The 72,089-nt window shown below is 42.9% G+C and overlaps 1 protein-coding gene across 1 annotated transcript; it reads right to left on the reverse strand.

Moving 5' to 3' along the window:
- Positions 1 to 16,945: 16,945 nt before the first annotated feature.
- LOC130276848 (fatty acid desaturase 2-like) lies at positions 16,946 to 52,447 on the reverse strand. Its single transcript, XM_056526781.1, has 13 exons — positions 52,315 to 52,447; positions 49,868 to 50,143; positions 39,180 to 39,290; positions 35,249 to 35,446; positions 35,036 to 35,137; positions 34,093 to 34,218; positions 33,917 to 33,977; positions 25,345 to 25,421; positions 23,627 to 23,724; positions 20,760 to 20,856; positions 20,573 to 20,652; positions 19,224 to 19,349; positions 16,946 to 17,369 (listed from the first exon to the last, which is right to left on the reverse strand). The coding sequence occupies exons 2-13, from the start codon at positions 50,075 to 50,077 to the stop codon at positions 17,318 to 17,320; spliced, it is 1,338 nt and encodes a 445-aa protein (XP_056382756.1). The 5' UTR covers positions 50,078 to 50,143; positions 52,315 to 52,447; the 3' UTR covers positions 16,946 to 17,317.
- Between the last annotated feature and the right edge of the window lie 19,642 nt (positions 52,448 to 72,089).

The raw sequence follows: 72,089 nt of genomic DNA on the forward strand, positions 1-72,089 counted from the left end.
CCAGAGCAAAATTTTCTTCCAAAAAGCCAAATGTGACTACTCCCCTTCTGAGACCTGTAGTGCGCCAGCAGAGCATTTTTAACCCCCCTATGGGGTGTTTTCTGAATCGGGAGAAATTGGGCTTCAAATTTTGGGGGGTATTTTCTGCTTTAACCCTTTGCAAAAATGAAAACTTTTTGGGAAACCAAGCATCTTCGGTAATTTTTTTTAATTTTTTTTACATATGCAAAAGTCGTGAAACCCCTGTGGGGTATTAAGGTTCTCTTTACCCCTTGTTACATTCCCCAAGGGGTCTAGTTTCCAAAATATAATGCCATGTGTTTCTTTTTTGCTGTCCTGGCACCATAGGGGCTTCCTAAATGCGCATGCCCCCAGAGCAAAATTTTCTTCCAAAAAGCCAAATGTGACTACTCCTCTTCTGAGACCTGTAGTGCGCCAGCAGAGCACTTTTCACCCCCCCCCCTATGGGCTGTTTTCTGAATCGGGAGAAATTGGGCTTCAAATTTTGGGGGGTATTTTCTGCTTTAACCCTTTGTAAAAATGAAATTTTTTTGGGAAACCAAGCATTTTCGGTAACATTTTTTTTTTACATATGCAAAAGTCGTGAAACCCCTGTGGGGTATTAAGGTTCACTTTACCCCTTGTTACGTTCCCCAAGGGGTCTAGTTTCCAAAATATAATGCCATGTGGGTTTTTTTTTTGCTGTCCTTGCACTATAGGGGCTTCTTAAATGCAGCATGCCCCCAGAGCAAAATTTGCTTCCAAAAAGCCAAATGTGACTCTTTCTATTCTGAGACCTGTAGTGCGCCAGCAGAGCACTTTTCACCCCCATATGGGGGATTCAAATTTTGGGGGGTATTTTCTGCTATTACCCTTTTTAAAAATGTAATGTAATGTAATGTAAAAATTTAAATTTGTTGGGGAAACAAGCATTTTATGTAAAAAAAAAATTTTTTTTTACATTTGCAAAAGTCATGAAACACCTGTGGGGTATTAAGGCTCACTTAATTCCTTGTTACGTTCCCCGAGGGGTCTAGTTTCCAATATGGTATGCCATGTGTTTTTTCTTTGCTGTTTTGGCACCCTAGGGGCTTCCTAAAGGTGACATGCCCCCCAAAAACCATTTCAGAAAAATGTTCTCTCCAAAATCCCCTTGTCGCTCCTTTACTTCTGAGCCCTCTACTGCGCCCACCGAACAATTTACATAGACATATGAGGTATGTGCTTACTCGAGAGAAAATGGGCTACAAATACAAGTAAAAAATTTCTCCTTTTACCTCTTGCAAAAATTCATAAATTGGGTCTACAAGAACATGCGAGTGTAAAAAAATGAAGATTTTGATTTTGCGGCTATTCCTGTGAAACACTTAAAGGGTTAAAACACTTACTGAATGTCATTTTGAATACTTTGGGGGGTGCAGTTTTTATAATGGGGTCATTTATGGGGTATTTCTAATATGAAGACCCTTCAAATCCACTTCAAAACTGAACTGGTCACTGAAAAATAGTGAGTTTGAAAATTTTGTGAAAAATTTGAAAATTGCTGCTGAACTTTGAAGCCCTCTGGTGTCTTCCAAAAGTAAAAACTCATCAATTTTATGATGCAAACATAAAGTAGACATATTGTTTATGTGATCCAAAAAAAAATTATTTTGAATATCCATTTTCCTTACAAGCAGAGAGCTTCAAAGTTAGAAATTTCATCAAATTTGGGGATTTTTCAAGAAAGGATACAAGTTGCCACAAAATTTTACCACTATGTTAAAGTAGAATATGTCACGAAAAAACAATCTCGGAATCAGAATGATAACTAAAAGCATTCCAGAGTAATTAATGTTTAAAGTGACAGTGGTCAGATGTTCAAAAAACGTTCTGGTCCTAAGGTGTAAAATGGCCTGGTCCTGAAGGGGTTAATGGAAGCAAGTTGTACACAGACAACCTGAGACCAGGTGTGGTGCTGTTTTTGGAAGAAATTACCTGTTTTTCTATTCCTGCATAACCACTTTTAAATATGTAAACAGTGTTTTGTCTATTTGATAGCTGACAATATTCTGGCACGTATAAACACTGTTAGGGTACGTTCACACGAGCAGATTTACAGTGTATTTTATGCTGTGGATCCGCTGGTGAAGGCCCGCTCTAAGCTGTCTTTACATGTGCCTGCTCTTAGCGGCAATACGCCACGACGAGCAGATACACTGCAGCGATGTGTGCGGCGTACTCGCACATCGCAGCCGCTCTCCCTGCTCTGAGCTAGGTAGAGAGCTCCCGCGATGTGTGAGTATGCTGCGACTTGCACATCGCAGTTTGTCTGCTCGTAGTGGCGTATTGCCGCCACGAGCAGGCACATGTAAAGACAGCATAGAGCGGGCCTTCACCAGCGGAACCGCAGCGAAATCCGCTGTGAAAATCCGCTCGTGTGAACGTACCCTGAGGGTGAAAACAAATGATCAGGTTGCATTGCGCTTTGTAACATCGCGTCAGTTCTAATAGTAAGTAATGGAGAAATAGTAAGTAGTGGAAGAATTTCAGTGCAGTTTTTGAAACTGCTCTGCAACCTGATGATCGGGTGTCTTTCCTCTGAAAATACAATCAATAATGTCCCAAACCTGCAGAGTATTGCTTAGCTGTACAATGCCACAAACAGATATAAAGTACAGTGTATACAAAGAGTAGGGGGCTGGCATTTTGACTTATCTATGTGTGTCTATTGTATGTTTGTCGATGTGCGACATGATCATTCAGAACATATACATAGCATGCAAACACAGTTCCCCTTGACACAGTGATGGAGAGGAAAAGATCCTCCTGATAACCGTGACTCTACCCTAATTTATTAGCTGGATGTTGGACTTTAATACACATCACACCACAGCTCGGCCAATGGCCACGAGTCTGTCCTCATCTCACTGCTGCCTGACAACTAGGATCAAAGTCTCATGGTTACATTGACTGCCATGTGTACCGCAATATAAAGGGCAGACCGTCCCTGGGAAACAAGACCTTAATCTGATACATAAAATTGCACATAGACTCCTGAGGTCAAGATAGATTTTGTATTATTTAGGCAGTGTTTTAGTCTCAGCATTTCATTTTATTTAAATTCTACAGGCTCATATGAGTGCTTGTCTTATGTACTTTGTTACTACAAGACTCACTTTACTACAAAATGTATACCAAAATTAAAGGGGTATTCTAGGCAAAAAACATCTTATCTCCTATCCAAAGGATAGGGGAAAAGATGTCTGATCACGGGAAGGGGGCCCACTGCTGGGACCCCCCGCGATCTCCCTGCAGCACCCACATTTTATGCAGAGCTGAGTCTCTAGTTTCCGATCCAGGGTTTCCGGGACTGAGGATGTGACGTCACCCCACGCCCCCTCCATTCATGTCTATGGGAGGGGGCGTGACGGCTGTCACGCCCCCTCCCATAGACATGAATGGAGGGTGCGTGGCATTACGTCACGTCTCCAGTCCCGGAAGCCCGGAGGTTTCCGAAACTAGAGACACAGCTCCGCGGGTGCTGCAGGGAGATCGCGGGGGTCCCATCTGCGGGCCCCCTTCCCGTGATCAGACATCTTTTCCCCTATCCTTTGGATAGGAGATAAGATTTTTTTGCCCGGAATACCACTTTAAAAATAATATATATTTTTGTGGGTTATATTGAACCGTCCTTCAATTTAGCAAAGTTTGGGTTTTTGTTTTGATGCAGTGGACTTTACGGTAAAATTGACATGTTATCTTTATTATGTAGGCCAAAAGAATTGCAATACACAAATTCTTATTGGTTTTTAATTATTGTACTATTTCTGAAAAAATTTTTAAATTTAAAATAAAAAATAAAAATGCGCACAAAATCACCCTGTTCTGACCCCTATAAAATTTTTACCTTTCCGTCTACAAAACAGTGTAGGTGCTAATTTTTTTACACCATGATCTTAATGTTTTTTTTTTCTTTGCTAGTTTTGTACAGATGAGACTTTTATTGATCACTTTTTAATCAGCAATTCTGGCGTTTGGTATTTTTTTTCTGTCTAGGCTGTTGACCATGTGGGATCTCGAATGTGATAATTTAATAGTTCAGGCAATTCTACACCCGTTGATAACAAATCAGTTTATTTATCTTTTTGCTTACATTTTTATATGCAGAATGGGAAAAGGGGAGGGGCTTTTTATATTGTTAAAAACATTTGTGGTGAGCTGGGTGAGAGAATGATGTAGCAGGGTCTGGTGGTATTAACCCTTGGTTTGTCGTGACGCCAGGGTGTGGTTTCTTTGTATAGAAGGCCCTGCCGACAACCGGTCCACAAACGGCAGGATAATAAACGGAATGTCCACAGCATATTTTATGAGATAGCTGGAACTTTTACTGAACTTCTTATGCAAACAGTCTTTATAAACATACAGTTTCTCTTGAGGTAACCAGGATGCAGGTTCCTCGCAGGCTTTACCGGGACTAATAGTCTTTAGCTTTAAGCAGGCCACTGTGCTACTAATAGTATGAGTTGAGTTGAATAGTAGTCACAAGGATTAAGTAAACAGCTTTATAACTCACGGCTTTATAACTCACACTGCTGGTTCTTTAGGCTTTGGCCTAGTTGAGATGAATTGAGATATGCTGATTGTGCTTGCTTTGGTGTCCAGCAGGAAGAGAGCGAATTTACAGACTACAGCCCCTTATATACTAGAGGGAGCTGGACTAATCCCATTGGTTGCAAAGCCTGTAAGTCCTGAACCCAGAGAACTCTGGGTACATCACATGACCCAGGAAGGTCCTAAATATCTGTACAACCATTATAATATATCACGTGACTTAGGTAGGTCCTATACATTTGTACACTGTACAGAAATAGATTTATATGAGGCGACCAAGGGGCAAGCTCTGCAGGAGAGCCCTGTGGAATGGAGGGACTCTAACTGAGGGGACTTTAGACAGGGACAGGACAATGTCCTGTACCGGGACACCACACATTTTTGTTATTTTTACAGTTTTTAAGCCCCTATAGGAGACTATAATAAGAAATTATTGGGTGGTTTATACTAATCAATGATGTGCTATTGCATAGCATTGATCAGTTAGATCGGCACTCTATTGCCACAGCCTGGCATAGGCAGGTTGAATCAATGGTAGAGTCCTGGCTGCCATTGAGGCATAATTAAGGCCACAGGTTGCTGTGACAGCAGATTCGGACCACTGCTCCATCTATTAGCTACTGCCCTCCTTAAAAAAAACAAGTTATTATATGGTGATATAGATGGAAATATAAAAGGATAATGGCTCTTAGAAGGCAAGGCAAAAAAAAAAACAACTAAAATGTAACAATTATCTGTGTCCGTAAGGCTAAAACAGGTTTAAAGAGGCACTGTCATTGTTAAAAACTTTTCATATATTGCAGGACTCATTATAATATTACATTTCACAATATACACCTGTTAACCAAAATTTTAATTTTCACCTGAAATTCAAGCTCAAAATAGCCACCACTAGGGGGTCGCCTGTCTTTCAGCCAGACAGACTAGTCTAGATTTTACAGCATACTGGATACCGGCCGTAAAGCATACCGGTATCCAGTATAGGAGATTTCTATTGTGTATGCAAAACTACAGATAAAGGATGTGTGGACATGCTGGGAGCTGTAGTTTTAAAACAGGTGGAGGCAACACTGCTCTAACACAGTTATTTACAAACATTGCAGCTTCAGTTGTTACTAAACTACAACTCCCAGCATGCTGAAATAGTCAAAGATGTATTCATAAAAATGCTGTACTTTTATCTAAAAAATCCTTGCACTAATTTTATAAAGATCTATTCTTATATTTATACATTTTATCCTGTTATGAATTCACCATAATGTCTTCTGATTACTGCAGGCAAGCTCCAAGTATCTTCCTATGACACAGCATAAAACCAGAGAGGAAAGGGTTACAGAGTAGAGAGTACTGATTGGCTGACTGCACAGGCTTGCTCCTGTGAGGGAGACAGACTGACACGCCCCCTCCAGCCTGCACAATGAAAAAGTAACTCACCAGCAGATAAATGTTTATATCTCTGGATATATAGGTCCAAGATACATAAAAATTATATGCACATGATCAGGATTGGGTCCTGAGTAACATATCACTTTTTTTCTGCACTATGACCGGTACGCTTTAAGGAGTTAGGGTATGTTCACACTGAGTAATGTGAACGAAACCTCTGCTCGCAGAATTCCATAAGCAGAGATTCCATCTGGCGGCCGCCTCTGCAATACTTCGGCAGTAGGACCGTGTGGCTCTCTGTCGTCACCGTTGACGGCTATGCAGTGCTTGCGGACTTCCGCGCAAACAATTAACAGGTTTTTTCTTTGCACAGATCAATTTTGTACAATCTTTGTATAAGAATTTACTGCAGACGTAAAATAACCTGTGTGGAGTCGGTATTAGATCTGTATTCAGTGAGTTGGGACAATAAAGATTAAAAAAACAGATGCAGTATGGAGGTTTTTCTGCTCTAATGCTGCAAATATATCACATGGGTTTGTAAAATATGTCTGTTTTAGGCGTCTTTCACACTGCCATTGTGACACGGCAGTCTGAAGTCTGTCAGGAAACCCGGGGAGAATAGCGGGAGAAAAAATACATCATGCAATGTCTTTTTCTCCCGCTACTCCCATAAAAAAAACAACGGCGCCCAACGGACCCCATAATAGTAAATGGGAGCTGTTGGGAGTCGTCGTTGCCCGTAGTGCCCCATTCGGATTAACGGCCATTAAAAAGGGCCTGATGGACGATCTCCAACAGGGCACAACCGCAGTGTGAAAGGGGCCTTACAAGGACATTTTCTGGACACAATGGACATTTCTTTATATTCTTAGGTGAATAAACCATTAGCTCAATGGACTTTCGCAGAGTAATAGGAGACTTAGGAGTTAACATCTACTGTTGTACTTGGCCTTTGTCTTTATTGTACCTCTTCTTCTCCTGACCTAATCTGGATCTCTGCCTTCTTTTACAGGTGGTGACCTCATGTTGTGGTTGAATTTTAGCAAAGGTCAGTTTTGTTCTAGGCACGAATATGACATGGAGCGTTTGGAAAGACTAGGAACAGGGACATGTTGTAGCAATCTGTTTTATTAAGCCTAAGATTTGATATCATTATTTGCCTAAAAAAACACTTTTTGGGGGCTGTATTTGCTCTTGGAAGAGAAACTCCACTTAAATTAATTTTTTTGACATATGGCATCAATTGTCCCCTTACATTGTATTGTATTGAACTCTTGTCATTTTACTGAGTTATGTGAATGGAAATGTTCTTTATTTCTTTATAGTCATCTTCTCCTCACGACTGTGGGAGCTATAAATATAGTGAGGCGTCTGTCCCAAATGCTAATGTAGTGATCACGTAGAGTGCCGGCTCCTGATTTAGCTTCCTCATCACTCCTGGGTTTTGCGCTGCATCCTGTTTCCATGACAACAGTTGGTGACGAGAGCGAGCGCTCCATGTGCTCCCACAGACATATCTGACAGGAGTGTGGGCTGCTGAGGCTGGCTGTAGTCCTTGGAGATTTCCTCACAGAGAATGGCTTGCTGGGACTGTGGGGGTGGGAGCGCTGGCAAACGTAACGGATTAGGTTACATGATATTGATTTTATGTAGCGGTGGAAATGATCGCCTTTGTTTTGTACTCAGCTCAGTTAATTCTTTTACTAATGTATATAACACCGCCGTCACGGCTGTTCTCCAATCTGAATGTGTTATTGTTCAAACGTAACCTATTTCTGTTAGTCAGTCTTTGCTGCCTTACCGGGAGTCATTTTGCTCCAAATTTGATAGAATTTTTTCCACCAATAAAAAGGTGCCCATGTATGTACCAATAACTTATTAAAGACCACCATAGACTGATCAGAATGCTCAATGGATCAGAGTAAACTTCTTCTGTTCGGTCATTATTTACATAAGTTCACACAATACAATATTTATTCAGATGCCTGTGACAATTATTTTTGGAGTTAAAAAAGAACAAAATGTCTGACTTCCCATGCTTGCATGGAAATGTACAGTTTTCCCCATTTGGCATAAACAGAAGTCTTAAAGCCGTTGTCTAGTTCAGAGCAGATAGAGGATAGGGAGGACACCAGTTTGGGAAGTAAATTATCCAGAGCAGACAGCAGCTCAGTGGCAGCAGCAGGGTCCTACCTTAACCAATGATTGGCTGATCGGGACAGTTCCTGCATGGTCGCAACAACACAGAAACCGGGAAGAAGCTGAGATTACTGGGGACCGGGAGCATCAGCACAGCAGCAGTGAGGGAGCGGGACCAGTGAGTATAGCGTATTTTTTTTTACAACAACCCCAGCCATGGAATTTTTTTGGGGCTTTTTTTTTTCTCCAGAAAACCCCATTAAGGGTATGTTCACATGTGCGTATTTTCTGCTGCAGATTTACTTCAGCAGATTTTGCTGCCTATTGACTTTAATAGGTAGCAAAATCTGCAGCAGATCTGCAGCATAAATCCACAAGTGTTAATGTACAGAAAATGTAATTCCTGATTTTATTTCTGGTGAACTCTTGCAGCTAATCTTTGGTAGTCAGTGAAGTGGAACACCTTGTTATCAGTGTATACCATCTTTGTTATCAGTGTATACCATATTTGCCAAAATGGGACATTTAAGCACAGCCCAAGGAATGCTCAGACAACCCCCTGCCACTGAAATTTTTTTTTCTTTTTCCCCAGACAACCCGTTTGATAGGGAAAATATAATTCCTTTAAAGGGGTACTCCGGTGGAAAACTTTTTTTTTTTTAAATCAACTGGTGCCAGAATATTAAACAGATTTGTAAATAACTTCTATAAAAAAATCTTAATCCTTCCATTACTTATTAACTGCTGAATACTACAGAGGAAATTCTATTCTTTTTGGAACACAGTGCTCTCTGCTGACATCACAAGCACAGTGTTCTCTGCTGACACCTCTGTCCATTTTAGGAACTGTCCAGAGCAGCATATGTTTGCTATGGGGATTTTCTCCTACTCTGGACAGTTCTTAAAATGGACAGATATGTCAGCAGAGAGCACTGTGCTCGTGATTCAACAGAGAGCTCTGTGTTCCAAAAAGAAAAGAATTTCCTCTGTATTATTCAGCAGCTAATAAGTACTGGAAGGATTAAGATTTTTTTAATAGAAGTCATTTACAAATCTGTTTAACTTTCCGGCACCAGTTGATTTAAAAAAAAAAAAGTTTTCCACCAGAATACCCCTTTAAGAGTCCCCCAGAATAACCAGAAATGCCCTTAAAGGGGTCGCCATGCCCCCTCGTGATGTCACACTCCGATCCCTCGTGACGTCATGACCACGCCCCCTCAATGCAAGTCTGACCCATTGACTTACATTGAGGGTGTGTGGCCATGACATTACGAGGGGTGTGGCCGACCCTTGCAGCGCAAAAACAGCGGAACATTTAGTTCTGAATGCTGGCAAGTGGTAAACCCCCTTTAAAATTGGACCTTTTGGATGGGGTTTGCATAGACCTACCCCTTTCTTACAAAAAAGGGACTGTTGGCCTTCAAAATCATCTGCACATATCCCTGTAATCCATCTGTATATCCACCTCCCCTTGTTTATGCCATATGGGACAATTATGTACAGATATTGACATGAATGGACATCAGAAGGGCTGTGCTTTTGAAATTTGGGGTGCAACATGAATAGGATACCTTCAAGTGTTCCATTTTTTTCAGTTTAAAAATAAACCCTGAATTTCGTGGCTAAGACTACAAAAAATCATTATTTATAAAAAATAAAATAAAAATTTGAATATATATTTTTTCAAAAGCTAATATAGATTCCTAAGACGTAAAACAGAATGGGCCAAATTTAATATTTTCTATGGATCCCCACAATTGTTTGCTATTTTTTTATATTAGTTTTCTTCCTTTTACTTTGTACTGATGTCACTGTGTGCGTTACACTTAAAGGGGTACTCCGCTGCAACGGCTGTCACGCCCACTCCCATAGACTTGCATTGAGCGGGTGGGGCGTGATGTCATGAGGGGGCGGGGCTATGAAGTCTCAAGCTCCCGACTCCAGCGTTCAGAACAGTTTGTTCCAAACACTGAGCAGCGGAGTACCCCTATAAACTCTAAAATATGCCTATGCTGTGACATCACAGTGTTTAATATTTCTATGCAGGGACATCATTTCTTCCCACTATTCTCTGGATCAGCATTGCAGGACAATAAGCTGGATGAATATGCTTTTTTCTATCAGACATACGATGTCACTGTGTATGTAATAGGGCCTCCATGCTTTTATTACTCCAGAGCTAAAAGTATAGCTGTAGCTAAATTATAGACTGACTTCAGCATTTATATACAGAAAGTAGACAATGGGGGTTAATAAAAGATTCATAAGATTTGATTAACTTGAAGTAGATATGAGGCATTATGAGTCATGCATTTTATTAGGCATTCACCCAGGAAATTCTATGATTACTTTCTATGAGCATTTATTATAGCCAGACACTATGGAGGAGTCATGAGTGTTTGGATGATCCTTAGGAAAGCTAAGGGAAAAATGCATTTTAATAGGGCTGCAAAATCTTCAATGGTACTCCCTGTGCTGGATTAGGGTTGGGTTAGACACTGTTTTTGGAAGTTCATTGGGGGAGATTTATCAAAACCTGTGTAAAGCAAGAGTTGTGCAGTTGCCCACAGCAACCAATCAGATCGCTTATTTTATTTTTCAATAAATTCACTGTGTAGCATTGGCTTAGGCTATATTTACATCTTGTCTTCTCCTCCACGCCAGGCTATATGCTGGCATAATCCAATGTGTTGCCGATGAACCGTTGACTTGACTTTGCAGAATGTCTATGTGCAAATTCTAATACTGGTGTATTTTTAAGTGGCATTAGGGCCTTTGGGTTGACTCCGTTTCCTCTATGAGAAGTGAAAGGGCAAGAAGCAGCACTTGCGCTGGCTTATCCTCCCAGAACAATGGGTTCAGTGGAAAAAAATCCAATACACCCAACCCTTCATCTGTTGGTAGAGAGTCGGGAGGCCACCATACACCTTAGGCATAGGCAACCTTTGGCACTGTAAATGTTTTGGACTACCATCTCCTATGATGCCAAAGCACCATAGGAGATGTAGTTTCTAAGGTTGCCTATGCCTGTCTTAAACAGTTGACCAAACCTACGTGTGGTTCTGGGTTTGGCTGACTTTAATCCATAGTATATGTAGTGTTTAGTCAGTGCATACTATAAAATAGTCATCCGTTTTGAGATGTAGATATTAGACAATGACCTTTTTGCCCATAGCAAACCCCATCTGTCAAATATAATGGATTCCACCACTGGGTTATCTGGGTAACATAGGACTGGAGCTGTGGGTAAATGCAGTTGGCAGGTCCCCATGCCATGTCAGATTACCCAACTGCACAGTCCAATAGGTTTCTTCTCACACTTTACAACTATAACTATAAGCTATACAAAAAAATGACACCAAGATAATTTTGTCTGAAAATTTATTTTTTTTACCAACTCCTAAACACAGCCTCTACGCCTTACACTCATAAATCAGCAAATATATTATTTCACTATAGAATAGCTATACATAGAACTACTGTACAACCTTATCTTCAGCACACTAAAGAATGTATTGAAATTTCCTGAAGAAACAGAAACATTTACATTCAAATTGTTACGAGATTTTCGAAAAGAAAAGAGAGAGAAAAAAGTAAAGAGAACAGCAAATATTTTGGACTAAATGAAACATTAAAAAATCAGAATAATAACACAAAATCAAACCAAATTGTATTATTAGACATTCATTTACCAGGTTAATATATTGCTGTACATAGTCTTCCTATAAGACTTTCATACAAAAATGTGTTCAGTTTGATTTAATTTCCTGGGGTTTATTATATCAATCATTGAAATAATTGCATTTGATCTGAGCATGTCTATGCATAAAGGTCAGTGCCACTGCTGCTCTATGCAATGGGTTACAATTCTCTGTGCCTCCCACCAAAGTACAAACATAAAATAACCCTCACATTCTTTGTTTTTGTTGTTTTAATGCATCACAGAGGCCCAGCTAGGGAGGAGGTTGACAGGGAGTGTTCCTCGGGGGCAGCGACAACAAGCATTTCTGCCTTGACCACGGTATTTAGATACAGGGTTAATGCAGTAAGCTGAATCTTTGCCCAGGTGAAGGAAAACTAAGCTACCACTCCGATGTAACATAAACAAAAAATAGTTGGGTATTCAATATACATAGTGTACATCCAGATTTTTAAGAACCATCTAAGAGCACCATATGAAAAAAGGCAAATACCTCCATGAAGGAGGTGTCAATCAAGTGCAAGTTACTGGTCATTTCGCCCATATATAAATAACAAACAAATATATGAGCTGACGCTATACCTCTGTGATGATAACAGGTACTTGACAAGTACTTGAAGTCAGCCTTATGGCATTTTTTTACATTAAAATAATATATCACAGGGTCAGACCAGAAAACCCTAGAGTAAAAAGTCTTGCAGCTCATATTAATATGCTTTACAGTAGTCAAGAACATTTTACCTAATAATAACCTAATAATGACGGAATGGTCCCACCATGTACCTAATTGTGTTGATTTTCTACCCCTAGGTTCCACAGAAAGGAAATTAGGCAGTGGCCATTTTGAAAAAAGTTTATATGTAGATGAGTCACAACTTATTTTAAAGGGGTACTCCGCTGCTCAGCGTTTGAAACAAACTCTTCGGAACGCTGGAGCAAGTGAAGTCATAGCCCAGCCCCCTAATGATGTCACGTCCCGCCCCCTCAATGCAAGTCTATGGGAGGGGGCGTGACGCCCCCTCCCAAAGACTTGCATTGAGGGGGTGGGACATGACATCATGAGAGGGCAGGGCTATGGCATCCTGGCTCCAGCGTCCGGAACAGTTTGTTCCAAACACTGAGCAGGAGAGTACCCCTTTAACAAGCCTAATATTACATAGCAGACCATGGAACTATGTTATAATGTATTAGGTCATTAGAGTACTGCCTAACATGTTCCTTGGAACTAGAAAGAAGACCATTAAAGGGGGTTCAGGGAAAAACATTTTTTTTACACTTATAACTATTCAGGGTGTCAGGCAAAAAGTTAAAAAAAAATGTACTACACAGGTTTTCTTTTGGTGATGTTCCGAAATGCCTTAGCCGATTATTATCCAAAAATATATTTTCTATGTGTCAGGATGGGGAACAAGAAGCTCTAAAACCAGGGTACGACACCATGAGAACAACACTAGCGTGGGACCGGCTGCAGGTAAGTACGGTACAAGTTTTTGGGTTTACGGTATTTACTAAAACCCAGAGCAGCTTTAAATTTAAAAATATTTCCAAAAATGTCCCTTCAAGGTTCTAGCTTTGAGGATAACTTTATTGGTAATATTAGGGAGTTACATGACTAGCAAGGATGAAGGACAAGCAATCTCTGCAGTGTAGGAAAGATAGTGGCCTACTTCTGGAAACGTACTGCCTTCACTTATGTTATTTTCATCTAAATAGTTTCAGCCTCCATTGCTTATAGTCAGCAAGCTAGTAGTTTTAAAAGAAGTCTGTCAGGTTTATCATGCAGTTTAATCTGCAGGCGGTGTGGATTAGAGCAGGAGGAGCAAAACAAATAATGATATAGTTTTGTGCAAAAAGATTCAGGTTGATTGTAAATGATTTATATAGATGCCTGTGACCTTTAGACTTAGGAGTGCAGTAGGCCATCCTGCTCAGTGATTCAAAGTTAAATCTGCATGTATACTCTTTCAGGGATGACACCATAGGACCGCCCACTGGACTCTTTGGCTCGTAGTTAGTCTGTTCTGCACCTCAGCCACTCTTTTTCTATAACATGATACTTGCAGATTAAACAATATGTTTATTGTGTCAGGTTTCCGTTAATAAAGGCAATAGACCACTACAACTACTTCTGGTAGTAGAACTAATACATAGGGGGCTACATTATAGCCTAAGAGTTAAAAGGGTTATCCAGGAAGCAGAAAAGTATTACCTTTTCTATCTCCGAGGGGCTTACTTCTGGCTTTGTTCTATTTCAGCATGCAAACATAATAGAGCAGGTACTACAGTATGTCGTTATTACCGCATTCAGGCAAAACCACACTCACCAGCCAACGACTGCAGAATGTTGCTGATATTGGACAGGGCAAAGCCAGAAGTATGACAACAGGGATGAGGAATGATAATACATGTTATGTTCCCTTGGTAGCCCATTTTATTATAAGAAAATCAGGTAGTAGCTACTTGTAATTTTAGTTAGGCCTAAGGGCATGAGAAACTAACCTCAAAAATTTATTAAAATTAAGAAAGTGAAGAAATAAATTGGTAAATTGTAACTTTGGTATCAAAGCTGGTCTGGAGATTTTAGAACATTTTCCCCTAATAATACAATCATGTCCGTAAATGTTGGCACCCCTGAAATTTTTCTAGAAAATGAAGTATTTCTCACAGAAAAAGATTGCAGTAACACATGTTTTGCTATACAAACGTTTATTCCCTTTGTGTGTATTGGAAATAAACCAAAAAAGGGAGTAAAAAATAGCAAATTGGACATAATGTCACCAAACTCCAAAAATGGTCTGGACAAAATTATTGGCACCCTTAACTTGGTTGCACACCATTTGGAAAAAATAACTGAAATCAGTTGCTTCCTATAACCATCAATAAGCTTCTTACATCTCTCAGATGAAATGTTGGACCTCTCTTTTGCATACTGCTCCAGGTCTCTCTTATTGGAAGGGCGCCTTTTCCCAACAGCAATTTCAAGATCTCTCCACAGGTGTTCAATGGGATTTAGATCTGGACTCATTGCTGGAAACTTCAGAACTCTCCGGCGCTTTGTTGCCATCCATTTCTGGGTGCTTTTTGACGTATGTTTGGGATCATTGTCCTGCTGGAAGACCCAAGATCTCAGATGCAAACCCAGCTTTCTGACACTGGGCTGTACAGTGCAACCCCAAATCCGTTGGTAATCCTCAGATTTCATGATGCCTGAGGCAGCAAAACAACCCCAAAAGATCATTGAACCTACACCATATTTCACTGCAGGTACTGTGTACATTTCTTTGTAGGCCTCATTCCGTTTTCGGTAAACAGTAGTATGATGTGCTTTACCAAAAAGCTCTATCTTGGTCTCATCTGTCCACGAGACGTTTTCCCAGTTTTCCCATTTTTGGCAAAATGGAGTCTTGCTTTTTTATGTCTCTGTGTCCACAGTGGGGTCCTCCTGGGTCTCCTGCTATAGCGTTTCATTTCATTTAAATGTCAACAAATAGTTCACGCTGACACTAATGCTCCCTGAGCCTGCAGGACAGCTTGAATACCTTTGGAACTTGTTTGGGGCTGCTTATCCCCCATCCGGACTATCCAGCATTGACACCTTTCATCAATTTTTCTCTTCCGTCAGCACCCAGGGAGATTAGCTACAGTGCCATGGGTTGCAAACTTCTTCATAATGATGGGCACTGTGGACAAAGGCAAATCTAGATCTTTGGAGATGGACTTGTAACCTTGAGATTGTTGACATTTTTGGTTCTCAAGTCCTAGGACAGTTTTCTTCTCCTCTTTCTGTTGTCCATGCTTAGTGTGGCACACACAGACACACAGTGCAAAGACTAATAGAACTTCTGTCCTTTTTATCAGCTTTTAGGTGGGATTTTTATATTGCCCACACCTGTTACTTGCCCCAGGTGAGTTTAAAGGAGCATCACATACTTGAAAAAATCTTATTTGTCCACAATTTTGTCCAGACCATTTTTGGAGTTTGGTGTGACATTATGTCCAATTTGCTTTTTTTCCTCCCTTTTTTGGTTTAGTTCCAATACACACAACAGGAATAAACATGTGTATAGCAAAACATGTGTTACTGCAATCTTTTTCTGTGAGAAATACTTCATTTTCTAGAAAAATTTCAGGGGTGCCAACATTTACTACCATGACTGTAAATATGTGCTGGTCTCCTTTTAAAGGGGTATTCCGCTGCTCAGCGTTTGGAACAAGCTGTTCCGAACGCTGGAGCCGGGAGCTTGTGACTTCATAGCCCCACCCCCTAATGATGTCACACCCCGGCCCTCAATGCAAGTCTATGAGAGGGGGCGGGACGACAGTTTGTTCCAAATGCTGAGCAGCCGAGTACCCCTTTAATAATTCAAACCATTCCTGAGCATAATCCCAACTACAGATGCTACATAGAGATGTGTTATTTCTCAATGTATGGGAGGGGAAGCCTAGGTGGGCCACCTATACTTCTCTAATATTTTAGAACTTAACCTAGTTTCTCGGTCAAGAGGAACAGAAGATTAGACAAGGGGGAACGATTTTTCCGTCTACCTTTGTTTCCATGTAATAGACACTACCTACATAGCAGGGTTAAAATAGTAAAAAGAAACCAGTCCTTCCTATGATACTATTGTCAAGGACACAACAGTCCTTTGTGGCTACAGGTAATATGAGATGTAAAAGTAAGACTAAACAAGTAAATATAGAACGAAGTGATACAATATATTTCTTTTAAACGATTCCTCAAATTGAACCTGTAAATTATGGACATCTCTATGGGTTGACTCTTGATTTACCCCCAAAGCCACCTCTCCATTTTCCAGCTTCTAGCTTTTACTCAACTTACTTGGCATCCGTCCATTATCTTTCATTTTACCAGACATCCACCTGCTTTCCCCACATGCTACGTCTCATTATTTATTGCTGTCACTCTTTTTCATTGGTGTTCACAAGGTAACCAATCTGTAGACTACTTTTGTTCCCGCATTACACATCCTTAAAGCCCTACATTTTTCAAGAGCGTCTCCTCAACCTTTTTTCTTAGATTCTTTAAGGAGATTTGTTTAATAAAAAAAATAACAACAAGCCCCTTTTTGTGCTACATGGTGGGACTGAAGAATCTTGACAGGGTTCAACAATAGGCATTTATTTACAAATCAACGTATTGAGCATCGCGGGGGAGAAAAGGAATGGTGCCATAATACCCTTGGGAGTTTTTTTTTGTATATTGTTTTTTAGTGTATCAAGAAAGAGTCCTTTAAAGTTAAGGCTGAAATGTAGGCAAAGTCAACCATAACCTCATCAGTGCCAGGGAGATCTGCAAGGCATCACACTGCAATGGATTATGTCATCCTGGCAGTGAAGACGGTAAAAACACACAGAAAGCTCCCTTACCTTAAATTTGAGGCAGTTTATTACAAACCTAAATATAACAAATATAGGTATGAATTGTGTTATTGTAAGTTCAAAGATCCTCCTGGACAGAGAGAATTCAGGACTAAGTCACTTGTGGAGGTAGGCATCTAACCATAGCTCGCCTGACTTTTTCAGAGATCTAGAGGAAGAGAAAAATGAGGTGTTATATGGAAACAGGCTAAAATAAATGAAACCTATTCCTTTGTACACTGGATAATGTTGTCATATTCTTAACACTGGCAATCTTCTTGGCAATGTGATGGGCAGGATGCAATGATGTTCTAGGGACTTGATGGGATCGGAGCACACAAACCTTCAATGATGTTACTTGTCAGATACATTGGAGGTGGATTTCTCTTTTAAAATGTGGTTAATATGTACTGCCCTGAATAGCCATGGCTTAAATGAACCAAATAGGACTCAAACTTTACCAGAAGATACATTAAAGGGGTACTCCGCCCCTAGACATCTTATCCCCTATCCCCACTTTAATGGGTAGGAAAATACATCGCCGCAAAAATGTAGCAAAATATGACGTGTAATTCTACCCTTAAAGGGGTATTCCACCCCTAGACATCTTATCCCCTATGCCACAGTTAGCTGCTCCTTTGGACACCAATTAAGGGCGGCTCCATTTTACTTTTTTAGGACATTGGCCCTTATTTACTAAGAGTGTTGTGTAGGTTTCTTTGTGGGTTTTAATTCCCTACAATTTATTTTCCACGTTATTTACTAAGGTTTCCCTACATTTTCCACTGTCCCTACATTTTGCTTTTTTTACACCTGCTCTGATCTGTAGGGTTTTCCTCAGCTCAAATCCACCAAATCCTCTTTTAAAGGAGTTTTCCTAGCGAAATGGAGAGTTAGTCTGAGTTTTTTTCAATTCTGGCGAAAAATTCTGGCGCAGACAGAATTTCTGGCGCAATGCGCCAGAATCTGGCGCACAACCCAACAAGACATGTCGGGTTTGCAATAGTAAATGAGGGCCAATGTGTATTGTACAGGACCCTGAAGAAGCTCCTTTCCTCTACATACACAGTGATTTACAGCTCCCAGCAGCTCTTTCTTACTTTTATATGTAAGGATTTGCTTTTTCTGTATTAGTTATCTACTTATTTTTCTTTAATCCTCATTTTTTCCTATTTTTGGATGACATTTTGGTGGCTTCAGAACCAATTACCTGGTTTCCATACAATGGTCCCAACATACAATGGTCATCCTGGAACCAATTAATATTGTAACTTGAGAGACCACTGTACATTTTTAGCTGGAATATCCCTTGAATAAATTAACAGTGTAGACATGGTTTTTGTTTTACCCTTTACCATATAGTCCTGAAGAATTCTGTAAAGTGTCATTATAAAGAGAACACAGCCATATTATAAAGCTGGCCATACACATGTTCAGCCAACAGCTATTACTCCCGACCTCCCATCCCATGTACATGCATGCTTGGCTTGGCTGAAAGTGCATGTGTTCTCAAAAGAAAAAGAGAATAAGTCATTGTCAGACACCTCTGGCAGCAGCTTAAAGGAGTACTCCACTGCCCCAACGTTCGGAACAAAATGTTGGAGTGAGATGCCCCCTCAATGCAAGTCTTTGGGAGGGGAAGAGGTCGGCCGCCATGCCCCTCCTATAGACTTGCAGTGAGGGGTGTGGCATGACATCACGAGGGGGCGTGGGCGTTATGTCACAACCACCGCCGCCTGCACCCAGCATTGTAAATGAACACTGCACAGAGATCGCGGGGATCCCAGCTGCGGGACCCTCGCAATCAGACCTCTTATCCCCTATCCTTTGGATAGGGGATAACATGTCTTAGGGGCGGAGAACCCCCTTAAATCAAGTAAAAACAGTTTGATCCTTCCTTCCCCTGACATTTGCTGTAGAGGAGAATCGGGAGACCCCTATAGGCATTAGATAGGAAGTTGGTCCACCCAAAATCATCAGATTCATCCAACACAAGAAATGTGTGAACCGGAATAACTCTTACCCAACAACATCACGCATTGCATTGTATAGTGTCTTCTCCTCATAGTTGACATTATATTTCTTACACAAAGAACGAACAAGAGGAGCAATCTTGTAATAGTTGTGTCGAGGCATGGTGGGAAACAGACTATAAAAAAGAGAAAAACACGTGAGGGGAAATGATATACAGCTACAAAGTGCACAGCAATATTCAAGGCCAATTCCTAAACTTCTGAAGAAAGTACATAGTTATGACTACCATTTCATTGGGAACTTTGATGAATATCTAGATCAGTGTTTCCCAACCAGGGTGCCTCCAGCTGTTGCAAAACTACAACTTACAGCATGCTGGGTTGGGTTGTAGTTTTGAAACAGCTGGAGGCACCCTGGTTGGGAAACACTGATCTAGAGGATGAAATGGTCTTATCACCATGGTCTTACTGCTTGTATATATATATAATTTTTTTGCATGTTTTTCTTATTAGAATTTGGTTTTCCGTTACCTATACCTCTCCAGCTATTGCAAAACTGCAACCCTTAGCTTATTCTCGCTATCATACTATGTCAGGGTTCAACGAAGCTTTATTGCAGTATTCCAGGTAACAGAAGCAGACAGGTGGAGGGAGGTGTGGGACATACACCAGGACAGACTGTTTCACACCGGTAACGGCACTTCTTCAAGCCGCTATCATATCATACTGGCTTGAAGCGCCGTTACCGGTGTGACACAGTCTGTCCTGGTGTATGTCCCCTGCCTCCCTCCACCTGTCTGCTTCTGTTACCTGGAATACTGCAATAAAGCTTTGTTGAACCCTGGTGAGTGCAGTCCTGCTTTCTTGATTTCATACCTGCACCTTTGTATTTGGACTTTGCACCATCTGTATCAACATTTATACAGGGTTACAGACGCGCTCCACCACTACTATCATTTGCCATAGTTGCAGCCTTAGTCCTGTTAGTGCTGGGTCACCCTTCATTCTTGCTGCATATTATACTATGTCAGGGCATGCTGGGAGTTGTGGTTTTGCAACAGCTGGAGGCACCCTGGTTGGGAAACACTGATCTAGAAGATGAAATGGTCTTATCACCATGGTCTTACTGCTTGTCATTGTGAAGCCATCACATAATATATATATATATATATATTTTTTTTTTTTCCGCATGTTTTTATTATTAGAATTTGGTTTTCCCTTGCCTATACCTCTCCAGCTATTGCAAAACTACAGCTCTTAGCTTATTCTCGCTACCATACTATGTCAGCATGCTGGGGTTTGTAGTTTTGCAACAGATAGAAAGCCGTGGACACAGGGCAAACAAAATGATAACACACACAAAAAAAAATAATAGTCTTGTACTACTTGGTCTACTCACTGATGTTCAATCTGAAAGTTGAGGTGTCCACTAAACCAATCGTTGAAGAAGGAAGTCTCAATGTTGCATGTTGCTGCCAGCTGTAGTTATAAATGTAGTATAAATGAAGACAGTGATATTGGAATATACATATATTATATACATATTAACTATGAAACTAATTCAGTGAAAGGAGATTGGTTCTCACCTGACTCCCCAGCCAATCTCTGTATTTTTCATGGTCGATCTCCATGGGAATGTGATTCATCTGTGTGACCCAGACAAACCAATGGGATTCAAGAAACCTACAAATAGTTGAGACCAACATTCATTATTATCATTTTTAAAGCGCTACAGACCTAAACAATATGAATTGTGTTGGAATCTTATTTTCATGTGTTCAAGTGTGCCTATACTAATAAGATAGATACCAAGAAGCTGATCTTTGTAACTGTCTGGTCTCATCTTTAAAGGGGTACTCCGGTGGAAAACAATATTTTTTTAAATCAACTGGTGCCAGAAAGTTAAACAAATTACTTCTATTCAAAAATCTTAATCCTTCCAGTACTTATCAGCTGCTGGATGCTCCGTAGAAAGTTATTTTCTTTTTTGAATTTCTTTTCTGCCTGACCACAGTGCTCTCTGCTGACACCTCTGTCCATGTCAGGAACTGTCCAGAGCAGGAGCAAATACCCATAGCACACCTATCCTGCTCTGGACAGTTCCTGACATGGACAGAGGTGTCAGCAGAGAGCACTGTGGTCAGACAGAAAAGTAATTAAAAAAGAAAAGAACTTCCTCTGTAGTATAGAGCAGCAGATTTTTTTTATAGAAGTAATTTACAAATTTCTGGCACCAGTTGATTAAAAAAAAATAATAATTCCACCAGAGTACCCCTTTAAAGAGAAATTGACAGGCTGTTCATCCACACTAATCCCACTATACAGGGCTATAGTGTGGGTGAACAGCATTACAGTGAGGGATCACTTATATGAATTGATGAAGTATTGCAGGTCGTCTTCATACTTCTAGTTGTATTGGGGAGCTATGCGCAACGGAGGTAGGGAGCCAGCTTGCCGTATTCCTCTGCCTCAATATTCCACGCTCTGCCTGCACCTCTTATGAATATGCAAATCTATTCACTCTCATGATGCCAGCACGTGAGACCTTGCCAGTCCCTGTGCTCTGCTCTCCAGGGCTCTGCTCAGATCAGAGTGAAGGCACAGGCTCTCACATTCTATCGACGTGAGAGTGAATACTTTTGCATATTCATAAGAGAGGCGGGCAAAGCGGGGAATATTGAGACAGGAGAGCGCGGCAAGCTGGCTCCCTGCCCCCATTGCGCAGAGCTGCTTAATAGAACTAGCAGTATGAAGACGTATAACTACTGCAATACTTCATCAATTTATGTAAGTGATCCCTGTGCAGTGAGGACAAGCAGGGCTCTGTGCACTGAGAACAAGCAGGGCTCTGTACACTGAGGACAAGCAGGGTTCTGTGCAGTGAGGACAAGCAGGGCTCTGTACACTGAGGACAAGCAGGGCTCTGTACACTGAGGACAAGCAGGGCTCTGTACACTGAGGACAAGAAGGGCTCTGTACACTAAGGACAAGCAGGGCTCTGTACACTGAGGGCAAGCAGGGCTTTGTGCACTGAGGACAAGCTGGGCTCTGTACACTGAGGACAAGCAGGGCTCTGTACACTGAGGACAAGCAGGGCTCTGTACACTGAGGACAAGCAGGGCTCTGTGCACTGAGGACAAGCAGGGCTCTGTACACTGAGGACAAGCAGGGCTCTGTGCACTGAGGACAAGCAGGACTCTGTACACGGAGGACAAGCAGGGCTCTGTACACTGAGGACAAGCAGGGCTCTGTACACTGAGGGCAAGCAGGGCTTTGTGCACTGAGGACAAGCTGGGCTCTGTACACTGAGGACAAGCAGGGCTCTGTACACTGAGGACAAGCAGGGCTCTGTACACTAAGGACAAGCAGGGCTCTGTACACTGAGGACAAGCAGGGCTCTGTACACTAAGGACAAGCAGGGCTCTGTACACTGAGGACAAGCAGGGCTCTGTACACTGAGGACAAGCAGGGCTCTGTACACTGAGGACAAGCAGGGCTCTGTGCACTGAGGACAAGCAGGGCTCTGTACACTGAGGACGAGCAGGGTTCTGTACACTGAGGACAAGCACGGCCCTGTACACTGAGGACAAACAGGGCTCTGTACACTGAGGACAAGCAGGGCTCTGTACACTGAGGACGAGCAGGGCCCTGTACACTGAGGACAAACAGGGCTCTGTACACTGAGGACGAGCAGGGTTCTGTACACTGAGGACAAGCAGGGCTCTGTACACTGAGGACAAGCAGGGCTCTGTACACTGAGGACAAGCAGGGCTCTGTGCACTGAGGACAAGCAGGGCTCTGTACACTAAGGACAAGCAGGGCTCAGTACACTGAGGACAAGCAGGGCTCTGTACACTGAGGACAAGCAGGGCTCTGTACACTGAGGACAAGCAGGGCTCTGTACACTAAGGACAAGTAGGGCTCTGTACACTGAGGGCAAGCAGGGCTTTGTGCACTGAAGACAAGCCGGGCTCTGTACACTGAGGACAAACAGGGCTCTGTACACTGAGGACAAGCACGGCCCTGTACACTGAGGACAAACAGGACTGTGTGCACTGAGGCTCTATGACATGCTCCTGGATCACACATCAGGATAATTGACAAACCAGGAGCCTGCACAGAGTACTGCTTGTCCCGCCTTCACTTCCTGTATTTGGTCTCCTCACGGAGACATGCATGCAATAGCTGCAGGGACAGCATTTTTTCACACAAAAATATCCAATTTTTTTTAATCAAATGCATATTACAAATAAACATATAATGGTATTTTCTACATTATATAAAAAGTTTTTGTTGACAACAGGTACACTTTAAGCATTCCTGGGATAAAAACATATCTATCCTAAGATAAAAATAAAGGAAAATATGAGAGTATACTAGATGGTCCAGGTGGTCTTTTTCTGCTACCAATCTGATATGGTTTTATGTATACAGGTCTATGTATTTTGCCTACCTGACAGCATTGAGCAAGGCGAGGGCTCCAAAAAATCCAAAGAAAGGTACAAATGTAATGAAATAACGCATGTAATAAGAAAGAGACCAAGCCAAATCCTGCAAAACAGGTCAAATATGTGAAGATGAGTACATTAAATTCTATGCATATCTATAGACTTGTGTTAGTCTAGGAAAAAAGCAGCTTTTAAAGTTATTTATGTGAATCTACTTTCCTTAACCGCAAAGAACTGTGGGCCAACCGTTAATATTAGTGCTCATGCTCAAAAGCCACTCAACATAAACTCCTCCGTACCCAGGCCATAAAATTCACATAACATACAACTGCACATAACATACAACAAATTGCAACTCCATATCTCGGTACAATGCTCAGGTAAGAATCATTTTGGCTTTTTGACATTTATTCAGGTGTTAAACGAGCACTACAGCAGATCACCTTATTTATCTGACTTTTATGTGAGACGTGCACAAGAGGTGTTATTTGATAAAGATCTCAAGGTTCTTTTAATCCGTTCTTATGTGTTAGACCCCTTGGATGCTGGTACATGCTCAAGGCATCCGTCTGGGAATTTGGCAATTCAGCCAAAGCAGGCAAGGTAGCGCTACCCGTCGGTATAACACATAAATAGAAAAAGGGCCTGAGGCCATTTTTAGCTAACACCCCTTGATAAAGCACATCTGCAAAACGTGTGTCGGTGGCATTAACAGTTGGATAAGACTAAAGTATTACTTTTCTTATTGTAATTTATTCTTACTGTTATATATAGTAACTCTTGAGGGTGTTTGAGGTAGAAATAAAGACAATAAGCTTAGTTGGGGCCATAGTATGTATGTGATAGTGATGCTTGGAACTACTTAAAGGGGTAGTCCGCTGCTCAGCATTTGGAACAAACTGTTCCAAACACTGGAGCCGGGAGCTTGTGACATCATAGTCCTGCCCCCTCATGACGTCACACCCGCCCCCTCAATGCAAGTCTACGGCAGGGGGCGTGACAGCCACCACGCCCCCTCCCATAGACTTGCATTGAGGGGGTGGGGTGTGACGGCATGAGGCGCGGGGCTATAACATCACGAGCTGCCGGCTCCAGCGTTTGGAACAGTTTATTCCAAACACTGAGCAGCAGACTACCCCTTTAAGCCCTTATGATAGTAATTTTAATATACTGGATTTTTAGTGAGCAAATTAAGTGGTCAATGAGATGGTATAAAAAAGAAAATCTGTACTGAGATAAATAACCTGAGGCATCTCAATGTGAAATATGCATAATATTGTATTGATACCAATTGGGTAAGTGACCTATGACAGATAAATAAGGTGCTCTGCTGTACTGCTGTTTTATTTAGAATCCTCATAATTACCCCTGGTACAATGTATATGTGTTTTTGTATAAGATTTAAAATCTGGGAATATGACTCCAATTTCCTCTGTGTTCCATTGTTGCAAAGCGTTATCCTTATTACAGTGATAAGTAGGACTATATACATAATTATGGGGTCAGTCCAGTAGGACTTTTTCTGTATGATTTCTTCAGGTTTGTCTACTTTAAAAAGTTTATATGTTGGTGAGGTTCCATGGCAGTGTTCTCCAACCTGTGGCCCTTCAATTTGTTGATTTCAGAGCAAGATGGGAGTTGTACTTTTGCAACAGCAGAACCACAGGTTATGTGTGGGGGGGAAAACATAGTGTAGACAAACTAAAAAAAAACAAATACTTACCACCCAATCCTTGCGAATTATCATTGTCTTCATAATCTGAACTGTGAAGTACAATGGTATCAAAAGTGGGGGGCCAACTACAAGAGAAAATAGAGACATCACTACTAATGTTATTTTAAGACATTTTGTTCTTATTACCGTATATACTCGAGTATAAGCCGACCCGAATATAAGCCGAGGCCCCTAATTTCACCCCAAAATCCCAGGAAAAGTTATTGACTCGAGTATAAGCCTAGGGTGGGAAATACATCATCCCCCCCTGTCATCATCCAGACCCCCGTCATTAACATCCTCATCATTATCACCCTGTCATCATCCAGACCCTCATCATCATCACCCTGTCATCATCCCCTTGTCATCATCCCCTTGTTATCATCCCACACCCCCCCTTCATCATGCCCTTGTCATCATCCCACACCCCCCCTTCATCATGCCCTTGTCATCATCCCCTGTCATCATCCCCACCCCCTTCATCATCCCCTTGTCATCATCCCACACCCCCCCTTCATCATCCCCTTGTCATCATCCTCTTGTCATCATCCTCTTGTGAACTATCCGCCCTCAGTGGTCTTCAACCTGCGGACCTCCAGAGGTTTCAAAACTACAACTCCCAGCAATAGGCTGTCCGGGCTTGCTGGGAGTTGTAGTTTTGAAACCTCTGGAGGTCCGCAGGTTGAAGACCACTGCGGCCTTCGACATCATCCAGCCCCCTCTCACCCCCTTTAGTTCTGTACAGTACTCGCCTCTGCTCGGCGCTGGTCCGGTGCTGCAGGACTGTCCGGTGGGGAGGTCGTCCGGTGGGATAGTGGTTCTGGGCTGCTATCTTCACCAGGGGCGCCTCTTCTCCGCGCTTCGGGCCCAGAATAGAGGCGTTGCCTTGACGATGACGCAGAAGAACGTTGGTAATGAACGCACCTCTGCGTCGTCGTCAAGGCAACGTGACTATTCTGGGACCGGCCCCGAAGCGCTTAGAAGAGGCCTCCCCGGTGAAGATAGCAGCCCGGAACCACTATCCCACCGGACGACCTCCCCACCGGACAGTCCTGCAGCAGCGGACCAGCGCCGAGCGGAGGCGAGTACTGTACAGAACTAAAGGGGGTGAGAGGGGACTGGATGATGTCGGATGCCGCAGTGGTCTTCAACCTGCGTACCTCCAGAGGTTTCAAAACTACAACTCCCAGCAAGCCCGGACAGCTGATGGCTGCCCGGGCTTGCTGGGAGTTGTAGTTTTGAAACCTCTGGAGGTCCGCAGGTTGAAGACCACTGCGGGTGGAGAGTTCACTCGAGTATAAGCCGAGGGGGGTGTTTTCAGCACGAAAAATCGTGCTTAAAAACTCGGCTTATACTCGAGTATATACGGTAAGTACCTTCTATTCCATTGTATTATATTAATATTCACAATGGATTATGTATCAGCCCCATATGTAGTGACACATATTACAAAAGATATATCCATTTGTATCTTACAGCTGGAGTTGTGTATAACATTACAGTAATAGAAAGAAGGGAGGGGGAGACAGAGAGGAGGCGCAACCTGTGCCGTTATTCTGATGGGAGTCAATACCGTAGGTAGTGCAAAAGAAACAGTGCTCACCTGATGGTGTTGTACGCAGAGTACAACACCTAGTAGCGTGTGTCACCCAATTGCAGGGTTAGATGCCGGGAGCTGCCAGAGGTGATCCCGTGTCGGAGGTTGTCTCTGACCGTTGCTGGATGAGTAGAGTTTTCCCATGGAAGCAGGAGAGAAGATCCTCGTAGCGGCGCTCACTCGGTGGTTGCTGGCAGTAACCGGGAGAGGTATGTATAGCCTCGGTCGGCAAGAAGCGGAGCGGTCAAGTAAAAAATAATAAACCAAAGATTTTATTAGAGGGACTACGTGTTACGAAGGGCAAGTGTTACGCCGAGCGCTCCGGGTCCCCGCTCCTCCCCGGAGCGCTCGCTACACTCTCGCTCCCGCAGCGCCCCGGTCAGATCCACTGACCGGGTGCGCTGCGATACCGCCTCCAGCCGGGATGCGATTCGCGATGCGGGTGGCGCCCGCTCGCGATGCGCACCCCGGCTCCCGTACCTCACCCCGGCTCCCTATGTATACCTCACTTCCCCTGCACTCCCTCGCCGGATCTTGTTGCCATTGTGCCAGTGAAAGCGTTCCCTTGTGTGTTCCTAGCCTGTGTTCCAGACCTCCTGCCGTTGCCCCTGACTACGATCCTTGCTGCCTGCCCCGACCTTCTGCTACGTCCGACCTTGCTTCTGTCTACTCCCTTGTACCGCGCCTATCTTCAGCAGTCAGAGAGGTTGAGCCGTTGCTAGTGGATACGACCTGGTCACTACCGCCGCAGCAAGTCCATCCCGCTTTGCGGCGGGCTCTGGTGAACACCAGTAGTGACTTAGAACCGGTCCACTAGCACGGTCCACGCCAATCCCTCTCTGGCACAGAGGATCCACCTCCTGCCAGCCGGCATCGTGACAGTAGATCCGGCCATGGATCCCGCTGAAGTTCCTCTGCCAGTTGTCGCCGACCTCACCACGGTGGTCGCCCAGCAGTCACAACAGATAGCGCAACAAGGCCACCAGCTGTCTCAACTGACCGTGATGCTACAGCAGCTACTACCTCAGCTTCAGCAATCATCTCCTCCGCCAGCTCCTGCACCTCCTCCGCAGCGAGTGGCCGCCTCAGGCCTACGACTATCCTTGCCGGATAAATTTGATGGGGACTCTAAGTTTTGCCGTGGCTTTCTTTCACAATGTTCCCTGCACTTGGAGATGATGTCGGACCAGTTTCCTACTGAAAGGTCTAAGGTGGCTTTCGTAGTCAGCCTTCTGTCTGGAAAAGCTCTGTCATGGGCCACACCGCTCTGGGACCGCAATGACCCCGTCACTGCCTCTGTACACTCCTTCTTCTCGGAAATTCGAAGTGTCTTTGAGGAACCTGCCTGAGCCTCTTCTGCTGAGACTGCCCTGCTGAACCTGGTCCAGGGTAATTCTTCCGTTGGCGAGTACGCCGTGCAATTCCGTACTCTTGCTTCAGAACTTTCCTGGAATAATGAGGCCATCTGCGCGACCTTTAAAAAAGGCCTATCCAGCAACATTAAAGATGTTCTGGCCGCACGAGAAATTCCTGCTAACCTACATGAACTCATTCATCTAGCCACTCGCATTGACATGCGTTTTTCCGAAAGGCGTCAGGAGCTCCGCCAGGATATGGACTTTGTTCGCACGAGGCGTTTTTTCTCCCCGGCTCCTCTCTCCTCTGGTCCTCTGCAATCCGTTCCTGTGCCTCCCGCCGTGGAGGCTATGCAAGTTGACCGGTCTCGCCTGACACCTCAAGAGAGGACACGACGCCGCATGGAGAATCTCTGCCTGTACTGTGCCGGTACCGAACACTTCCTGAAGAATTGTCCTATCCGTCCTCCCCGCCTGGAAAGACGTACGCTGACTCCGCACAAAGGTGAAACAGTCCTTGATGTCAACTCTGCTTCTCCACGTCTTACTGTGCCTGTGCGGATATCTGCCTCTACCTTCTCCTTCTCCACTAAGGCCTTCTTGGATTCCGGATCTGCAGGAAACTTTATTTTGGCCTCTCTCATCAACAGGTTCAACATCCCAGTGACCAGTCTCGCCAGACCTCTTTACATCAATTGCGTTAACAATGAAAGATTGGACTGTGCCGTGCGTTACCGCACGGAACCCCTCCTAATGTGCATCGGACCTCATCACGAAAGAATTGAGTTTTTGGTCCTCTCCAATTGCACTTCCGAAATTCTCCTTGGACTACCCTGGCTTCAACACCATTCCCCAACCCTGGATTGGTCCACAGGGGAGATCAAGAGTTGGGGTACCTCTTGTTTCAAGGACTGCCTTAAACCGGTTACCAGTACTCCCTGCCGTGATCCTGTGGTTCCCCCTGTAACCGGTCTCCCTAAGGTCTATATGGACTTTGCTGATGTGTTTTGCAAAAAACAAGCTGAGACTCTTCCTCCTCACAGGCCTTATGACTGTCCTATTGACCTCCTCCCGGGCACTACTCCACCCCGGGGCAGAATTTATCCTCTGTCCGCCCCAGAGACTCTTGCTATGTCTGAGTACATCCAGGAAAATTTAAAAAAGGGCTTTATCCGCAAATCCTCCTCTCCTGCCGGAGCCGGATTTTTCTTTGTGTCCAAAAAAGATGGCTCCCTACGCCCTTGCATTGACTACCGCGGTCTTAACAAAATCACGGTAAAGAACCGCTACCCTCTACCTCTTATCTCTGAACTCTTTGATCGCCTCCAAGGTGCCCACATCTTTACCAAACTGGACTTAAGAGGTGCTTATAATCTCATCCGCATCAGAGAGGGGGATGAATGGAAAACGGCATTTAACACTAGAGATGGACACTTTGAGTATCTGGTCATGCCCTTTGGCCTGTGCAACGCCCCTGCCGTCTTCCAAGACTTTGTTAATGAAATTTTTCTCTTATATTCCTGTGTTGTTGTGTATCTGGACGATATCCTGATTTTTTCTGCCAACCTAGAAGAACACCGCCAGCATGTCCGCATGGTTCTTCAGAGACTTCGTGACAATCAACTTTATGCCAAGATGGAGAAATGTCTGTTTGAATGTCAATCTCTTCCTTTCCTAGGATACTTGGTCTCTGGCCAGGGACTACAAATGGATCCAGACAAACTCTCTGCCGTCTTAGATTGGCCACGCCCCTTCGGACTCCGTGCTATCCAACGTTTTTTGGGGTTCGCCAATTATTACAGACAATTTATTCCACATTTTTCCACCATTGTGGCTCCTATCGTGGCTTTAACCAAAAAGAATGCCAATCCTAAGTCATGGCCTCCTCAAGCGGAAGACGCCTTTAAACAGCTCAAGTCTGCCTTTTCTTCTGCTCCCGTGCTCTCCAGACCTGACCCATCTAAACCCTTCCTATTGGAGGTAGATGCCTCCTCAGTAGGAGCGGGAGCGGTCCTTCTACAAAAAAATTCTTCCGAGCATGCTGTTACTTGTGGTTTTTTTTCTAGGACCTTCTCTCCGGCGGAGAGGAACTACTCCATCGGGGATCGAGAGCTACTAGCCATTAAATTAGCACTTGAGGAATGGAGGCATCTGCTGGAGGGATCAAGATTTCCAGTTATTATTTACACCGATCACAAAAATCTCTCCTATCTCCAGTCTGCCCAACGGCTGAATCCTCGCCAGGCCAGGTGGTCTCTGTTCTTTGCCCGATTTAATTTTGAAATTCACTTTCGGCCTGCCGATAAGAACATCAGGGACGATGCTCTCTCTCGTTCCTCGGATGCCTCGGAAGTAGAGCTCTCTCCGCAACACATCATTCCTCCTGACTGCCTGATCTCCACTTCTCCAGCCTCCATCAGGCAAACTCCTCCAGGGAAGACCTTCGTCACTCCACGCCAACGCCTCGGAATCCTCAAATGGGGTCACTCCTCCCATCTCGCAGGCCATGCGGGCATCAAGAAATCCGTGCAACTCATCTCTCGTTTCTATTGGTGGCCGACTCTGGAGACGGATGTTGTTGATTTTGTGCGGGCCTGCACTGTCTGTGCCCGGGATAAGACTCCTCGCCAGAAGCCCGCTGGTCTTCTTCATCCTCTGCCTGTTCCCGAACAACCTTGGTCTCTGATTGGTATGGACTTTATTACAGACTTACCCTCATCCCGTGGCAACACTGTTGTTTGGGTGGTCGTTGATCGATTCTCCAAGATGGCACATTTCATCCCTCTTCCTGGTCTTCCTTCTGCGCCTCAGTTGGCAAAACAATTTTTTGTACACATTTTTCGTCTTCACGGGTTGCCCACGCAGATCGTCTCGGATAGAGGCGTCCAATTCGTGTCAAAATTCTGGAGGGCTCTCTGTAAACAACTCAAGATTAAATTAAACTTTTCTTCTGCTTATCATCCTCAATCCAATGGGCAAGTAGAAAGAATTAACCAGGTCCTGGGTGATTATTTACGGCATTTTGTTTCCTCCCGCCAGGATGACTGGGCAGATCTTCTACCATGGGCCGAATTCTCGTATAACTTCAGAGTTTCTGAATCTTCTTCCAAATCCCCATTTTTCGTGGTGTACGGCCGTCACCCTCTTCCCCCCCTCCCTACTCCCTTGCCCTCTGGTTTGCCCGCTGTGGATGAAATAACTCGTGATCTTTCCACCATATGGAAAGAGACCCAAAATTCTCTCTTACAGGCTTCATCACGCATGAAGAAGTTTGCTGATAAGAAAAGAAGAGCTCCCCCCATTTTTTCTCCCGGAGACAAGGTATGGCTCTCCGCTAAATATGTCCGCTTCCGTGTTCCCAGCTACAAATTGGGACCACGCTATCTTGGTCCTTTCAAAATTTTGTGCCAAATTAATCCTGTCTCTTATAAACTTCTTCTCCCTCCTTCTCTTCGTATTCCTAATGCCTTTCACGTTTCTCTTCTTAAACCACTCATCATCAACCGTTTCTCTCCTAAACTTATCTCTCCCACTCCTGTCTCCGGTTCTTCAGACATCTTTCCTGTAAAGGAGATACTGGCCTCCAAAAAGGTCAGAGGAAAAACCTTCTTTTTGGTTGACTGGGAGGGCTGTGGTCCTGAAGAGAGATCCTGGGAACCTGAGGACAATATCTTAGATAAAAGTCTGGTCCTCAGGTTCTCAGGCTCCAAGAAGAGGGGGAGACCCAAGGGGGGGGGGTACTGTTACGCCGAGCGCTCCGGGTCCCCGCTCCTCCCCGGAGCGCTCGCTACACTCTCGCTCCCGCAGCGCCCCGGTCAGATCCACTGACCGGGTGCGCTGCGATACCGCCTCCAGCCGGGATGCGATTCGCGATGCGGGTGGCGCCCGCTCGCGATGCGCACCCCGGCTCCCGTACCTGACTCGCTCTCCGTCGGTCCTGTCCCGGCGCGCGCGGCCCCGCTCCCTAGGGCGCGCGCGCGCGCCGGGTCTCTGCGATTTAAAGGGCCACTGCGCCGCTGATTGGCGCAGTGGTTCTAATCAGTGTGTTCACCTGTGCACTCCCTATGTATACCTCACTTCCCCTGCACTCCCTCGCCGGATCTTGTTGCCATTGTGCCAGTGAAAGCGTTCCCTTGTGTGTTCCTAGCCTGTGTTCCAGACCTCCTGCCGTTGCCCCTGACTACGATCCTTGCTGCCTGCCCCGACCTTCTGCTACGTCCGACCTTGCTTCTGTCTACTCCCTTGTACCGCGCCTATCTTCAGCAGTCAGAGAGGTTGAGCCGTTGCTAGTGGATACGACCTGGTCACTACCGCCGCAGCAAGTCCATCCCGCTTTGCGGCGGGCTCTGGTGAACACCAGTAGTGACTTAGAACCGGTCCACTAGCACGGTCCACGCCAATCCCTCTCTGGCACAGAGGATCCACCTCCTGCCAGCCGGCATCGTGACAGCAAGACCCCCTCTTCATCAGGTCCAATGATCTAAAAGTACTATACAACCTCAATATATATGGAAAAAGCCCGCGAATCGCGGGCTGGTAAAAAAACCTGGATATATAAATCCAGAGAAAATGTACCAACATAGAGATTGTTTTGTATAAGAGATTCTATGTTGGTACATTTTCTCTGGATTTATATATCCAGGTTTTTTTTACCAGCCCGCGATTTGCAGGCTTTTTCCATATATATTGAGGTTGTATAGCACTTTTAGATCATTGGACCTGATGAAGAGGGGGTCTTTCCCCTCGTAACGCGTGGTCCCTCTAATAAAATCTTTGGTTTATTATTTTTTACTTGTCCGCTTCGCTTCTTGCCGAACGAGGCTATACATACCTCTCCCGGTTACTGCCAGCAACCACCGAGTGAGCGCCGCTACGAGGATCTTCTCTCCTGCTTCCACAGGAAAACTCTACGTATAACATTACAGGACATATATGAACAATTAAAGAAGCAGTCTTTTTTTGCCCATATCATGCACACTCAGCATGACTAGTCCTACAGTGCCATTTGTTTCATTCCAGCAACATAGTCATGTGACAACCAGCCTGACCCATAAAAAATAACAATGCCAAATGTGTCAGAGGAAGTGGTCAGTTCTGTGTCAGCTGACTTCCTGTGAACTACAGATGTCTCCAAGCAGCTCACAGACGCCTCACCTCGCCACTCAGCTCCAACTATGAGTCTCAGCTGCTGGAGTCTAGCCAGGTAATTAGATGACCAAGCGACCACCAGGCTCCACACCCACTCTCTGCAAAGCCAGAGGATTCATGGGAAATGTAGGCAGCATTAGGAAATCATTTCTGTGATTCTGTGTGCAATAAGCATGGCTAAAATCTCATACATTCCACAAATGCTAAAATGGGTAACACAAAGCATAGAAGAAATTGTAAACAGTATTATTATTTTATAATAGCAGCCTATGCCACATTATATAAGAGATAATAATTGCATCTTTAAATTGTTTTTACCAGACCTTGAGATTCCAAGGGTCAGCTTATTCTCCAAATGAATGGGTGGAACACATAAGGCAGGGCATAAAATAAAGATATATTGCTCTCTCTGTAAGACTTGTGTATTTTTACCTGCACTCCTACATAAACCGGTTATCCCATTAGAAATCCAATTACTCACTTAGAAAGAAGTACTGATGTTGGTGATTATAGGGCAGATACTTTATCTTCTTCTTGCCGTACTGTAAAAAAGTGGAATAGAGTTATAGCAAATCTGCAGGGGAGTAGATTAGAGTAGATGAGTGGCTGCTGCTTTCTGTGAAATATAACTAATTTAATTCTTTAGAATGCTCATACCTCCACTGGCTGTGTGTCCCCAAGCACGAAAATGTGTACCATGTTGACATCTGGATCCTTGGTAAAGATGTTAGGTTTAGCATGATGCTGAAAATGGCGATGGTTCCACCAGTTCGCTGAGGCTCCCTGTAGGCAGATGAACCCATATAAGATGGGGAGCTACATCAAGGCTCAGTTCAAAGTTGTCACTCCTATAATTCCCTATATTAAAGTCACTAAGACCAAAGCTCTTTACCTTTCACGCTATGGTTTTTGTCAATAAAATACCCTGCGATATCCAATTTAAGTCAATAGGTTGAATGAAAGGACAGGATACTCTTTATAATGGTGATTCACTTTGGCCAAGATATGAGGTTTCAAAAGCTAGGACCTGACCCCCCCCCCCCCCCCCCACACACACACACACTTGCCTTCTAAGGATATGTTCACACTGAGTAATCAGAGATGAATTGAAGAGGAATAAGTTTGGTCAGGAAAATCTTGTTTTTTTGCCGTTTTCTCCCTTGCACGAAATGTGCACAGAATTTCCGCGGAATTCATGCAGGATTGCACATGGTCATGACGTCACGAGCGGGGAGTGGCCATGATGTCACGAGCCTCCGGCGCTGCACCCGATGCTCGAAAATAACGCCGGGTGCAGCAGGGAGATCACGAGGGTCCCCAGTGGCGGGACCCCGTGATCAGACATCTTATTCCCTATCCTTTGGATAGGTCAATGGAACTTTCATTGTTGGATAATTTAGAGCAGAAAAAGAAGGCAGAATTACTTGAATAAATTCCTCTCCAATTCTTCAGTGCGAACATACCCTAATAAAAAAAAGTGGCTTTTCTAAACTGGAAACCCCATGTAACATGTATAGCCATTTCAAGAGTTTCTATATACACTAAATGTGGGTTCTAGCAGTTCATATACAAAAAGTGATTATCCCTAGTATGACATCACCTTCAGATGACCAATGACAAACTTGTGGGCAGTGTGGTTCCATTTTGATTTCTTAAAGACGGAAAGGTGTCCAAAATCATGCTGTAGCCATCCAGCCTGGGCCTGTGGGAAATTAGATATACTATAATCTAAAGCAATAAGCTCCTTGACAATTGTACATGTGCTACTTTACACTTTAGAGAAGTATGCTATATGTTTCTTTGAATAACTCACCTGAGAAATTGTAAGCAGAGCAATGACCATAAAAGTTGGTATCCACCCTGTACCAAGGTAGTGAAGGGTAGCAAATGCAAGAAGCTCCAAGACCAGAATGTGTGCAAGGTATAGGCCAAAAAATACCTTACTGGCTTGAAAAAGATTCATTTCTTCTGCTGTTTTACGCAGTTCACGGAAATCTTCCGCTTGCTGAGCCTGTACCGAAGGAAAAATGATGATTGACTGAAATGTACTACGTATCTCAGCATATGTAACCACCATCTTCAAATCCAACTAGACAATCTTGCTCACAAATAAGGATCAATTTCATAAAACATCAATACACCTGTCAGTATGACAGCACAAAAGGAAGAAAGAGATGGCACTTCGCACGTGCCACGTGCGAAGTGCCATCTCTTTCTTCCTTTTGTGCTGTCAAGCTAAGTTCCTGGTCTTCGGGATAGAGCACCGCTGTATGGGGGAATATCCTTTGTCCTTGCTGATCCACAACGCACCTCCTGCTATTTTTGTCCATTTTGGAACTGGTAGTTCCCCACATCTTTGTGTTTGTTACACCTATCAGTATATTGCATGTTTAGGGTTTGGGTAGAAACCAGGATACCCAAACAAAAAGCATGCCATATATAGGATTTGCAACCATAGGTCTATTGGTCAAGGAAGCATAAATAAGCCACCATGGTGCCACAATCTTAAATTGCTCATTGGCTCCTGATGCATTTGGGTACTCAAAAAAATAAGTATAATACCAAAGCAAAGAACTGCATTGTTAGCAAATAAGGAAGTGGAGACCTAGCCCAAGAAAATATTAAGGGACTGGACAGGAAACAAGCTCTAGGTCCTTGGAGCCAAAAGCACCAACAAATTGGGTTGGCCAATTTTGATCTATACTATTGGCCATTCTATAAACACCAATGCATCTGGTTGCACATTTGACTGCTACTGTTTGTCTGACCAAGAATAAAATGAATAGTTCCTTAATACCTTATTACTTAATAACAATAACTAAAAAATGGAAAAGTACCATAGATGATATGGAAATGGTGCGTCGTATAACGTTGCTCATGAAGATATGGGAACCCACTAACAAGAATAAGCTAAATAATGACCACATATTGGCAGCAAAGCATTGTATTACCGCAGTGGTCAGAGAAGAAAGCAGCCTAAGAATATTATTAATAATGGAGGAGTCCTGAGTGCCGTTTATTTGTCCTATAACAATATCAGCCCATCAATAATGGAGAAATGAGATTACATTACCCAACTGTGCGACAAGCTTTTCCATCTACTCTTTGTTACCCTTGATATGCAATTCAACCTCCCATTGAAGTCTTAATGTTGAGTTATTTCTTCATTTCTAGATACTATATCTAGATTTATAAACTCATTATAGGTAATGTTCATCACAAACATACCAGCCCTGATTTACTAAGAGTGGAGTGTAGGTTTCGTTGTGTTTTTTTTTTTTCCACAACAGATATTATTCCACAGTATTTACTAAGGTTTCCCTACATTTTGCACTTTTCCCTTCATTTTGCTTTTTTTTACACATGCTCTGATCTGTGGGGTTTTCATCAGCTCAAATCCACCACATTTTCAGTGGAAACCTTAGTAAACATGCCCCCTTTTTCGAGACCATGCCCCCTATTCCCGACAGCCACACCCCTTTTTTAGGTTTTCTCAGTAAAATGGTCAGATTTTTTTAAAGTCTGACACAAATTCTGGTGCAGACAGGTTGTTTATGTTTATGCCCTGGAATCCTCAGGGATTTTGTTGATTACAGAATCTGGCAAACAACCCGACAAAACAGGCCAGGTTTACAATAGTAAATCAGGGCCACCATGTATAAAAATATAACCGATTCCAACTACACTGCACTAGTGCTTTGCCCATTTTCTCTTTGTAGAGATGTGTAGATACTTGAACCTCCTCACTTGCTGTTTCTACCACATATTTTTATATCTTTTTAATCTACACTTATACCCACTTCCCCTTTTCTGTACGTCAGATCTATTTTTGGTTACATTTTCTTCTTATTAATACCAGTTGCTCCTCCTAGACGTGCATAAGTACTGGGTGCATCATTCTAACAGGTCTGAAATCACAGGGTAACATCTTAATATACAGAATTACCCCCATTACTACTTTTCCTTTTCCCTACAACATGCCACCAAACATATCCATGTTTTTCTGGCATGTTGTAGGGAAAAGGAAAAGTAGTACAGTTACCCAATGATATAAAGCTATGAACATCTTTACAACCAATTTTCTTTTCATTGTCCCAAAACATTTCTAGAATGAAAATTTAAACAACTTCTCAACCAGACACAGATTTTTTTAGTATTTGCAGATTTGAAGCTATAAAGCGACTTCTTGTTCAGGCACTTAAATAATTGTTGTACCATTTTTTCAGTGGTACATCAGGCTTTATTACACAAAGGGGGAGATTTATCAAAACCTGTCCAGAGGAAAAGTTGCTGAGTGGCCCATAGCAACCAATCAGATCGCTTCTTTTATTTTTGAAAAGGCCTCTGAAAAATGAAAGAAGCGATCTGATTGGTCTGATTGGGCAACTCAGCAACTTTTCCTCTGGACAGGTTTTGATAAATATCCCCCAAAGTGATGCTAAAATAATGTTTTACATTGTGTCCCCTTTACATTATGGACATCACTATATAGAGGGTGTGTATAGGGGGCTGGACTAGGGGGTGTAGTTTGGGATGTATGATTTTTTTTCTCTAATATTTATTTTTTATTTTATGTTGACGTATAAGCCCCGGTTACTGTGGAAATATAGCCCCCTGACATGAGATATATGCAGAGGTGATCTGAGTCTTCTAAGATACCTGGAGATACCTGGTACTGGTGAGCAAATGATCGCCTGGTTGGTAAGCAGGAAGGAGTACTACCGTCCATTGATATTTATACACAGCGTTCATTAAGCATTGTATATACAGTAATAGAGAAGGCAGGGATGGTAATACACCGTCCCTGCCTTCTCTCTGGAGAGCCCGCCTATTACTGACAGAGTTAATGGCTGACCACCAAGAGGTATAAAGTCTACGGGAATTCGGCAACTTAGTTAACATTCTTCATAATCAGTTTCCTGTCATCTGTGCTTACAGCTCTTATGCTGATGTATCTCCATGGTAACAGACTACAAACACTTTGTAGTCTGATCCTGCTGTCTTGTTTCTCTCCATTTGACCATACTGTGTGTGTGAGGCCTTGATTCTTATGCCACAAGCTTGTAGGCACTCCCTCCAGTTGATGAAATCAGTGCAATAATATGTTTGGGTGCATTCGCACCATGTTTTTGCAATACAGTTCCCGTATACGTATTTAATTTGAAAACCATATGGAACCGTATTGAAAACCGTATGCATTGACTCTCCATTGAAAACAGTATGCCAAACGATGCATCCGGTTGCATCCGTTTTGCATCTTGTACGGTTTTGTCCATTTTTTTACCGTACCCAAAACCATAGCCTACCACGGTTTTTGGTCCGGGTGAAAAACCGTATTGAAAACGTATACAGTTTTTTTTAACATGGGAGTCAATGGGAACTGTAGAGAACCGTATGTGCGTACGGTTCCATCCGGTTTTCACTATTCGCTTCTTGACTTGGCACAGTTTTTTTTTCTTGGAATTTCAATCAAACAATTGAAACTTATTCACAATGGAGTGAAAAGTTAAAAACGTATACTTTTTTTTCTTGAAAAACTGACGCAACCGGACATCATTTTTCAAACCGTATATATGGGTTAAAATTTGTACACACGTTTTGATACAGTTTAGTCCGGTTTTGAGTAATCCGTTTTTCATCAAAAACCTGATACGGGAACTGTATTGCAAAAACGTGGTGTGAATGCAGCCTTTGCTAATGATAGTAATAAAGTGAATTAATTGATAAATCTGTTACATACTCACATTTTTACCTCGGTCCTGACTAGGCTCATTCTCTGCCAGTTCACCAATATACAGTGGCTTAAGAAATTTTCTCACAAAAGTAAGATCCGGATGAAAAGCATGAAAAGCTTCCTAAACAAAATATAAAGAGGTCAGACATTAAAATATGGCAAATGAGGAATTACGGCAATGCTAAGCACTTATTATTATTTATAGGGTTTTCTGATCTCTTATAAATATAGGTACAGTAAATAATGGAGCATGTCTAGGACTAGCTGAAGTGTGAGATTGATGTCCGTGGGAGATTACAGCCGGCTAGGCAACAAAGAGCGTGAGACACTAACATTCATCAGACGTACACACACTATGTGCCTATGCAGCTCTGAGATATAAGAGTGGAGGTGGGTGATACTGACTCAAGTACTGTGAGTCACTGCCTGTCTGAGACTCCCAAATGTAAGCAACAAATTACAAGCCCAAATTACCCCCCATTTTAGTCATGTTAGCAGCAGTTTTGTTGCTTTTTGATGGTATGAACAAAGAAGGGAATAACATCCATGATCTCATGAGGTTGTGCCTGTCAAGATGTAGAATACATTACGTAGTGTGTGATCAGTCAGCTCTAAAGGTTAATGTGTTGGGAGCAGGAAAAATGGGCAAGTTCAAGGATCTGAGTAAATTTAAAGGGGGCTATGTGACTGTGTCAGAACGTCTCTAAATGTCAGGTCTTGTGGAGTGTATCCAGTATGCAGTGGTAGGAACCTATGAAAAAAGATCCAAAGAAGGAGCACCGTGAACCTGCAACAGGTTAATGGAAGCCCAGGGGTCATTGAGATTAGTGGGGGTAGTGACTACCGTGTCTGGCCTGATCACATGGAAGAGATACTATAGAATTAATTGCTGGAAAAGTGAATATTTGCTAAAATAGTGCTGAGATGGGTAGACATAGAATCGGACCATGCTCACCTCTTGAATAATGTTTGAATAATGAGCATGGGAACATCAGAACTGGAACATGTCTAATGGCAGTGGCCTTTTTCAGCAGGATAATGTCCCTGTCACACATTGTTTAGGAATGGTTGAAGAAATATGACAAAGAGTTCAAGGTGGTGACATGACCTCCAATGTCCCCAGATCTTAGTCTGATAGAGCATCTATGGGATGTGCTGGAAAAGCAAGTCCCATCCATGGGGGTAGCACCTCACAACTTACAGGATTTAAAAGGTTTTCTGCTAATGTCTTGGTGTCAGATACCACAGGGAACGTTTAGAGGACTTTCCCCTGAGAGGATTTCTAACACTGTGAGCTAATGAACAGAGTTATTTTTATAATAAATATAGATGATAGAGGCATACAAATTACGGGTACATGGTCAGGATTAGGTGCTGAATAACATTAATATATATTCTTTGTTGGATCTGACAGGTACGCTTTAAGCATCACCTAAGACTAAGGCTGCATTTACACTTTGTTTTTACATTACGGGTGCCGGATCCGGCTGGGGGAGGGGCAAACTGGGCGCTCCCGTACCCCAGACGGACCAGCGCTGAACTCCATTTACTTTAATGAGCTGACCGGAGTCAAACAGTGACTCCGGATCGGCTCATTTTTGACCCGTATGTGGTTTCCTGACCAGACCTAAAACCGTAGTATACTACCGTTTTAGGTCCGGTCACAAAACCGGATACGGGTCAAAAATGAGCCGACCGGAGTCACCGTTTGACGGCGGTCAGCTCATTAAAGTAAATGGAGTTCAGCGCTGGTTTGGCTGGAGCGGTTTCCCCCTCCCCCAGACGGATCCGGCACCCGTAATGTAAAAACAAAGTGTGAATGCAGCCTAAGATTGTTTGCAGAGACAGAACTATAATGGATGCATTAAAAGAAGTCACACTCAAACCTTTATTTGCCCCTCTACCACATAAGAAGGTATTAAGATACTAGCTGACACATGGTAGGTTGGGGCAAATTTGCATCAACTGATGTTTTACATGCACACACCTAAATATAGAAATTATCACAATACTGAGTTACTGATGTATTTAAGAACACTTACAAAGGCCCTAAAGGTTTTCTTAAAATGTGACTACATCACGAGCTAATCTAAGGCTGGGTTCACACCATGTTTTTGCAATACAGTGCCGTCACAGTTTTTTGATAAAAAACTGATTCCTCACAACCTGACTAAACTGTATAAAAACGTGTACAAATTTTAATCTGTACACTGTTGAAAACCGTATAAAGTTTGAAAAATGATGTCCGGTTAAAAAAAAAAAACGTATAAGTTTTTAATTTTTCATTCTATTATGAATAAAGTTTCACTTGTTTGATTGAAATTCCAAGAAAAAAACTGTGCATAGTCAAAAACCATATGGTGAAAACCAGATGGAACCGTACGCACATATGGTTCTGTACGGTTTTCATTGACTCCCATGTTAAAAAAAAAACGTATACGTTTCAATACGGTTTTTCACCCGGCCCAAAAGCTGTGGTAGGCTATGGTTTTGGGTACGGGATAAAAAAAAAAACTGCCCAAAATTATACAGGATGCAAAACGGACACAACCTGATGCATCTTTTGGCATATGGTTTTCAATGAAGAGTCAATACATACGGTTTGCAATACGGTTCCGTATGGTTTTCTAATTGAAAACGTATACGGGAACTGTATTGCAAAATGTGGTGTGAACCCAGCCTAAGAGACCACAACCAGCAAGTTTGCTTCGTTAATTAGAGTGCCATTAGATATGCTCACGTAGCTTGGGATGACTGACAGGTAGTCTGGAGCAATGTCTACCCCCATCATCATTACATTATCTAATACATCTCCAAGTCTGAGACCCTCAAGAAATATCCACATACATATATGTATATATATATATATGTGTGTTATCAGCAGCTCTACCTGGATTTTTACATGCTGACACCTTTATGTTTGATGCCCCTTTAACCTTCTGTGCTAAGGCTCCTTTTACACTAGTGATCTCTCTGTTATTGAAGTTCCGTCGCATGTTCCGTCACGATTTTCGGCAAAAACCTGCCGTTAAAAAACTTGTGACGGTCGAGACTAAATCGGGCATGAATTACGGGCATATAAGGGTGCAAACGGGCAGTTACAAAATCCCATAGACTGCAATGCGATTTAGTCTCAGCCGTCAGGGGTTTTGTAACGGCCGGGTTTTTGCCTAAAATCGTGACGGAACATGCGACGGAACTTCAATAATGGAGAAATCACTAGTGTGAAAGGAGCCTAAGAATTTGAAGTGTATGATTCCAGTCTAATGGTCTATTCACACGTAATGTATTCTGTGCAGATTTGATGCTCAGGATTTTCTGCGTCAGATTTCAATATAAACTGAATGACAGAACGCAGCGTAGAATACTGTACGTGTGAATAGACCATAAAGAATATATTTGCACAACATAAGAAGCAAGGAATAAGTACATGATGTTGAGTGTGTGAAATGACATCTGATGTTTTATTGGTCAGAATACAGTTGAGGCTGTGTATTTTATTTCTGAAATGTATTGTTCTTATGTTACTTGATATAGCAGTATATGATGTAATATTATTCTACACACTGGTGTTTTATCGATTTTATAATCTTCCTTTCAGCCCTTAACGGCTTCCCTGCCAGATAGTGACCCCTGGTTGCCTGCAACAGTATGAACTACAGTAACCTCGTCCCTGCAGTTCTCCGCAGCCTCTGTCCTCAATGAGCCACAGTCAGAGGCGCTCCTCTATATAGGCCATGCCCACATGCTGGTAACGCCAGCTGTCTACATCAGACTAGAGGGCTTAGAAACCCCTCCTTGTGGCATTGTTCTTCACACAGAACATACAGTACATGATGGAAGCAGATCCATATATTAACCATTGTCCTATACTAAAGCGCACATCAGAAAAATCCAACTGAATGAATGTGCTATAAGCCTATGCAACATTATTCTGTAAAAAAGATGCTTATAATGTGAATTGGAGCGGCTGCACATGTGGAGCCAAAACCCCACTGAGAATGGGGACTAAGTACTCAGGATTGGTGGGGATTTCCTTGCCTAGCCCCACTTTTCCCCGAATAGTCAGATGGCTGTGACCTTTATTCACACCCTTTTATTCACACCCCTGTGCCCGATTCACGTCCCCTCAGTCTCATATTATCTAGCGTTTACACCTCTTATTGAAATTAAGTTCCCACCCCTCTGACTACTCAGGGGGAAATCACAATGACAACCAAATAGTGTAATCCTCCTATCTCAGAATCACTGGAATCAGGGCACCTGAGGATATAAAATGGTAAAAACTACTTTCCACTGACCGCAGGTTCTCTTTAGGGCACGTTCACACGCGCACATTTTTTTGCAGGTTTTCTGCTGCGTATTTGAAAGTGGGCGGGCTCTTCTCGGCTGTCCGCAGCAGATTTTCTGCGGCGGAATGTACAGTGCGGAAAATCCGCCGCAAGACCCATTGAAGTCAGTAGGGACTGTGGCGGATTTTCCACAGCGTAAATTGCGCCGCGGAAAATCTGTTGCGGTCAGCCGAGAAGAGCCCTCTCACTTTCAAATACGCAGCGGAAAACCCGCTAAAAAAATCTGCGCGTGTGAACGTACCCTTAGAAAGGTCCTCCTCGAATTGATGCAAATGTGTATACTGACTAAAAAAAAGTATTTTATTATATTTTCTGGTTTTAATTCACTGGGAAATTTAAATCAAATTACATATATGGACTCCATGTACCACATTTTCAGAATGTGATGTAAAAAAAAAAAAAAAACAGTAAAGGTTTACATAGTTGTAAGACACTTTTCTACTTAAAAGAAAAGAAATTGGGGCTCAGGGTCATGAATATTGAATCATATATTGTTTATTAATAAAATATTGATATATTGTCATTTGGGCAGCTCCGGTCTATTGATTACTAGACTGACAGGAGCCTCTCCGACAAATCTTTTTTTTTACTTTACTACTTAAATTAGATATTTAATTTCTATGCCAAATGTGTGTGCCCCATTGAAACGTACTGCCCCTTTCCGTTTTCAGACTGAACACATCAACACATGGCCAAGCAGAGTATTCTTGTGTACAGGGTGAGATAGCTGTGAGCCGAACTAGCATTTGACTGACAACTTTTCACATGTGTATGGCTAGGTTTCCACTTGTTTTTTTGGGGGGCAGTTTTTGGATATCTGCCACTGCAGTTTTTGAGCCAAAGTCAGAAGTGTATTCATAAGGGAGGAGAAGAGTAAGTTCTTCCTTTATATGTCCTATTCCTTTTGAATACATTTCTGGCTTTGGCTCAAAAATTGCAGTGGCAGATATCCAAAAACTGCCAGAAAAAAAAACAAGTGGAAACTGAGCCTATGACAACCTTAAATGTCCTCAGATATTTTTTATGGTAACAATGATACATGAACTTTTTTCGCTTGACAGTTCGCTAAAGATCTTAAGAATTGGACCTTTGTCAAGTGCGAATCTCTAAGGAGGGAAATTTCATCTAAATGACTACATCACCAACGCTGCTGAGCTCATGAATGTTTTACAGTAACCTGGCCCAATAACCGTCAGTCATTACATTACACTACACAAGATAGGCAACTAGGAGCTACAAAAAACGGTCTTTAGGAGGCGCTGCTCACATAAGTGAAAGAATGGAGAGACTCAGGCCAGCACAGGACAAAACTTGCTTATTTTGTAAAAAAGCGGACAACGCGTTTCGGCACATACAAAGTGCCTTCCTCAGGTCCAAAACGTACAATGCAAACTTCTTGGATAGTATGCAGAGTTACTGGTGATGATCCTGTGTGCAGACCTCTGCACACAGGATCATCTCCAGTAAGGCTGCTTTCACACTATAAAATTCATCCCTTTTAAAGATCCGTATGATGTTCCGTTATGAAAACCCTGAAAATCGGCCATTAAACGTCCGTTAGAAAATCCCATTATAGTCTATGGGATTTTTACATTATCCGTTTTAATCCGTTATTAATAACGGACGTTATTTTGTGATGGAAGTTAGTAACTAGAGATGAGCGAACTTACAGTAAATTTGATTCGTCACAAACTTCTCGGCTCGGCAGTTGATGACTTATCCTGCATAAATTAGTTCAGCTTTCAGGTGTTCCCGTGGGCTGGAAAAGGTGGATACAGTCCTAGGAGACTCTTTCCTAGGACTGTATCCACCTTTTCCAGCCCACCGGAGCACCTGAAAGCTGAACAGGATAAGTCATCAACTGCCGAGCCGAGAAGTTTGTGACAAATCGAATTTACTGTAAGTTCGCTCCTCTCTAATAGTAACAGGAGAAATAATGCATGCACTATTTCTTCCGTTCATTCTCCCGTCACAAAATAACGTCCGTTAATAATAACGGACTATAAAGGATTAAAACGGATAATGTAAAAATCCCATAGACTATAATGGGATTTTCTAACGGACGTTTAATGGACGATTTTCAGGGTTTTCATAACGGAACATCAAACGGATCTTTAAAACGGATTAATTTTATAGTGTGAAAGCAGCCTAACTCTGCATACCATCCAAGAAGTTTGCATTGTACGTTTTGGACCTGAGGAAGGCACTTTGTATGTGCCGAAATGCGTTGTCTGCTTTTTTACAAATTAAACAAGCTTTGTCCTGTGCTGGCCTGAGTCTCTCCGTTCTTTCACTTATGTGAGCAGCGCCTCCTAAAGACCGGTTTTTGTAGCTCCTAGTTGCCTATCTTGATTGTCTCTTGCATAAGAGCCCAGCCCCGGTCGGAGCGCAGCCGCTCCCACTTATTTTTAACTCCTAACTACAATCTGTGAGCAACTAGCAAAATCTGACAACAGATTCAGCATTGCATTCTACCTTGGGAGCGCCCCCTATTTTTGTCCTTCTCTCCATATATCCACTACACTACACAGAATGCTTCTGCCTTCAGATTATACTAAAAATAAAACAGATTTAGGGATTCTACAGATTCACTCATTTACAGCCTGACGCAGCCTTTATATGTAACACTATGTAGATTCCTCTGACATGCCCACAGGCCAAGAATTGTAGAGGGGTCATGTACAATAAGAATGATCCACAAAGAATACATTGGATTTGTTGTCATTGTTTTGAGGAAAGTTTGTTTCGAGCACTTTTAAGTCTCACATAACAGTAAATGTCTGGAAGGACGGAATGTATAGCTACAAAGTAGTGTGAACCCAGTCCTACTATGTTCAGCACTGCTCTATATGTCCTCCATGCTGCTACTACTTTTTAGAGCTTACTTTAGAGATACTGGGGAGATTTACCTCTTCTTATGTGTGTGCAGTATATAAGAGACATAATATCAGCTAGTAAAGAACTGAAACTAGAGATGGAGCCTGCAGAGGGGAAAACTGGTGAAAAATGTCATAGACAAGTTATATAATGGCCAGAATCAGTGCTACACACAGTGGCTGATGCTGGAAAAGGATACATTTTAAGTGTAAAAGGATACATTTTAAGTGTAAAAGGATACATTTTAAGTGTCTAAACAGTAGGGGAAACCTTCACTAATTACAAGAACAAGTGGGGGTATCCCTTTAAGATTTGATGGCGAAAACTGAAAGGGGAATGGGTCTCCTACTGGAGTCTATGGAAGCCATGGAGCCAACTTGTTGGGAAAACCTCTTTAACAGACTAGTAAAGAGCTGTATGGATTTGTAGGTGGAAATGTTTTGCCTTAAAGGGGTACTCCGGTGGAAATTATTATTATTATTATTTTTTTAAATGAACTGGCGCCAGAAAGTCAAACAGATTTGTAAATGACTTCTATTAAAAAATCTTTATCTTTTCAGTACTTATTAGCAGCTGTATGCTACAGAGGAAATTCTTTTCTTTTTGAATTTCTTTTTTTGTCTTGTCCACAGTGCTCTCTGCTGACACCTCTGTCCGTGTCAGGAACTGTCAAGAGCAGCATAGGTTTGCTATGAGGATTTTCTCCTGCTCTGGACAGTTCCTGATACGGGCATCAGGGGTCAGCAGAGAGCACTGTGGACAAGACAAAAAAGAAACCGGAGTACCCCTTTAACACAAATGTGAAACTTGTAGATTTTTGGATTTTCCCTGTAGTCTGGGCTAGACTTAGGGAGCAAGCAGTTCCCAAATATCCTTAGGTTGGCTTTACTTGGCATCTGGCTCTGCAGCATCATCTCATTTACTTAAAGGGGTACTCCGGTGAAAACCTTTTTCCTTTTAAATCAACTGGTGGCAGAAAGTTAAACATATTTGTAAATTACTTCTATTGAAAAATCTTAATCCTTCCTGTACTTATTAGCTGCTTAATACTACAGAGGAAATTCTTTTCTTTTTGGAATGCTCTCTGATGACATCATGAGCACAGTTCTCTCTGCTGACGTTATTATAATAATAAAAACGCTTTATTTATTGTTGTCCTTAGTGGGATTTGAACCCAAGGCCCCAGCATTACAAGGCAGCAGTGCTAACCACTGAGCCACCATGCTGCCCTTAGCATGCATCTGCTATGCATGGTTGCTAAAATGGACAGAGATGTCAGCAGAGAGCACTGTGCTCGTGATGTCATCAGTGTTCCAAAAAGAAAAGAATTTCCTCTGTAGCATTCAGCAGCTAATAAGTACTGGAAGGATTAAAATTTTTTAATAGAAGTCATTAACAAATATGTTTAACTTTCTGCCACCAGTTGATTTAAAAGAAAAAAGGTTTTCACCGGAGTACCCTTTTAAATGAGTCTTTATTGCAATGCCAAAGTCAACCTATGGACAACAGTAGCGCTGTTTCTGAAAAAAAGTAGATAATTTACTAAACTAATGCAACCCAATTTACAGCTGAATTAAGTTAATTTTACTGTATACATTTTTCCTTCTATTTCTCTTCCTCTTAAGTCCAGCATTTTTACCTATTCCACTCTCTTAATATCTGATTTGTCAGAGATGAGACTTTGTCGCAGTTTAGAAACATTTGCGTGCGATATTGTAAACTCCTTTTAATGCATATTCATTGCCTCGAAGCTGATCAGGCCTACAAGGTCAGTATTGCCATCAGTGCAGATACACACAGCGGCCATCCAGACGATACTTAAAAGCTTCTATTACCCAAGTCATAGCCAAATGAGGAGTGGACACTCTGAATTATTTTACAGCGCCCGGTTTTGTAACATGATTTGGATTTAGTCTTTTTGTAGTCCCTGTGATGTATTTGCTGGTAGAAATCATTTGTTCACAATGATTTAAACAGATAATAGAGCAGGAGAAAGACATGAGGCTTCCTATTGTAATGTATGACACTGCGGCCACAGGGAATGAACATGGTTATGGACAAGAATGGCAGGGAACAAACGCTATATGTCCCAATGGACATTACTCAGGAATTTGCCAAGTGTTTGGTCTTGGTGAACAAAGCTGATGCATCAATGTAAGAGAAGCTGTACTATAGATAACATGCAACACAATGTACGCATCATAGACACTGGTACAAACATATTGGAAGAATAGATCATGGAATTCTAGATAGATAGATAGATCCTATTATCATAGATCACTGTTTCCCAACTGGGGTGCCTCCAGCTGTTGCAAAACTACAACTCCCAGCATGCCTTCGGCATGCTGGGAGTTGTAGTTTTGCAACAGCTGGAGGCACCTCGGTTGGAAAAAATTGTCATAGATAGATACCAGAAGCATAGATAGATAATATAATCCTAGATTGATAAATAGATAGATCCTATAATCATAGATAGACATTTAGATAATACAATCATAAAGAGGTAGAATATATATCAATGGCAGATATATAGTTGCACATATCAATGGAGATTAGATAGAGATAAATAGATAGATATGAGATAGATAGATAGATATGAGATAGATAGATATGAGATATATATGAGATAGATAGATAGATAGATAGATAGAAATTAGATAGATAGATAGATATGAGATAGATAGATAGATAGATAGATAGATAGATAGATAGATATGAGATAGATAGATATGAGATAGATAGATATATAGATAGATAGATAGATAGATATGAGATAGATAGATAGATAGATAGATAGATAGATAGATAGATAAAAATGAAATAGATAGATATGAGATAGATATGAGATAGATAGAAATAAGATAGATAGATATGAGATAGATAGATAAATATGAGATAGATAGATATGAGATAGATAGATATGAGATAGATATGAGATAGATAGATAGATATGAGATAGATAGATATGAGATAGATAGATATGAGATAGATAGATAGATATGAGATAGATATGAGATAGATAGATAGAAATTAGATAGATAGATATGAGATAGATATGAGATAGATAGATATGAGATAGATAGATATGAGATAGATAGATAGATAGATATGAGATAGATATGAGATAGATAGATAGATAGATAGATAGATAGATATGAGATAGATAGATGGAGATGAGATAGATAGATATGAGATAGATAGATAGATAGATATGAGATAGATAGATAGATAGATAGATAGATAGATAGATATGAGATAGATATGAGATAGACAGATATGAGTTAGATATGAGATAGATAGATAGATATGAGATAGATAGATATGAGATAGATATGAGATAGATAGATATGAGATAGATAGATAGATATGAGATAGATAGATGTGAGATAGATAGATAGATATAGATATGAGATAAATAGATAGATATGAGATAGATCGCAATCCATGCTCCCAGCATCCGGGCACTCACCGAGGCGTCCTCTCCCGCATAGTGGCTGATGACCCGCATGCCCCCCGGGTGCCTCCTCACCCACTGACTGATGTTGTACACCTTGCGGTTTATCACCAGCCACTTGTCAGCCTCGGTGTTGTGTTTCTGCACTTCTTCCCAGGTGTAGTGGGGCTCCGACTTGACACAGCCATTGCTGCAGCCCTCTCCATTCTGTCCCCCCTTACCCATGGTAGATCCTTACTGGGGGGACACTTGGTGCCAACCTGCCCTCTCCTCCTCCACCTCCTCTTCACTCTGTGGGATGAGAAGTATTAGCAGATCCTCCCAGTGCACCTCATATCCTGCAGCCCACTCATCTCCTACAGCTTACACTACACCTCCTCTACAGCAGTCTTTCCCAAACAGGGGGCCTCCAGCTGTTGCAAAACTACAACTCCCAGCATGCTGGCTGTCTGGGCATACTGGGAGTTGTAGTTTTGCAACGGCTGGAGTCACCCTGGTTGGGAAACACTGCTCTACAGTATAACTATATCACACACCTGTATCCCATATAGAACAGCTACACATTGTACATGGCTTCTATATTACAGCAACATCCTCCATATTACAACCGTTTAGTTTCTATATCACACCTACAGCCTCTCCCTCCCTCTGCCCTTTGTATTATAACCGCTATCATACATATTTATTCCAGCGGTGTATTCTACACTACACCTACATCCACAGTGTTACAATTGTTTCCTCTATATTACATCCTTTACCCTATATTACAGCTCTATATCATATGCTACAGATCTCTCTCTATATCTAACAACCTTTACATGCTACACTTCACCTATATCATCCGAATTACAGGGACATCATATAGCAGTATATTGTGTATTACACTGACATCATATAGCAGTATATTGTGTATTACAGTGACATCATATAGCAGTATATTGTGTATTACAGTGACATATAGCAGTATATTGTGTATTACAGTGACATCATATAGCAGTATATTGTGTATTACAGTGACATCATATAGCAGTATATTGTGTATTACAGTAACATCATATAGCAGTATATTGTGTATTACAGTGACATATAGCAGTATATTGTGTATTACAGTGACATATAGCAGTATATTGTGTATTACAGTGACATCATATAGCAGTATATTGTGTATTACAATGACATCATTTGGCAGTATATTGTGTATTACAGTGACATATAGCAGTATATTGTGTATTACAATGACATCATATAGCAGTATATTGTGTATTACAGTGACATCATATAGCAGTATATTGTGTATTACAATGACATCATATAGCAGTATATTGTGTATTACAATGACATCATATAGCAGTATATTGTGTATTACAGTGACATCATATAGCAGTATATTGTGTATTACAATGACATCATATAGCAGTATATTGTGTATTACAGTGACATATAGCAGTATATTGTGTATTACAATGACATCATATAGCAGTATATTGTGTATTACAGTGACATCATATAGCAGTATATTGTGTATTACAATGACATCATATAGCAGTATATTGTGTATTACAGTGACATCATATAGCAGTATATTGTGTATTACAGTGACATCATATAGCAGTATATTGTGTATTACAGTGACATATAGCAGTATATTGTGTATTACAATGACATCATATAGCAGTATATTGTGTATTACAGTGACATATAGCAGTATATTGTGTATTACAGTGACATATAGCAGTATATTGTGTATTACAATGACATCATATAGCAGTATATTGTGTATTACAGTGACATCATATAGCAGTATATTGTGTATTACAGTGACATATAGCAGTATATTGTGTATTACAATGACATCATATAGCAGTATATTGTGTATTACAGTGACATATAGCAGTATATTGTGTATTACAGTGACATATAGCAGTATATTGTGTATTACAATGACATCATATAGCAGTATATTGTGTATTACAGTGACATCATATAGCAGTATATTGTGTATTACAATGACATCATATAGCAGTATATTGTGTATTACAGTGACATCATATAGCAGTATATTGTGTATTACAGTGACATCATATAGCAGTATATTGTGTATTACAGTTGTGCATGATATGGTATAGTTCTCCCCATTCCCCCTATTAGTTACATCATCTCCCTCTATTCCAGCCGTATACTGTACATTACACCTATATCCTTATATAACCACATTCCACTTGTTATACTGTACATCTCTGTATTAGTTACATCCCCTCCCCAGTAGACATCCTAGTACACCTCTATATAAGTGATATATGCACAATACATGTAGATATAACAGTTCTATCCTTTGTATTAGTTATGACACCTGTACCCTATACATTACTGTTATACATTGTATTCCCGCCTATTGCCCCCTCCCCCATTATTACCCTCGCCTCTCTGTCCCCCCCTGTCCTCCACCTGCTGCTACTACTCACTCAGCCGGAGGCTTCCTCGCTGCTCTGTCAGTCCCCGCAGCTCCACATGTAGCCGGCTGCAGGCAGTCCCCACCTCTCCCTCCTCCCCACCTCTCCCTCCTCCCCTCCTCATCCTCCTCATCCTCCTCTCCCCCCTCTCCCCTGTTTAGGGTTTCCAGGGCAATCAGCAGAGAGAGAGGACCAATCAGCGGCCGGGGTCCGGGGGCAGCCTCCTCGTCATTGGCCCTGGTGGATCTTTCGAAGCTGGAGGACGTGAGGGAATTATCCTTTTGGCTGGGAGGGGGCCAGATAACACCCCCGGCAACCTGAGGGAGAGGAGGGGAGGAGGTTTAGTCAGCGCACGGAGGCTCAGGAGATATTGGGGGGGTCACTATACTAGGAAGATAATGGATTTGGAAGAGGAGGGGTTAATATGCAGCTGCTGATGGAGATGCAGGGATAGAAGGAATGTTATGAGATACAGCGCAAAGAACAACAGTCCTACTGAGACTGATAGGGGGCGCTACAGGGAAGGTGCAGAGAGCACAGCGCACAATGAGCTGCCAGGTTACCTCAGGAGATGGGAACCGGAGACCTGCCAGTCACGTGCTGCGTTTACCCCTATACATAGCATCAATAGACCACACGACACGTTATATCACCAGAACGGTATTACACAGATACTTTGTATCACCAGAACGGTATTACACGGATACGTTATATATCACCAGAACGGTATTACCTGGATACTTTGTATCACCAGAACGGTATTACACTGATACGTTATATATCACCAGAACGGTATTACACGGATACATTGTATCACCAGAACGGTATTACCTGGATACTTTGTATCACCAGAACGGTATTAACTGGATACTTTGTATCACCAGAACGGTATTACACGGATACTTTGTATCACCAGAACGGTATTACACGGATACTTTGTATCACCAGAACTGTATTACAGGATACTTTGTATCACCAGAACGGTATTACCTGGATACTTTGTATCACCAGAACGGTATTACAGGATACTTTGTATCACCAGAATTGTATTACACGGATACGTTATATATCACCAGAACGGTATTACCTGGATACTTTGTATCACCAGAACGGTATTACACGGATACTTTGTATCACCAGAACGGTATTACACGGATACGTTATATATCACCAGAACGGTATTACACGGATACGTTATATATCACCAGAACGGTATTAACTGGATACTTTGTATCACCAGAACGGTATTACACGGATACTTTGTATCACCAGAACTGTATTACAGGATACTTTGTATCACCAGAACGGTATTACCTGGATACTTTGTATCACCAGAACGGTATTACAGGATACTTTGTATCACCAGAATTGTATTACACGGATACGTTATATATCACCAGAACGGTATTAACTGGATACTTTGTATCACCAGAACGGTATTACACGGATACTTTGTATCACCAGAACGGTATTACCTGGATACTTTGTATCACCAGAACGGTATTACAGGATACTTTGTATCACCAGAATTGTATTACACGGATACGTTATATATCACCAGAACGGTATTACAGGATACTTTGTATCACCAGAACGGTATTACACGGATACTTTATATATCACCAGAACGGTATTACAGGATACTTTGTATCACCAGAACGGTATTACACGGATACTTTGTATCACCAGAACGGTATTACAGGATACTTTGTATCCCCAGAACGGTATTACAGGATACTTTGTATCACCAGAACGGTATTACACGGATACTTTGTATCCCCAGAACAGTATTACAGGATACTTTGTATCCCCAGAACAGTATTACAGGATACTTTGTATCACCAGAACGGTATTACACGGATACTTTGTATCACCAGAACGGTATTACAGGATAATTTGTATCCCCAGAACAGTATTACAGGATACTTTGTATCACCAGAACGGTATTACACGGATACTTTGTATCACCAGAACGGTATTACAGGATACTTTGTATCCCCAGAACAGTATTACAGGATACTTTGTATCACCAGAACGGTATTACACGGATACATTATATATCACCAGAACAGTATTACCTGGATACTTTGTATCACCAGAATGGTATTACACGGATACATTATATATCACCAGAACAGTATTACCTGGATACTTTGTATCACCAGAATGGTATTACACGGATACGTTATATATCACCAGAACGGTATTACCTGGATACTTTGTATCACCTGAACGGTATTACAGGATACTTTGTATCACCAGAACAGTATTACACGGATACTTTGTATCACCAGAACGGTATTACCTGGATACTTTGTATCACCAGAACGGTATTACCCGGATACGTTATATATCACCAGAACGGTATTACCTGGATACTTTGTATCACCAGAACGGTATTACACGGATACGTTATATATCACCAGAACGGTATTACAGGATACTTTGTATTATCAGAACGGTATTACACGGATACGTTATATATCACCAGAACGGTATTACCCGTATACTTTGTATCACCAGAACGGTATTACCCGTATACTTTGTATCACCAGAACGGTATTACACGGATACGTTATATATCACCAGAACGGTATTACAGGATACTTTGTATTATCAGAACGGTATTACACGGATACGTTATATATCACCAGAACGGTATTACCCGTATACTTTGTATCACCAGAACGGTATTACCCGTATACTTTGTATCACCAGAACGGTATTACACGGATACGTTATATATCACCAGAACGGTATTACAGGATACTTTGTATTATCAGAACTGTATTACACAGATACTTTGTATCATCAGAACGGTATTACCTGGATACTTTGTATGACCAGAATGATATTACCTGGATACTTTGTATCACCAGAACGGTATTACCTGGATACTTTGTATTATCAGAATGGTATTACACAGATACTTTGTATTATCAGAACGGTATTACCCGGATACTTTGTATTATCAGAACGGTATTACCCGGATACTTTGTATTATCAGAACAGTATTACCCAGATACTTTGTATCATCAAAACGGTATTACCTGGATACTTTGTATCACCAGAACGGTATTACCTGGATACTTTGTATCATCAGAACAGTATTACCTGGATACTTTGTATCACCAGAACGGTATTACACGGATACTTTGTATTATCAGAACGGTATTACCCAGATACTTTGTATCATCAAAACGGTATTACCTGGATACTTTGTATCACCAGAACGGTATTACCTGGATACTTTGTATCATCAGAACAGTATTACCTGGATACTTTGTATCACCAGAACAGTATTACCTGGATACTTTGTATCACCAGAACAGTATTACCTGGATACTTTGTATCACCAGAACGGTATTATCTGGATACTTTGTATCATCAGAATGGTATTACCTGGATATTACCCGTAGAGCACCTACTCTGGGACAAAAATTATCTCCCAGTCTATACTCTGAAAAAACTCGAATGAACCCGGTCTGGCTTGAACATAAGGGAACTTATAAATGTGGCCATAGAGTATGTAAATGCTGTGATGTTATATCACCCTCTTCCACCTTCACGTCCTGCACCAATCATGACTCCTTTTCGATAAAGCATTATATCAATTGCAATACAAAGTACGTGATCTATTTGTTCACGTGTGAGCCATGTAATGTGCAGTACGTGGGGTGCACAACTAATACTTTAAAGGTGCGGGTCAGAAAACATCTGTCCGATACTCCACACTTTGACAGTAGAAACACCTCCATGATAACCAAACATATTGCAGAATGCCACTCCGGTAATTGGTCAGGGGTCAAATTGCAGGGCATAGAAAAAGTATTATGCCCAAAGAGAGGAGGAGATCATAAAAAGAAACTTTTGGACAGAGAAATTTATTGGATCCTTAGGTTAGACACTAGGTTTCCTAGGGGTCTTAATAAAAGGTTGGACGTAGTGCTTCATTATTAGTGGTCCATTATTACCTCCCCCTTTTTCTTTCTTTCATTTTTTGGTCTCATTGTTGGGGTAGTCTATTCATGATATTCGCCCATTGATAGAGGTTTGTCCCTACCATGTTCTTGTATATATATTTTTTTCTAGTTTTGCCTTAGTATATTTATTAATATTATATATATATATTTTTTTATTATATTATTATACAATATTATATTTCTCACCATTCCCTGCATAAGGTCCTCCGTTTTCTCAACTCATTATTATTACATGAGGTCTAAGAAATTTTGATATTTATGTATTTATTATTTTTTTCTATACAAAATCTCATGTATTGCAATTCTTCCTATGCCGTTGTGTGAACTGCGACATTTGCGTCTTTATATATATTTTTTAATCATATATATTACATATTTTCATGTTGCAGTTCACACAATGCTTTGGAGAACTTTTTATACCTTTAGCGGTTGCACAGCGGATTAGCCTATGTTTCCCTTGGGCTGCCGATGTTCAATCGCATAGATTGTTAGTTATTTTATTTTTATTATACTTGCACTTGTTTTTTCTATACATAGTTAATAAAGATTTAGTTTTTATTTCTTTTTAACTTTGATCACATCATATGATTAATATAACAGTGCATAAGTGTTTTTGTTCTCTATGCTAGTGGATCCGGGTGTGAACGGGAGCCACTCCTGGCTAATTAGCCCTGGGTGCCTCCCCTCGCCCCTGGTTCCATATATATAAGAGTACCTGGAATTTGTAATCATTGTACGACTAAGGCCAGCACCTGGCCAAAACGCGTCACTTCCTCTCTGTACCTGTTGCCTCGTTGATGTGAATAAAGCCGCACTTACCTGAGCCGAGCTGGAGTTTGCTTTCTTCATTACCTGGATACTTTGTATCACCAGAATGGTATTACCCGGATATTTTGTATAACCAGAACGGTATTACCCGGATACTTTGTATCATCAGAACGGTATTACACATATACTTTGTATCACCAGAACAGTATTAACCGGATACTTTGTATCATCAGAACTGTATTACCCAGATACTTTGTATCATCAGAACTGTATTACCTGGATACTTTGTATCACCAGAACGGTATTACCCGGATACTTTGTATCATCAGAACTGTATTACCTGGATACTTTGTATCATCAGAACAGTATTACCTGGATACTTTGTATCACCAGAATGGTATTACCCGGATACTTTGTATCATCAGAACGGTATTACACATATACTTTGTATCATCAGAACTGTATTACCTGGATACTTTGTATCACCAGAACAGTATTACCCGGATACTTTGTATCACCAGAACTGTATTACCTGGATACTTTGTATCATCAGAACAGTATTACCCGGATACTTTGTATCATCAGAACGGTATTACACATATACTTTGTATCATCAGAACTGTATTACCTGGATACTTTGTATCACCAGAACAGTATTACCCGGATACTTTGTATCACCAGAACTGTATTACCTGGATACTTTGTATCATCAGAACTGTATTACCCGGACACTTTGTATCGTCAGAACAGTATTACCTGGATACTTTGTATCATCAGAACGGTATTACCTGGATACTTTGTATCATCAGAACTGTATTACCCGGATACTTTGTATCGTCAGAACAGTATTACCTGGATACTTTGTATCATAAGAACGGTATTACCTGGATACTTTGGATCATCAGAACGGTATTACCCGGATACTTTGTATCATCAGAACGGTATTACACATATACTTTGTATCACCAGAACGGTATTACCCTGATACTTTGTATCATCAGAACTGTATTACCCAGATAATTTGTATCATCAGAACTGTATTACCCGGATACTTTGTATCATCAGAACAGTATTACCTGGATACTTTGTATCATCAGAACGGTATTACCTGGATACTTTGTATCATCAGAACGGTATTACCTGGATACTTTGTATCATCAGAACAGTATTACCTGGATACTTTGTATCATCAGAACGGTATTACCTGGATACTTTGTATCATCAGAACGGTATTACCCGGATACTTTGTATCATCAGAACGGTATTACACAGATACTTTGTATGACTAAGAGCGCTTACAGCGCTTGAAACGCGTTACTTGTTCCTTCCTTGTCCTATGGATTAAACCTGATTATACTTGCATTGAGCTGGATCTGATCTCTTTCATTTTCCTATTGGCTGGTGCCGTCCAGCGCCTGGATCCGCGCTCTACTGTCTGGGGCGGGGTGAGCTGGCTTTCACCTTGTTTGCCTACCCGGATACTTTGTATCATCAGAACGGTATTACACAGATACTTTGTATCATCAGAACTGTATTACCTGGATACTTTGTATCACCAGAATAGTATTACCTGGATACTTTGTATCACCAGAACGGTATTACCTGGATACTTTGTATCATCAGAACGGTATTACCCGGATACTTTGTATCATCAGAACGGTATTACACATATACTTTGTATCACCAGAACGGTATTACCCGGATACTTTGTATCATCAGAACTGTATTACCCAGATACTTTGTATCATCAGAACTGTATTACCCGGATACTTTGTATCATCAGAACTGTATTACCTGGATACTTTGTATCATCGGAACAGTATTACCTGGATACTTTGTATCATCAGAACGGTATAACCTGGATACTTTGTATCATCAGAACGGTATTACCCGGATACTTTGTATCATCAGAACTGTATTACTCGGATACTTTGTATCATCAGAACTGTATTACCTGGATACTTTGTATCATCAGAACAGTATTACCTGGATACTTTGTATCATCAGAACGGTATAACCCGGATACTTTGTATCATCAGAACGGTATTACCCGGATACTTTGTATCATCAGAACTGTATTACCTGGATACTTTGTATCATCAGAACAGTATTACCTGGATACTTTGTATCATCAGAACGGTATTACCTGGATACTTTGTATCATCAGAACGGTATTACCCGGATACTTTGTATCATCAGAACGGTATTACCCGGATACTTTGTATCATCAGAACTGTATTACCTGGATACTTTGTATAATCAGAACAGTATTACCTGGATACTTTGTATCATCAGATCGCTATTACCCGGATACTTTGTATCATCAGAACGGTATTACACAGATACTTTGTATGACTAAGAGCGCTTACAGCGCTTGAAACGCGTTACTTGTTCCTTCCTTGTCCTATGGATTAAACCTGATTATACCTGCATTGAGCTGGATCTGATCTCTTTCATTTTCCTATTGGCTGGTGCCGTCCAGCGCCTGGATCCGCGCTCTACTGTCTGGGGCGGGGTAAGCTGGCTTTCACCTTGTTTGCCTACCCGGATACTTTGTATCATCAGAACGGTATTACACATATACTTTGTATCACCAGAACGGTATTACCCGGATACTTTGTATCATCAGAACGGTATTACACAGATACTTTGTATCATCAGAACTGTATTACCTGGATACTGTCACGATGCCGGCTGGCAGGAGGTGGATCCTCTGTGCCAGAGAGGGATTGGCGTGGACCGTGCTAGTGGACCGGTTCTAAGTCACTACTGGTTTTCACCAGAGCCCGCCGCAAAGCGGGATGGTCTTGCTGCGGCGGTAGTGACCAGGTCGTATCCACTAGCAACGGCTCAACCTCTCTGACTGCTGAAGATAGGCGCGGTACAAGGGAGTAGACAGAAGCAAGGTCGGACGTAGCAGAAGGTCGGGGCAGGCAGCAAGGATCGTAGTCAGGGGCAACGGCAGGAGGTCTGGAACACAGGCTAGGAACACACAAGGAAACGCTTTCACTGGCACAATGGCAACAAGATCCGGCGAGGGAGTGCAGGGGAAGTGAGGTATAAATAGGGAGTGCACAGGTGAACACACTAATTAGAACCACTGCGCCAATCAGCGGCGCAGTGGCCCTTTAAATCGCAGAGACCCGGCGCGCGCGCGCCCTAGGGAGCGGGGCCGCGCGCGCCGGGACAGGACCGACGGAGAGCGAGTCAGGTACGGGAGCCGGGGTGCGCATCGCGAGCGGGCGCCACCCGCATCGCGAATCGCATCCCGGCTGGAGGCGGTATCGCAGCGCACCGGGTCAGTGGATCTGACCGGAGCGCTGCAGTAGCGAGAGTGTAGCGAGCGCTCCGGGGAGGAGCGGGGACCCGGAGCGCTCGGCGTAACAGTACCCCCCCCCTTGGGTCTCCCCCTCTTCTTAGAGCCTGAGAACCTGAGGAGCAGACTTTTGTCTAGGATATTGTCCTCAGGTTCCCAGGATCTCTCTTCAGGACCACAACCCTCCCAATCGACTAAAAAAAAAGTTTTCCCTCTGACCTTCTTGGAGGCCAGTATCTCCTTTACAGAGAAGATGTCCGAGGAGCCGGAAACAGGAGTGGGAGAAACAAGTTTGGGATAGAAACGGTTGATGATGAGTGGTTTAAGAAGAGAAACGTGAAAGGCATTAGGAATACGAAGAGAAGGAGGAAGAAGAAGTTTGTAAGAGACAGGATTAATCTGGCACAAAATTTTGAAAGGACCAAGATAGCGTGGTCCCAATTTGTAGCTAGGGACACGGAAGCGGACATATTTAGCGGAGAGCCATACCTTGTCTCCAGGAGAAAAAATGGGGGGAGCTCTTCTTTTCTTATCAGCAAACTTCTTCATGCGTGATGAAGCCTGTAAGAGAGAATTTTGGGTCTCTTTCCATATGGTGGAAAGATCACGAGATATTTCATCCACAGCGGGCAAACCAGAGGGCAAGGGAGTAGGGAGGGGGGGAAGAGGGTGACGGCCGTACACCACGAAAAATGGGGATTTGGAGGAAGATTCAGAGACTCTGAAGTTATACGAGAATTCGGCCCATGGTAGAAGATCTGCCCAGTCATCCTGGCGGGAGGAAACAAAATGCCGTAAATAATCACCCAGGACCTGGTTAATTCTTTCTACTTGCCCATTGGATTGAGGATGATATGCAGAAGAAAAGTTTAATTTAATCTTGAGTTGTTTACAGAGAGCCCTCCAGAATTTTGACACGAATTGGACGCCTCTATCCGAGACGATCTGCGTGGGCAACCCGTGAAGACGAAAAATGTGTACAAAAAATTGTTTTGCCAACTGAGGCGCTGAAGGAAGACCAGGAAGAGGGATGAAATGTGCCATTTTGGAGAATCGATCAACGACCACCCAAACAACAGTGTTGCCACGGGATGGGGGTAAGTCTGTAATAAAGTCCATACCAATCAGAGACCAAGGCTGTTCGGGGACAGGCAGAGGATGAAGAAGACCAGCGGGCTTCTGGCGAGGAGTCTTATCCCGGGCACAGACAGTGCAGGCTCGCACAAAATCCACGACATCCGTCTCCAGAGTCGGCCACCAATAGAAACGAGAGATGAGTTGCACGGATTTCTTGATGCCCGCATGACCTGCGAGATGGGAGGAGTGACCCCATTTGAGGATTCCGAGGCGTTGGCGTGGAGAGACGAAGGTCTTCCCTGGAGGAGTTTGCCTGATGGAGGCTGGAGAAGTGGAGATCAGGCAGTCAGGAGGAATGATGTGTTGCGGAGAGAGCTCTACTTCCGAGGCATCCGAGGAACGAGAGAGAGCATCGGCCCTAATGTTCTTATCGGCAGGCCGAAAGTGAATTTCAAAATTAAATCGGGCAAAGAACAGAGACCACCTGGCCTGGCGAGGATTCAGCCGTTGGGCAGACTGGAGATAGGAGAGGTTCTTGTGATCGGTGTAAATAATAACTGGAAATCTTGATCCCTCCAGCAGATGCCTCCATTCCTCAAGTGCTAATTTAATGGCTAGAAGCTCTCGATCCCCGATGGAGTAGTTCCTCTCCGCCGGAGAGAAGGTCCTAGAAAAAAAACCACAAGTAACAGCATGCCCGGAAGAATTTTTTTGTAGAAGGACCGCTCCAGCTCCTACTGAGGAGGCATCAACCTCCAATAGGAAGGGTTTAGATGGGTCAGGTCTGGAGAGCACGGGAGCCGAAGAAAAGGCAGACTTGAGCTGTTTAAAGGCGTCTTCCGCTTGAGGAGGCCATGACTTAGGATTGGCATTCTTTTTGGTTAAAGCCACGATAGGAGCCACAATGGTGGAAAAATGTGGAATAAATTGTCTGTAATAATTGGCGAACCCCAAAAAACGTTGGATAGCACGGAGTCCGGAGGGGCGTGGCCAATCTAAGACGGCAGAGAGTTTGTCTGGATCCATTTGTAGTCCCTGGCCAGAGACCAAGTATCCTAGGAAAGGAAGAGATTGGCATTCAAACAGACATTTCTCCATTTTGGCATAAAGTTGATTGTCACGAAGTCTCTGAAGAACCATGCGGACATGCTGGCGGTGTTCTTCTAGATTGGCAGAAAAAATCAGGATATCGTCCAGATATACAACAACACAGGAATATAAGAGATCACGAAAAATTTCATTAACAAAGTCTTGGAAGACGGCAGGGGCGTTGCACAGGCCAAAGGGCATGACCAGATACTCAAAGTGTCCATCTCTAGTGTTAAATGCCGTTTTCCATTCATCCCCCTCTCTGATGCGGATGAGATTATAAGCACCTCTTAAGTCCAGTTTGGTAAAGATGTGGGCACCTTGGAGGCGATCAAAGAGTTCAGAGATGAGATGTAGGGGGTAGCGGTTCTTTACCGTGATTTATTAAGACCGCGGTAGTCAATGCAAGGACGTAGGGAGCCATCTTTTTTGGACACAAAGAAAAATCCGGCTCCGGCAGGAGAGGAGGATTTGCGGATAAAGCCCTTTTTTAAATTTTCCTGGATGTACTCAGACATAGCAAGAGTCTCTGGGGCAGAGAGAGGATAAATTCTGCCCCGGGGTGGAGTAGTGCCCGGGAGGAGGTCAATAGGACAGTCATAAGGCCTGTGAGGAGGTAGAGTCTCAGCTTGTTTTTTGCAAAAAACATCCGCAAAGTCCATATAGGCCTTAGGGAGACCGGTTACAGGGGGAACCACAGAGTCACGGCAAGGAGTACTGGGAACCGGTTTAAGGCAGTCCTTGAAACAAGAGGGGCCCCAACTCTTGATCTCCCCAGTGGACCAATCCAGGGTTGGGGAATGGTGTTGAAGCCAGGGTAGTCCAAGGAGAATTTCGGAAGTGCAATTGGGGAGGACCAAAAACTCAATTTTCTCGTGATGAGGTCCGATGCACATTAGGAGGGGCTCCGTGCGGAAACGTATGGTACAGTCCAATCTTTCATTGTTAACACAATTGATGTAGAGGGGTCTGGCGAGACTGGTCACCGGGATGTTGAACCTGTTGACGAGAGAGGCCAAAATAAAATTTCCTGCAGATCCGGAATCCAAGAAGGCCATAGTAGAGAAGGAGAAGGTAGAGGCAGATATCCGCACAGGCACAGTAAGACGTGGAGAAGCAGAGTTGACATCAAGGACTATCTCACCCTTGTGCGGAGTCAGCGTACGTCTTTCCAGGCGGGGAGGACGGATAGGACAATCCTTCAGGAAGTGTTCGGTACCGGCACAGTACAGGCAGAGATTCTCCATGCGGCGTCGTGTCCTCTCTTGAGGTGTCAGGCGAGACCGGTCGACCTGCATAGCCTCCACGGCGGGAGGCACAGGAACGGATTGCAGGGGACCAGAGGAGAGAGGAGCCGGGGAGAAAGAACGCCTCGTGCGAACAAAGTCCATATCCTGGCGGAGCTCCTGACGCCTTTCGGAAAAACGCATGTCAATGCGAGTGGCTAGATGAATGAGTTCATGTAGGTTAGCAGGGATTTCTCGTGCGGCCAGAACATCTTTAATGTTGCTGGATAGGCCTTTTTTAAAGGTCGGGCAGAGGGCCTCATTATTCCAGGATAGTTCTGAAGCAAGAGTACGGAATTGTACGGCGTACTCGCCAACGGAAGAATTACCCTGGACCAGGTTCAACAGGGCAGTCTCAGCAGAAGAGGCTCGGGCAGGTTCCTCAAAGACACTTCGAATTTCCGAGAAGAAGGAGTGTACAGAGGCAGTGACGGGGTCATTGCGGTCCCAGAGCGGTGTGGCCCATGACAGAGCTTTTCCAGACAGAAGGCTGACTACGAAAGCCACCTTAGACCTTTCAGTAGGAAACTGGTCCGACATCATCTCCAAGTGCAGGGAACATTGAGAAAGAAAGCCACGGCAAAATTTAGAGTCCCCATCAAATTTATCCGGCAAGGATAGTCGTAGGCCTGAAGCGGCCACTCGCTGCGGAGGAGGTGCAGGAGCTGGCGGAGGAGATGATTGCTGAAGCTGTGGTAGTAGCTGCTGTAGCATCACGGTCAGTTGAGACAGCTGGTGGCCTTGTTGCGCTATCTGTTGTGACTGCTGGGCGACCACCGTGGTGAGGTCGGCGACAACTGGCAGAGGAACTTCAGCGGGATCCATGGCCGGATCTACTGTCACGATGCCGGCTGGCAGGAGGTGGATCCTCTGTGCCAGAGAGGGATTGGCGTGGACCGTGCTAGTGGACCGGTTCTAAGTCACTACTGGTTTTCACCAGAGCCCGCCGCAAAGCGGGATGGTCTTGCTGCGGCGGTAGTGACCAGGTCGTATCCACTAGCAACGGCTCAACCTCTCTGACTGCTGAAGATAGGCGCGGTACAAGGGAGTAGACAGAAGCAAGATCGGACGTAGCAGAAGGTCGGGGCAGGCAGCAAGGATCGTAGTCAGGGGCAACGGCAGGAGGTCTGGAACACAGGCTAGGAACACACAAGGAAACGCTTTCACTGGCACAATGGCAACAAGATCCGGCGAGGGAGTGCAGGGGAAGTGAGGTATAAATAGGGAGTGCACAGGTGAACACACTAATTAGAACCACTGCGCCAATCAGCGGCGCAGTGGCCCTTTAAATCGCAGAGACCCGGCGCGCGCGCGCCCTAGGGAGCTGGGCCGCGCGCGCCGGGACAGGACCGACGGAAAGCGAGTCAGGTACGGGAGCCGGGGTGCGCATCGCGAGCGGGCGCCACCCGCATCGCGAATCGCATCCCGGCTGGAGGCGGTATCGCAGCGCACCGGGTCAGTGGATCTGACCGGAGCGCTGCAGTAGCGAGAGTGTAGCGAGCGCTCCGGGGAGGAGCGGGGACCCGGAGCGCTCGGCGTAACAGATACTTTGTATCACCAGAACAGTATTACCTGGATACTTTGCATCACCAGAATGGTATTACCCGGATACTGTGTATCATCAGAACGGTATTACTTGGATACTTTGTATCACCAGAACGGTATTACCTGGATACTTTGTATCACCAGAACGGTATTACACAGATACTTTGTATCACCAGAATGGTATTACCCGGATACTTTGTATTATCAGACCGGTATTACACAGATACTTTGTATCATCAGAACGGTATTACACGGATACGTTATATATCACCAGAACAGTATTACACGGATACTTTGTATCACCAGAACGGTATTACCCGGATACTTTTTATTATCAGAAAGGTATTACCCGGATACTTTGTATCACCAGAACGGTATTACACGGATACTTTGTATCACCAGAACGGTATTACCTGGATACTTTGTATCATCAAAACAGTATTACCTGGATACTTTGTATCACCAGAACTGTATTACTTGGATACTTTGTATCACCAGAGCGGTATTACCTGGATACTTTGTATCATCAGAGCTGTATTACCCGGATACTTTGTATCATCAGAACTGTATTACCTGGATACTTTGTATCACCAGAACTGTATTACCCGGATACTTTGTAGCATCAGAACTGTATTACCCGGATACTTTGTATCATCAGAACGGTATTACCCGGATACAGTGTATCATCAAAACGGTATTACCCGGATACTTTGTATCACCAGAACGGTATTATACAGATACTTTGTATCATCAGAACTGTATTACCTGGATACTTTGTATCACCAGAACAGTTTTACCTGGATACTTTGTATCACCAGAACGGTATTACCCGGATACTGTGTATCATCAGAACGGTATTACTTGGATACTTTTTATCACCAGAAATGTATTACCTGGAAACTTTGTATCACCAGAACGGTATTACACAGATACTTTGTATCACCAGAATGGTATTACCCGGATACTTTGTATTATCAGCACTGTATTACCTGGATACTTTGTATCACCAGAACAGTATTACCTGGATACTTTGTATCATCAGAACGCTATTACCCAGATACTGTGTATCACCAGAACGGTATTACACAGATACTTTGTATCACCAGAACGGTATTACACAGATACTTTGTATCACCAGAACGGTATTACACAGATACTTTGTATAACCAGAACGGTATTACACGGATACTTTGTATCACCAGAACGGTATTACACAGATACTTTGTATCACCAGAACGGTATTACACGGATACTTTGTATCACCAGAACGGTATTACCCGGATACTTTGTATCACCAGAAAAGTATTACCTGGATACTTTGTATCACCAGAACGGTGTTACCTGGATACTTTGTATCACCAGAACGGTTTTACCTGGATACTTTGTATAACCAGAACGATATTACCCGGATACTTTGTATCACCAGAACAATATTACCTGGATACTTTGTATCACCAGAATGGTATTACACGGATACTTTGTATCACCAGAACAGTATTACCTGGATACTTTGTATCATCAGAACGGTATTACACGGATACTTTGTATCACCAGAAAGGTATTACACAGATAGTTTGTATCACCAGAACGGTATTACCCGGATACTTTGTATCATCAGAACGGTATTACCTGGATACTTTGCATCACCAGAACAGTATTACCTGGATGCTTTGTATCACCAGAACGGTATTACTCGGATACTGTGTATCATCAGAACGGTATTACTTGGATACTTTGTATCACCAGAACGGTATTACCTGGATACTTTGTATCACCAGAACGGTATTACACAGATACTTTGTATCACCAGAATGGTATTACCCGGATACTTTGTATTATCAGACCGGTATTACACAGATACTTTGTATCATCAGAACTGTATTACCTGGATACTTTGTATCACCAGAACGGTATTACCTGGATACTTTGTATCATCAGAACGCTATTACCCGGATACTGTGTATCATCAGAGCGCTATTACACAAATACTTTGTATAACCAGAACGGTATTACATGGATACTTTGTATCACCAGAACGGTATTACCTGGATAATTTGTATCACTAGAACGGTATTACACGGATACTTTGTATCACCAGAACGGTATTATCCGGATACTTTGTATCACCAGAACAGTATTACCTGGATACTATGTATCACTAGAACGGTATTACCTGGATACTTTGTATCACCAGAACGGTATTTCACAGATACTTTGTATCATCAGAACGGTATTACACGGATACTTTGTATCACCAGAACGGTATTACACAGATAGTTTGTATCACCAGAACGGTATTACCCGGATACTTTGTATCATCAGAACGGTATTACCTGGATACTTTGCATCACCAGAACGGTATTACACAGATACTTTGTATCACCAGAATGGTATTACCCGGATACTTTGTATTATCAGACCGATATTACACAGATACTTTGTATCATCAGAACTGTATTACCTGGATATTTTGTATCACCAGAACGGTATTACCTGGATACTTTGTATCATCAGAACGCTATTACCCGGATACTGTGTATCATCAGAGCTGTATTACACAGATACTTTGTATAACCATAACGGTATTACACGGATACTTTGTATCACCAGAACGGTATTACCTGGATAATTTGTATCACCAGAACGGTATTACACGGATACTTTGTATCACCAGAACGGTATTACCTGGATACTTTGTATCACTAGAACGGTATTACCTGGATACTTTGTATCACCAGAACGGTATTTCACAGATACTTTGTATCATCAGAACGGTATTACACAGATAATTTGTATCACCAGAACGGTATTACCCGGATACTTTGTATCATCAGAACGGTATTACACAAATACTTTATATAACCAGAACGGTATTACATGGATACTTTGTATCACCAGAACGGTATTACCTGGATACTTTGTATCACCAGAACGGTATTACCCGGAAACTTTGTATCACCAGAAAAGTATTACCTGGATGCTTTGTATCACCAGAACGGTATTACCTGGATACTTTGTATCACCAGAACGGTTTTACCTGGATACTTTGCATAACCAGAACGATATTACCCGGATACTTTGTATCACCAGAACAATATTACCTGGATACTTTGTATCACCAGAATGGTATTACCCGGATACTTTGTATCACCAGAACGGTATTACACAGATAGTTTGTATCACCAGAACGGTATTACCCGGATACTTTGTATCATCAGAACGTTATTACACAGATACTTTGTATCACCAGAACAGTATTACCCGGATACTTTGTATCACCAGAACAATATTAACTGGATACTTTTTATCATCAGAACGGTATTACACATATACTTTGTATCACCAGAACAGTATTACCTGGATACTTTGTATCACCAGAACAGTATTACACAGATAGTTTGTATCACCAGAACGGTATTACCCGGATACTTTGTATCACCAGAACGGTATTACCTGGATACTTTGTATCATCAGAACGATATAACACAGATACTTTGTATAGCCAGAACAGTATTACACGGATACTTTGCATCATCAGAATGGTATTACATGGATACTTTGTATCACCAGAATAGTATTACCTGGATACTTTGTATAATCAGAACGGTATTACCTGGATACTTTGTATCATCAGAACAGTATTACCTGGATACTTTGTATCATCAGAACGGTATTACCTGGATACTTTGTATCATCAGAATGGTATTACATGGATACTTTGTATCACCAGAACGGTATTACCTGGATACTTTGTATCATCAGAACGGTATTACCTGGATACTTTGTATCACCAGAACGTTATTACAGGGATACTTTGTATCATCAGAACGGTATTACACGGATACTTTGTATCACCAGAACAGTATTACCTGGATACTTTGTTTCACCAGAACGGTATTACCCGGATAATTTGTATAATCAGAACGGTATTAAACAGATACTTTGTATCACCAGAACGGTAGTACTCGGATACTTTGTATCATCAGAATGCTATTACCTGGATACTTTGCATCACCAAAACAGTATTACTCGTATACTTTGTATCACAAGAACGGTATTACCCGGATACTTTGTATCATCAGAACGGTATTACCTGGATACTGTTACGCCGAGCGCTCCGGGTCCCCGCTCCTCCCCGGAGCGCTCACAGCGTTCTCCTATTCGCAGCGCCCCAGTCAGACCTGCCGACCGGGTGCACTGCGATAATGTTCCCAGCCGGGATGCGATTCGCGATGTGGGACGCGCCCGCTCGCGATGCGCATCTCTACTCGCTTACCAGACCCATTTCCCGTCTGTGCTGTCCCGGCACGCACGGCCCCGCTCCTTAGGGCGCGCGCGCGCCGGGTCTTTGCGATTTAAAGGGCCGGTGCGCCACTGATTGGCGCATCAGGTTTTAATCAGTACCTTCACCTGTGCACTTCCCTACTTATACCTCACTTCCCCTTCCACTGCCGTTGCCCCTGACTACGATCCTTGCTGCCTGCCCTGACCTTCTGCTACGTCCGACCTTGCTCTTGTCTACTCCCTTGTACTGCGCTTATCTCAGCAGTCAGAGAGGTTGAGCCGTTGCCGGTGGATACGACCTGGTTGCTACCGCCGCTGCAAGACCATCCCGCTTTGCAGCGGGCTCTGGTGAATACCAGTAGCAACTTAGAACCGGTCCACCGACACGGTCCACGCCAATCCCTCTCTGGCACAGAGGATCCACCTCCAGCCAGCCGAATCGTGACAGTAGATCCGGCCATGGATCCCGCTGAGGTCCCGCTGCCAGTTGTCGCTGACCTCACCACGGTGGTCGCCCAGCAGTCGCAACAGATAGCGCAACAAGGCCACCAGCTGTCTCAACTGACCGTGATGCTACAGCAGCTACTACCACAGCTTCAACAATCATCTCCTCCGCCAGCTCCTGCACCTCCTCCGCAGCGAGTGGCCGCATCCAGCCTCCGTTTATCTTTGCCGGACAAATTTGATGGGGACTCTAAATTTTGCCGTGGTTTTCTTTCACAATGTTCCCTGCATTTGGAGATGATGTCGGACCAGTTTCCAACTGAAAGGTCAAAGGTGGCTTTCGTAGTCAGCCTTCTGTCTGGGAAAGCCCTGTCATGGGCCACACCGCTCTGGGACCGCAATGATCCTGTCACTGCCTCTGTACACTCTTTCTTCACGGAGATTCGAAGTGTCTTCGAGGAACCTGCCCGAGCCTCTTCTGCCGAGACTGCCCTGCTGAACCTGGTCCAGGGTAATTCTTCTGTTGGCGAGTACGCCATCCAATTCCGTACTCTCGCCTCCGAATTGTCCTGGAATAACGAGGCCCTCTGCGCGACCTTTAAAAAAGGCCTATCCAGTAACATCAAAGATGTGCTGGCCGCACGAGAAATCCCTGCTAACCTGCATGAACTTATTCATCTTGCCACCCGCATTGACATGCGTTTTTCCGAAAGGCGTCAGGAGCTCTGCCAGGATATGGACTTTGTTCGCATGAGGCAGTTTCTCTCCCCGGCTCCTCTCTCCTCTGGTCCACTGCAATCCGTTCCTGTGCCTTCCGCCGTGGAGGCTATGCAAGTTGACCGGTCTCTCTTGACATCTCAAGAGAGGACACGACACCGCATGGAGAACCTTTGCCTGTACTGTGCCAGTACTGATGAACATTTCTTGAAGGATTGTCCTATCCGACCTCCACGTCAGGAAAGACGCACGCTGACTCCGCACAAAGGTGAGACAGCTCTTGATGTGAACTCTGCTTCTCCACGTCTTACTGTGCCTGTGCAGATTTCTTCTTCTACCTTCTCCTTCTCAGCTATGGCCTTCTTGGATTCCGGATCTGCAGGAAATTTTATTTTGGCCTCTTTCATCAACAGGTTCAACATCCCGGTGACCAGTCTCGCCAGACCCCTCTAAATCGCCTCTGTTAATAATGAAAGATTGGACTGTACTGTGCGTTACCGCACGGAACCCCTCTTAATGTGCATCGGACCCCATCACGAAAAAATTGAATCTTTGGTCCTCTCTAACTGCACTTCGGAAATTCTTCTTGGACTACCGTGGATTCAACGCCATTCCCCAACCCTCGATTGGACCACCGGGGAAATCAAGAACTGGGGTACTTCTTGCCACAAAGACTGTCTTAAGCCTGCTCCCTGTACTGTCAGTCAAGACCCTGTGGTTCCTCCGATATCTGGTCTCCCCAAGGCCTATCTGGATTATGCTGATGTTTTTTGCAAAAAACAAGCAGAGACTTTGCCTCCTCACAGGCCTTATGACTGTCCTATTGACCTCCTCCCTGGTACTACTCCACCCCGGGGCAGAATCTATTCTCTGTCTGCTCCGGAAACACAAGCCATGTCGGAGTACATCCAAGAGAATTAAAAAAAGGGGTTTATCCGCAAGTCTTCCTCCCCTGCCGCAGCTGGATTTTTTGTCGTTTCCAAAAAAGACGGCTCCTTACGCCCTTGCATTGATTACTGTGGACTTAATAAAATCACTGTAAAAAACCGCTATCCCCTACCTCTTATCTCGGAACTCTTTGATCGCCTACGAGGCGCCCACATCTTTACCAAGCTGGACTTAAGAGGTGCATATAATCTCATCCGCATCAGGGAGGGGGACGAGTGGAAGACTGCATTTAACACCAGAGATTGTCACTTTGAGTATCTGGTTATGCCCTTTGGGCTTTGCAACGCCCCTGCCGTCTTCCAAGACTTTGTAAATTAAATTTTTCGTGAT

This window comes from Hyla sarda, chromosome 6, assembly GCF_029499605.1.
Source record: "Hyla sarda isolate aHylSar1 chromosome 6, aHylSar1.hap1, whole genome shotgun sequence".
Classification (NCBI taxonomy): domain Eukaryota; kingdom Metazoa; phylum Chordata; class Amphibia; order Anura; family Hylidae; genus Hyla; species Hyla sarda.

Bases quoted from the DNA above. Each gene is read 5' to 3' on its own strand.
- LOC130276848 (XM_056526781.1), bottom strand. From the start codon at position 50,077: ATGGGTAAGGGGGGACAGAATGGAGAGGGCTGCAGCAATGGCTGTGTC. The intron at 25,422-33,916 runs GTGAGTAATTGG...TTTCTCTTGTAG, and splicing joins ACATCAGTACTTCTTTCTAA to TTGGCCCCCCACTTTTGATA. The intron at 20,653-20,759 runs GTGAGAACCAAT...TTATAACTACAG, and splicing joins GAGATTGGCTGGGGAGTCAG to CTGGCAGCAACATGCAACAT.